Source organism: Gracilinanus agilis, chromosome 3 (genome assembly GCF_016433145.1).
Source record: "Gracilinanus agilis isolate LMUSP501 chromosome 3, AgileGrace, whole genome shotgun sequence".
Taxonomy (NCBI): Eukaryota; Metazoa; Chordata; class Mammalia; order Didelphimorphia; family Didelphidae; genus Gracilinanus; species Gracilinanus agilis.
Genome location: NC_058132.1, coordinates 75495499 through 75551225, shown reverse-complemented (window position 1 = coordinate 75551225; position 55727 = coordinate 75495499). Strand labels below are relative to the sequence as shown.

The 55727-nt window shown below is 36.9% G+C and overlaps 1 protein-coding gene across 4 annotated transcripts; it reads right to left on the bottom strand.

Moving 5' to 3' along the window:
- Nucleotides 1-12395: 12395 nt before the first annotated feature.
- On the bottom strand, nucleotides 12396-41246 carry PTP4A2 (protein tyrosine phosphatase 4A2). Of its 4 annotated transcripts, none has more exons than XM_044668018.1 (5): nucleotides 40539-41246; nucleotides 38543-38635; nucleotides 17568-17698; nucleotides 15975-16049; nucleotides 12396-14897 (listed from the first exon to the last, which is right to left on the bottom strand). In XM_044668018.1, the coding sequence occupies exons 1-5, from the start codon at nucleotides 40632-40634 to the stop codon at nucleotides 14789-14791; spliced, it is 504 nt and encodes a 167-aa protein (XP_044523953.1). In that variant the 5' UTR covers nucleotides 40635-41246; the 3' UTR covers nucleotides 12396-14788. The 4 variants fall into 4 exon arrangements, with proteins under 4 accessions (XP_044523953.1, XP_044523954.1, XP_044523955.1 ...); XM_044668019.1 differs by having other exon boundaries at nucleotides 17568-17659; XM_044668020.1 differs by lacking the exon at nucleotides 15975-16049.
- Nucleotides 41247-55727: the final 14481 nt, after the last annotated feature.

Here is a 55727-nt window from a genome sequence, read left to right as displayed (position 1 = left end):
AAAAGGTTTATGGTACCTAACAGTTATCAGTTTGTGCTCTGGACTAAATGTTGACATTTCTCTCAGAGGGAAAAAGCTAGTATCGTTGTCTTTTTGTAGTTCTTTTTAGTTGTTTTGGTGGCAGCATTAGAAGCAGTATTAGCAGTGGATTTGCCAAGTTGAGCTATTATGTCATTTTGCCTAGCAATGGTTGGTTTCTGTTAGTTTGGCAATGAAGTCTTCTAAATACGCTAATCTGGTTTCCATTTGCCTATCATTTATTTGTTTCTTCTTTCTTATTATTATCTGAGGCATTATTGAGAATATTTGGCACCACTATACCCATCCCAATAGCATAACTAATCAACACAATGGTATTAATTTTAAAATGTCTAGCACAGTGAGATGTAAAATCTCAGTGATGGATTTAGGCAAAGGAAATTGTTGAAGATATAATAGAATCCCTTCTTGTATCACTTGAACCATTATTTTGAGCATGGTTTATACTGTCTTTCTCTATTATAAATTCTAGGTTCAAAATCCTGTAAGTTCACCAAAAGCTGTTATGACTATAACTAAGCTGATAGTATATTGATAATAGGTATTGATGAATGATTGGCAATGCAAAGCTGTTATAGTAACCTAAAACTATCAGGGTTAAACTATTTTTGTAGGAGGTGGATAGAAGGCGGGAAGCAGTTGGATACAACCCTTATTTATTTGTTCTATGAAAAGAGGTAGGGAGAAGAAATAGGAGGTAGAAACTAGGAGTTATGAATAGGATAGGAAATCTCTTAACCTTGTACTAAAATCTCTAAATAAAACCACCACCACCCCAAACTAGCTGCTTTCTTTGCAGCCTCTTCTTTGCCTGCAAGCAGGCCTCCTTAAACTATTTTCACTAAACTAAAATTTAATTCTATCTTACCTATACTAAATGATGAACCTTACATTTATAATTAATTAACTCCTTAAAGTAATCCATGAAAAACTAAAAGCTGCCTGAAGTCAGATGTAGCTGTCAGAATCTCTTGGCAGAGAGACTCTCACGCAGGCCCTCCTTCCAAGTCAGAGAGACAGAACAAAGCCCCCTCTGACAGCTCATTCCCCTTTCCTGGAAAATGCTCTCAGTCAAACACACTCTTCCTTGGCTTTGTATGTGTTAATCAAACTTCTCAAAGGTAACTGTCTCAAATAACTAATATCTTCTGAGAGAAATGATCCAGCAACTCTGCTCCCAAGGAAGTCAGAGAAAACTGCCCCAGAACTGACAGAATTCTCTCTTTTATGATAGACCTCTTAAAGAGCCAGAAGCAAGATCTGTCTACTCTGTTTCTTAAAAGAGACAGCATGATATTAATAAAATTTCTACTCATAATGAGATAGAATGAACATTTAATAAATTCCTTATAACAATATATATAAAGAGAGCTTAAAGCACTATACAAACATTAAATTATTATCATTGCTTGAATTGCTTCAAGTCAATTAAATCTGCATTGAAGGAGCAGCTGGACTTAGTATATAGAGCACCAGGTCTGGAGATGGGAGGTCCTGGGTTCAATCTGACCTCAGACACTTTCTAACTGTGTGAGTCACTTAACCCCAATTGCCTAGCCCTTACTGCTCTTCTGCCTTGGAACCCATACCTATTTTAAGACAAATGGTAAAGGTTTAATTTTTTTAAATCTGCATTTAACATGTCATATGCTAGGGGAGAACTCATGTTTACATAGGTCACTCCCCTCCCACCCCAACTACCTTGTAAAGTCAACGAGGCAAATATTTTATCTACCCTATTTTTCAGCCTCATGATGGGTGGGGGTAGGAGGAGAAGTGATTTGTCCAGGGACAAAGAAAAAATAAGTGGCAGGGCCAGGTCTCCTCATTAAGTTCATAGCTCCTCTTACTATACCAGGAGAATTAACGAGGTTGTCTGTGTTTAGTGCCAGAGGGACAAAAGGGACTGTATGTGTTATAGGTATCTGGAGGATGAAAACAAGAAGAGATCAGAACAGGCTAGGATGAATCTTCATAAGACACAGGCTTATAGGGATGGGTAGGAACCAAAATAATAAATATAACAAACTACCTAAACTAATTTATAGACCAGCTGCTATACCAATTAAAGGGTTGGTTTATAGATCTAGTCAAAATAATAAAATTCATCCAAAGGAACAAAAGGAAAATCATTTCAAGGGAATTTATCATTACATCTCAAACTACCTCTATAACGCAAAAATTGTCAAAACTATTTGGTAATGGTAAAAAAGAAAAAGAAAAAGAAAAGGTGGCTAGTGAAATAGACTAGAGAAGCATGATCCAGAAGCAATCAAACACAGCAACCTAACATTTTATTAAATCCAAGGACACTATTAGAATAAAAATTCCCTATTCAACAAAAAGTGATGAAAATACTAGAAAGTAATCTGGTAGAAAGTAGATTTGGACCAATAACTTAAGACTAGAGGTGTCAAACACACAGCCCAAACTATATTAACAATAAAACACAGCTGATATTACATTTAAAAACTAAGTCAATAAGGGATCTTTATGAATAGATCAGTGGGCCCCATTTCTATTTGAATTTGACACCACTGCCTTAGAACATCACAAAAAAAATTCCAAATGGAGATATTACCTAAATATAAAAGATTACATCATAAAAAAATTTAGAGAATGAAAGGAGACACTCTGTACTACAATGGTTCAGGAAAGGATTCTTAACTAGCCAAGGGACTGAGGTGATCATATGATTTAAAAAGACAATCTTTATCATTAAAAAATTAAAAGGCTGTTGCATGAACAGAATGTAGCTAGAATGAAAAGATAAGCAGCTAACTGGGGGAAAAGAAACCTTCCAGGGAAGTATCTTTGATAAATGTCTGCTTTCTAACATATATTAAGAACTGATATGAATGCATAAGAAGGCACAGGCAGTTCCCCTAAGGATTAGCAGTCAAAGAATATGAGCAAGTGGTTTTCTTTTTTTTTTCTTTTTAAAAACCCTACTTTCTGTCTTAAAATCAAGACTAATTCCAAGGAAGGGGATAGTGAGGGCTAGGCAATCAGGCTTAAGTGGCTTGCCATTAAGGTCACATAGTTAGGAAGTGATTGAGGCCACATCGGAACCCAGAACCTCCCATCTTTAGGCCTCTTATCAACTGAGTCACCTACCTGCCCTGAACAAGTGATTTTCAAAAATAGAGATTTAAGCTATCACAATCACAAGAAAGAATAAATCAAATCTTTTTTTTAAAGCCTTTCCCTTCTGTCCTAGCAACAACTCCAAAACAGAAGGGAAAGGGCTTAGGCAATCACAGTAATGTGACTTGCCCAGGGTCATAGACCTAGAGAAGTACCTGAAGCCAGGATGGAACCCAGGTCCTTTTTCAAATGAAAATTAAAACAACTCAAGATTTCACCTTACATCCATCAGACTGGCAAAGATGATAAAAGATAGAAATATTAAACAGTAAATATTGAGAAGATAGGCACACTGATGCACCTCTGATGGAACTTGGATGGTTCTGATTATTCTGAAAAATTCATTTGAGTTATACTAATAAAAATATTAACTAGTAGGCATTCATTCCAAGGAGGTCAATGATGGAAGTTACAGATACAAAGAGGCTGTGGCCTGAGATGTGAATTCTCAGAATGTGTGGATTTGTTTTGACTAATCATATGACAGTGATTATGTTTTTAAATATCAAAAAAAATTTTAATTTCCAGAAGGGCAGGAACAAGAATCACATAGGATGATTAGACACAAATGAGATGTGAATGGCAAAAGTGGGCAGAGTGTTCACACATATGAGGTCATGGGGCCCTCAAGAAATCCGATTCCATAGAATCTTAAGATCATGAAAACTGACAGAAGAACTTAAAGATTTTATTTGATTTGACAAGTTCGAGAATTAAATTTCTAAAAAGAAGATTTTTTTTGAAGATGGGTAGGATTTTAATATATACAGACAAGACTGGTAAAAACCAAATGAGAGACAGAACATGTGGAGAATGTTCAGGATACAAGAACAATGGGCCAGGGTTCTTTAATGTCCGTGTGAGGTTGGGTAGAACTGACTAGGATAGTCATGCAAAGTAGCCAAAATATTATAGGTGTAAAGGGGAGACCAGAGGCACAAAGTTTGATGTTTTACCTCCCAAAACTAATTAAAAGAACCCTAAAAGGGAATTAGGAGATTTGAGTTCAAATGCCATCTTTGCCACAAATTTTCACAGCTGGCTGGTGCAGAATAAAGAACACTGGGCCTACAGTCAGGAAGACATGACTTCAAATCAGACCTCAGAAACATCCTAGCTGTGTGACCCTAGGCAAGTCACTTAACCTTTTTGCCTCTCTTTCCCCAACTCTAATAATACCTACCTCAAAGGGTTGTTGTGAAGATCCTATGATATAACATTTACAAAGTACTTAGCCCAGTGCCTGGCCCTCTATTAGATAGTTAACAAATATTTATGTTTTTCACTCTCTCTGGCCCTTAGTGTATTATCTCTTTTTAAAAACAAACAAACAGACAGACCTTACCTTCTATCTTAGCATCAGTTCTAAGAGAGAAGGGCAAAGGCTAGACATTGGGGTTAAAAGACTTGTCCAGAGTCACACAGCTAGGAAGGACTGGAAGCCACATTTGAACCCAGGTCCTGACTCCAGGCTTGCCACTCTATCCACTGTGCTACCCAGCGGTCCTGTTAACGTGTACTCTTGCCTCCCCTTTTGTCCCAGGACCAATCTATAAAATGGTAGGGTTGGCCTACATGATCTCTCCCGTCCGTTCCAGGCCTAACAACGTAGGATTTTGCGGACCACACACTCTCCCAAAGGTAGAAGAGGCAGGGCGTCTGCTGTATTGCTTTGTATTTCCCCAGAAGCTTCGAGGAGGTGGTAGGGAGCCTCGATGAAAGAGACTCAAGTGACCTGGTGAGCTTGCTGCGTGGCCAGGGAAGCTAACTTAGTGTGGACATCCAGACCGTGAAACCTAGAGGTTTGAACTCAGTCTGAGAGGAGGCAGGAACTGAAGCTCTTAAAGGACTTCCCTGCTCTGGAGGGGAAAACAGAGCCCATTATGGACAGCGCCTTCCTTTCCCTGCACCAAACATTTATTAAGAATCTACTGGGACAGCTGGGTAGCTCAGTGAATTGAGAGCCAGGCCTAGATACAGGAGGTCCTGGGTTCAAATCTGACCTCAGACACTTCCCAGCTGTGTGACCCTGGGCAAGTCACTTGACCTCCATTGCCCACCCTTACCACTCTCCCACCTAGGAGCCAATACACAGAAGTTAAGGGTTTAAAAAAAAAAAAAAAAAAGAATCTACTACAGAGGCAGTGAGGTGTTACAGTGGATAGAGAACCAGGCCCAGAGGTAGGAGGACTGGATTCAAACCTGGCCTCAGACAGGCCTTTGCTGTGTAATCCTGGGCAAGTCACTTACCCTTGTTTGCCCTTCAGTCGTAGAGTCCTTTACTAAGACAGAAATTAAGGGCCTTAAAAAAAAATTAAAGAATGTATTACATAAATAGCCTGGCTCAAAAGATGGAAGAAGTAGAGTTTAGATAAGCAACAGTTTTTCTGTCCTGCTGGAATTCCCAGGCTAGAAGGAAGACTGGGCACATCCGCAAACAACACGACTGCAGAGCCCAGCTCCCTCCCTCTCCCAGAAGGCTAAAGCTTCGTTGGGAGACAAGGCACAGCTGAACCATCCCCCGCGGCATTTCAAGCCTTGTCAGGAAGGGCTGGAGGAAGGATGCTCAGGAGGGGAGAGGTGGCAAAATAATGCATCATAAGTGAATCAGAAGGGTGTCCACAAGGTCAGAAAGAGAAGTCATTACCAACTGGAGAAACAGAAGGCTTCCTGGAGGAGATGCCGTGGGAGCCAGAGGTTCAAAGGATGGCTGGGTGTTCAATAGAAGGGAACAAAGGAAGAACAATTCAGGTCTAGTCCTGTAAGCAAAGACATGGAAGTCAGAAATCGTAAGGGGAGGTGGGAAGGGCAGGAATTCATAGTTGAGGACAAATAGCCCATTTTGTCTGGAGTATAAGCTTGTATAGGAAAACACTGCCAGATAAACCAGAAAAGTGTTGTCAAGTAAGGGCATGTCTTGAACAACAATAGTAGTACTAGTAAATAACAACAACAATGATGATAGCTAGGCTTTATATAGTGCTTTAAGGTTTACAAAGCACATTATCTGATATGATCCTGACAATAACCCCCATTTTACAGATGAGGAAACCTAAGCAGACAGAGCTCAAGTGACTTACCCAGAATTAAAGTTATTATTAAATGCCCAAGACTGGATTTGAATTTAAGGCTTCCTTGCTCTAGGTTCAGCCCTCTCTCCAATATCCCCCCAGAAGGATGGATTTTAATTCAGCGGCAAGAAGCCTCTGAAGGTTTCTGAGCATAAAAATGGGATGATCAAATCTATGGATGAAGAAGAGTAGTTTTATAGTGTAGGAAGGATTGAAGAGGATCGAGATGGCCATAAAGGCCTAGTTCAGAATAAAAAGAAACTCTTCCATTTGTGTCTTCGTATCCCCAGTACTTGCCACACTGTCCAGAGTGGATGCTTAATCGGTATTTGCCAAATTTGAATGGTCCTGGGGAGCCTGCCTCCTTTTGCTGCCAGCTCTGCAGACTACCAGTCCTGGCAGAAAGCCCTGTTGACACCAGGATATCTGCAGGATGGTCTCATTTTCATGCCAATAAAGACAGCAAGCCTTCCCCTGGGGCCCAAGTTAAGATGTGGAGTAGCAGTGAATAAGCAGGCCTTGGTCTCTGCAGCCTAACACACAAAACTTGGGATTTGACTCTTCTTCCTGGACACCTTGCTGATAAAGCCAAGGAGCAGTCAATGTAATCAGAAGACCTGTTTTAAGCTGACTTTTGTTGCCAGTCCCATCTGGCCTTCCTGATGCCTGAAAAGTCCCTGCACCTGCTGGGTGACAGGTGACCAGAGGCCAGTCTAGGTTACTGATGGGTTTTCTTCCAGTCAATACAGGAAGTAACAAACTGGTACTTTTAGACAATTCTGCCCACGGTCAGGCAACAGACAACATTCCCTCCAAAAGAGTGTCAATCAGAGAGAGCCAATTGTTCCGACAAACCTAAGGTAGAAATGTCAGAGTTCTTAAAAGACTTTGGCACTGGCCCATTCTAAAACTAGCTAGTCAACAGAAGGGTGGACAGAAATTCCTAGGCCAGGACTTCCCAAACAGAACAGAATCTGACTTGCACAATTAATCAAAAATCAAAATCCTATCTCCTAATGTTTATAGTGTGCTTGATAGTTTGGAAATCACTTTTACATGTGCTCTGCTATCATCTGATTCTCAAAAAATCCCATGAGATTATCATAGCATCTAGTGTTTAATAAACCCATAGATCACAGCTTTGGGGATAAGAACTTTGACAAAAAAACTGCTGGGAAAACTGGCCAACAGTATGGCAGAAACTAGTTATAGACCAATATCTCACAACTTATACCACGATATAGTCAAAATGGGTGTGATTTACACATAAAGGGTGACACCATAAGCAAATTAGGGAAGCATAGAATAGTTTACCTGTCAGATCTATGGAGAAGGAAAGAATTTATGACCAAACAAAGAGATAGGAAACATTTCAAGAATGTAAAATGAATAATTTTAATTATATTAAAATGGTTTTGTATAAACAATACCAATGAAACAAAGATTAAAAAGGAAATGACAAGGAAAAAATTTTTGCACTGAATTTCTCTGATAAAGGTCTCATTTCTCAAATACATAAAGAACTAAGTCAAATTTATAAGCATACAAGCAATTACCCAATTGACAAATGGCCAAAAAAATATGAACGAGCAGCTTTCATATGAAGAAATCAAAACTACCAAGAATCATATGAAAAAATGTTCTAAATTACTATTATTTAGAGAAATGCAAATTAAAACAATTCTGAGGTACCACCTCACACCTACCAGATTGGTTAACATGATGAAAAAGGAAAATGATTAATGTTGGAGAGGATGTGGCAAAATTGGGACACTAATGCACTGTTGGTGGAGTTGTGAACTGATTCAACCATTCTGGAAAGTAATTTGGAACTATGTCCAAAGTGTTATAAAACTGTGTATACTTTTTGATCCTGTAATACCACTACTAGTAAGGTCTGTATACCAAAGATATTAAAAAAAAAAAAAAAAAAAAAAAAAAGGAAAAGGATCCACTTTTACAAAAATATATATAGCAGCTCTTTTTGTGGTGGCAAAGAATTGGACATTGATGGAATGTCCATCAATCGGGGAATGGCTAAACAAACTGTGGTATATATGATGGTTATGAAATACTACTGTGCTATAAGAAATGAACAGAATGATTTCAGGAAAAGCTAGAAAGCTGAGTTGATGCAGAGTGAAATAAGGAGAACCAGGAGAACACCACACAATAACAACAATATTGTGGAATGATCAACTATGAAGGATTTAGCTACTCTCAGCAATAAAATGGTATGGGACAATTCTGAGGGACTTATGCCAAAGAATGCTATCCACCTCCAGAAAAAGAACTGTTGAATCAAGAATGCAGATCAATTATATGTATAAAATGGGCAACAAGAATGTACTTTCTAGAGATGAACAAAGATCAGTTTATTCATGAAAATGAACAGTATTCAATATACTCCTGCTTCTGGCCTTTGCTCACAACATTTCCTATGCCTGGAAAATCTTTCCTTCTTCCTCTTTACGTACTGAATTCCTACCTATCCTATATAATCCACGTCAATTGCTGTTATTCATCTCCCTTATGGCTGGCTACTAAAAAAGTACCCCTTTCTGGGCTTAGTCTTTGACCTAGCCATACCACTGCTGAGTTTGTACCCCAAAGAGATAATGCAATGATCCAGGACAATCCAGAGAAACTTGTGAGAAAGAACGCTATCTATATCCAGAGAAAGAACTGTGGGAGCAGAAACACAGAAGAAAAACATATAATCGATCACATAGTTCGACAGGGATATGATTAGGGTTTTGATGTTAAAGAATCGCTCTACTGCATATATGAATAAAATGGAAATACGTTTTGAACAATAATATATGTATAACCCAATGGAACTGCTTGTCAGCTTCAGGAGGGGGGGAGGAAAGAGCAGGGGGTGGGAGGGGATCATGAATCATGTAATCATGGAAAAATATTCTAAATTTTTTAAAAAATAGAAAAAATAAAAGAACAGGAAAAAGCACCCCTTTCTACTGCATTTAGAGCAATATTATTTTGTATTACAATTTACCTGGAATTCTCATTATAAAATTATAATAATTACAAAATCTGTAATTTATCTGTAAATTTATTTTTATTTTTTTTTCTCTTCTATAGTGAAAACTCCAGGAGGGGAAGGCCTTGGTGAAAGTTTAATTCTTTATCTTCACAAAGCTAGCAGGGCTGCTTTGCACATAGTAGATAATAAAAAATGTTTTGTTTTTATTTAATAAATGTCACATGATGAGAACCTGCCATCTCCAAAACACTATAACTAATTCAATCATTTTCCTCAAAGGACAGCTATGGAGACGGGAACAGTAAAACAGTATACTCAGTTAAGGAGTATCCATTAGAAAGAGGGGAAAAAAAGAAATGAGGTAGACAGAAGTCAAGAAACCATGAGGATTAGGCATTCAGTTAAGATTAACCCATGAAACATGTGGGTCTATGTCAACTGTTTTCCTTGGTAGCAAACACTTACACAACTCAAATCTTTGAAGTTATTCCTGATGTCAGTCATCACTGAGAAGCTGTCAAGTAGTCTCTTTCCTCTCTCCATTTTCTGCCACAAGATGGGGTCTTCAGATTGCAAGAGAACTTGTAGTAATGAATAAAAGTGCTGTAAATTAGCCCAAATTTAATTTAAATATCTAATTTCTGTATCCATTAAATTTTACCTGCTATCAATCTTCTGGTTCCAGGTGCTAATGGCAAACCCAAGTGAAAGTCAAATACAACCATTTGCATAAAAGCATTATATGATTAATGGGTATTTTTCATGCAGCTGTGATCAACTCTTCAGTTCTAGAGCTGAATAATTTTTAATTGAAAACATTTACGTATGCTAATCCACATTAAATTGCATAATACCCTTCAGTTTCCCATGCATACAGCTTCAAATGCTTTTCACATTGCTGGGATCACATTTCATATTTCCTGATTTTAAAAGGCATTACTATTTTGCACTTTTGAAAATTAGACTGATTCCAAGTGATCCCATGAATCTCAAAATATAGAGCCTTTTGTTATAAAAGAAGATTAGAGTTAAACCTACTCATATTAATAAATCCTCATTTGTGTGCCATATCATGGCTTGGTGAATATACACTAATTACAAGCAATCTGAACTTGTGGCTCTCTGAGACACAAGTCACGAGGTTTAACTAGAAAAGCATTTTCTGAAAAGCCATTTATCTATGCTGAGTAAAGCTGAAGCATCAGTGGCCTGACTCCAGTTATGATTGGCAAGGCATGTCCAGACTGGTTATCTTATGCCTCTGCAGGAATTGAGGCCATGCATTAATGCACTGCAGATAAAATCCACTAGAAAATTTCTTCCAACAGCAGTACTAGAATGATATTGCCTCTGAGCAGAACTAGCCAGAAGCAATGTAAAATCAACTATAAAATACAAACTCCAGCATCTTAGTTTGTGGCTAGTTGCAGGCTTCATCATGGCTGGTTTGTACCATTGAAACTTGACTAGATTCTTCAAAGGAGCTCAATTAGCAAAAGCTTTTACTAAAAACAGGCATGCAAATTAGTAGGTACTCCACACAGCCAGGGCACCAGCAGAAATCCCATAGCCTTTTTTGCCACTTCATCAAAACACTGTGGTCATATCTACCTGGCAGTTTGCTGCTTCCCTCAAACTCTAGGCTGGCAGGCAAAGCAATGAAAAGTATCTTGCTATTGGCTATGTGGTTCTAAGAGAATGGCAGCAACAAGATTTAAATACAGGAATTCACACTGGTCAGACCATATCTGGAATGCTGCATTTGCTTCCATTCTAGGTGCCATATCAAAGGAAAAAAGGAACACAATAGTGATGGGATTTAAAACCTATTACCCCTGAGGAACAGAAAATTTTGAGATAGAAACAAAGTGGGACAGCTAGGTAGCACAGTGGATAGGGCACTAGGTCTGGCGTCAGGAGGAAATGGGCTTAGCTTAAATCTGGCCTCAGACATACCAGTATGATCCTAAGCAAGTCACTTAAACCCATTTGCCTAGCCTTTGCCCTTCTGTCTTAAGAGTTGTTACTAAAACTGAAAGGGTTAAAAAAAAAAAGATAACATAAGCCCTGAATCCAGGTTATCTCCAATACTCTCATGTAAAACATTGAACAGAGGTTCTGCTTCACACCAAGGAGGGCTAGTACCAATGAGCCTAAGTCACAGCCTGATTTTTACTCTGAAAGGAAAATTTTATTGAGAATTGGTGTTACCGAAAATGGATTGGGCTTCTGCCTGCCTTGAAAAGACTTCTTGCCAGGTATTTGAAAGGGTACTGAGAGGCAGGAATGAAGGGGAAGCAATGAGGGGTTCCTAAAGCCTTGAGGGAAAATACAGTTTACCCTCTGAAAAATATACCTGGGCTTGGACAAGTCTCCCTGCTGATATGCCTTGCCTTTGGCCTCCTGACACCAGCGATTTCATCTTTCCCCAAATCTCCAACTGCCCCCACTAGGAAGGCAGGGTAGAAAAAGTCTTTTTCTCAAGTGTATTTAATAAAAAAACCTCAAATGAAAAACAAAATTGGGAGAAGGCAATGAACTAGTTGACCTCTTGGGTCCTTTCCAAGCCTGAGATTCTGTGATCTACCAGCACTCCAATGTAAACCAGAAGTTAAAACATAATAGAAAATTAAATAACTTTGTTCATCTGATCAGCTCCTACAAGAGTACCAAACATAACTGATACAGGATAAATAACCAATTTAGGATTGAATTTAATGTAGCTAACCATTTACTCATGTAGATGCTTACACTACCCTCCCCCAGGCATGGAAAGTTGCTTCCTATGGAGCTTCACTGTCCACTGGAAGCTCAAAAACAGTGCTCATGCTCATGAGAAATCTATGAAGCAATTCTATAAACAATGAGGCAGCGTGTTGAACAAATTCCTATTCCACCTTGCCCAAGAGCTGAACCAGAAAATGTGACAGATACATCCCAATGGCAGTTAAACTTGCCCAGATCTCACAGCTGGGCTAGATGACATCTTCGAGCTGCTTCCTAGAGTCTCAACTGGTCTCTCCACACTTGAGTTTAAGTTGGTACAAGTTGGGGCCCAGAACAAACCTTTAAAATGGCAAACTTTCCAGAATTGCAGCAAACCCAAGAAAACAAAATGCAAAACCAGGCAAGAAGCATGTAAAATATGTTTTATTGTTCTTTAAAAGGGTTCAGAGTTTGTTTGGAATCAGGCTGCACACCTCTCGATCAGTCCGACATCTCTCTTACCATGTCAAACTGGCTTCAGCTAGCAATACTTCATTAAATTTAAAAGAAAAACTTTTTAATTTCACACACACACACACACAAAAAATCCAGTTCTGAGAATAGTTAACATTAGTCTGTAGTTCAAAACAAAAAAGAGGGCTAATATTGACTATAGCCTTAGACACCCTTCTCATTAGACAAAACCAGGAATGTTCTCCTAACTCAGGTAGGCACTGATATTGCTGGTCACTATACTGCCCTAGTTCTTAACAACAATGAAAATCCAAGCTTCTCCAAGGCAAGAGGTTTATCATGGTATTGATGAAATAATCTCTGAGCAAATAGTCTTTTTTTTAGTACTGATGGGTGCTGTTTTGATCTTAGGCCTATGTTAAAGGAATCTATTGGCATGTTCTGAAATAATAAATTTTGGATAGTACCATTATTTTTTATTTTAAAACCCTAGGAACAATTTTAAAATGCATTATTTTATGTTTTCAGGGGGAAGGAAGAAAAGGGAAAGAGAATAATCTGTAGTTTTGCATTTAGCTAACAATCAAAACAGAACTCTGGGATGGGAAAAGAGGCAGTTTCACATAGCCGGCATCTGAGGTATCAGTGTGAGACAAGGTACCGGCCAGTCCATTCCCACTGACCCAGCTGCTCTAAACAAATGAAAAGTTTTTGGCTCTGCACAGCAAGATACAGCAGGACAAGGTGACCTTAAGCTTGTATCTCAAGCCTCAGAAGTGGAATGATGATATATATGCAATGTTGAGGCAAAAAAGTACAAGGGCCCCAGTCAGGGCTCTCCAACTGTTCTGTCAAACCAGCCTGGCTAGGACTATTGCCTGGGAAGGAGCAGAAAGTCTACATTTAGCACATAGAACCCAGCAAAGACTCTGCACAAAATAATGCTACACCGATCCACAAGCAACCCATTCCATATTCCCTAGGCTTCAATTCATTCAAGGTCTCTTCTCTACTCTGCAATGGCCTGTGGACTAAATACTCAATAGGCATTGTTGTTTTTGAACCAGTGATTTTAATCTCAAAAAAGAATCGAGTAAGAAAAGAACAAGGCAATCAGTGGTCAAACTGAAACTGTACAAAAGGGCCAGTTTGGGAACACCCATACCAGGCATTTATTTATTCTCAAGTCCACAACTGTGAACTGTCTACTCTGACTATCCATAAAAACTCACCCACAGTAAACAAACTAGTCCTGAAAACAGGAATTTCAAACCATTGGTGGACTTGACATTGTCCAACATCAAGTCTGAATAATGGCTACAGCTGGCATGTCTGTAATGGGTAGAAAAAAAGTATGCTAACTCCCTACCTGAAAGGGCCTCATGGGCAAGAAGACCAATCTGACCTGGAAAAGGGAGGTCTTTCCTCCCACCTAGTAAAAAGTTCATCTTCCCACAATCCACTTTGCTTTTGCTCCATATTCTTACTTAGGCAATAGAAGGAACAGTTCACCTCTCGGCTAAGTTCTTTGGACAAGTATGAAAGCACACATAACAGAAGATATACTCCTCTTAATACTACCCCATCTCAATTACGAAAACAAAAAACCAACCTTCAAATGACCCCTTCCCCCCTAAAAAGGGTTCCTTGGCTGCTCTGCCTAATGGTAGGTTGAATTTTCAGGAAAAGAAAGACTACAAAGAACATCTCCTTGTTACTCAAGACTAAGAACCAATCCCCTGGGCCATAGAACACAAATGCCATTGTTATTTCTAAAAGTGCCCAGTAGGGCTTAAGGCTGTCGACTGTACACACCCACAGCAATCAGGGTTTTTCCTAGTCTCTGTCCACATACACACATGCACTCACACGCACAAACACACGCACAAAAGAGGGGCAAGGGAAAGATAACCAGAGAGGAAATGCCACAAGGAGGTGGAATGGGCTAGGCCTAACTGTCAGGTGTGCTCCCCAAAAAGATGTTTTCTGCATAGGCCAATGTTCTGCTGGTTTTCCTTAGAGACCCCATTTTGAAAAAAAAAAAAAAAAAGTTTAAAAATACAGGAGGTTTAGAAATGATTCACTCCTGGCAGAAATTCAAACTGTAATATTGGGAGAAAATAATCCTTCACTGAATTCATCGTTTCCCCCCTCCCCTCTCTTTTTTAAACTTTTTATTATTCACCTTATAGAGGGCTTTCTTTTTGTTGTTGTTTTTTAATCATTAGGACAGAAGTTAAGGAGTACTGACTCCCATCACTACTTTGATGACATAAAGATTCCAGATTCACATTTCCAGGTACCAAGAGTCCCCACAAAAAAGAAGCATCCAAATTCAGCTTTCTCTCTACTGAACACAGCAATGCCCATTGGTATCTCTGAAGCGTAATCGCATCTTAGGTCGGTACTTCTCAAGGTAAAGCAGCTGTTTGGAATTGAATGCTCCCCTTCTTTTTCTGAAAATAGAAGAACCACAACTTAATAAGGGTAAAAGTCTTCCTTACTCATTAAGCTACACAATCTAAAACTCAAGATAACTAAAACCTATCTCCTTTCTCATGTGACGTCATATCAATAAGGGAAAAGCCTACAATAAAGCATTATGGTCCCTCCAATAGAAGGGATGGAAAAATTCCCTTCAATTTTCTGTGGGCAGTACAATAGTCCACCAAATGGCTTCCCCTAAGATCAGAATGACATATCTTAGGACATTTAAGAGAAGAACCTTTCCCCAAGAGAGTAACATGTTACTTTTCATTAGCTTATAAACTGGGAGGTCAATTGGGTTTTCCCCAAAAACAATATCTACTGAAGGATGGGAAAGGAAGGGCTATGCTGAAGACAGGCATAAAAAGTGTCTTCTGAGAAGATGCCCATCTGACAGACCCTAAGGAACATTTCAGACTCCTTGGTTTAGTTATATAGAAATTGTTTTGTTCTTCTGAGGGGATAGCTTTTTTTGAAAATGGGCCCAATGGTGGCCACCAACATTTCTGAACACAATTAAAACACAGTCCAACATATTGAACTGTGAAATAAGACTTAGGTCCTATCTAACATCCTCTATAGATTATTATCACCCTAACTTTGGGTGTGAATAATTAAGCATTGACTTTTAACACAGTATCAGAGAGAAATTAAACAATTTTTCATAGTTTCTTCTTTATTCATAATGGTACTGAGTTAGAATTAGCTTCTAGAATTAGTTCTGTTGGAATATGAATGGCCCTTACTACTTATCTATGTTGCTTCTCTTCATTCAAATCATATGAAATCATGAGTATCTGAATTTGCCATATCAATTTAAGTCCTTAGAATAGCATTGCCTCTAAAAACCAGATTTTATTTATGTCTTTCTTTTTCAGTCATAAGATTTTTAGGCCAAAGATAGCAAGTTAATATGTACTGTAATGAATTCCTTCTCTCTTCAACACCTCTCCTTAGCCTATCACAATGTGTTCAGAAAGCGAGACCACGAGCTTCCTGTAATGCTTTGCACCACAAGCTTGCCGAACACCAAATTCCATACTTACTGTCGTATAAACTGAACTGCATCTTCATACTTCATTCCACATTCAATCAAAGCAAGTGCAACCAGCACTGGTGCCCTGCAAAAAGAAGCCCATCTGTAAATACTCACAAATCTTTTGGATTAAAGGATTTTTTAACACAGGATTGCCATACTTACTAAAGCAGAAGCACTTTTTTTTTTTGCACACAAAGTACTCTATCTCTCTAGCATTATAACTTCTGTAATAATAAACTATTCTTAGCAAAGCACTAAATTTAAGGTTATGTCAAAAGATCTTTGTGTCTGAAATATCATTATTTATATCTCAAAATTCTCTGGGTCCACCATCTAAAATGTAAACATCTGGTCCTGACCATTATCACAGGAAAAGAACTAAATTCATTGTCTAATCTTGCAAGAATATTTTCTAAATTCTCATTTCCAGGATGGTGTTAATACTTCTTCTCATTGGAGAGTCCGAAATTGCTATAAATCCTTTTCTGTGAGCTTAGGGATGGAACGTTAGAGGGCTGGTAATTGGGAATACCTCTCGAAGTTGCTACTTTAAATCCAATACAGGCTCCCAATTGCCATCTAGAATATGAGAGCATAGACCAGACACAAAAACACCCAGAACTAGTCAAGAAAGCTCCCTTCAGCTTCACGGGGCACAAGAGACAAAACCGTACTAAGCTGCAGAGGGGCAAACAAGTTCAGCATCTGAGAAAAACTGAGCCTGAGTCACCACTATCTTGGGACAAAAATAGTTTTAACTAATGGTCTGAGTCCAAATTCTTATCATAAATAGGCAGCTTAATCTGCTGGCCAACAAGGTGCAATGCCATTTTGGGATGCAGTGAAAAGAAAGGGGCTTTTAAATCACAATAGTCACTCATCTTCATAAATCTTATTAGGGAGGTTAAAATAAAACAATCCTTACTGCTTAGACTTTCTTCATTTAAAGCCAAAAATAATCATCTTTAAGGATGTGAGGCAAATTTCTAAATCTAAAACAGTCATAGCTGCATAATAAAATAAGTGAAATATTTGATTATTTGGAAAAACCAAGGGAAGGAGAAAGCTGGAAATCTGCAATGTTTTTTAATTCAGAGTATATAAGTTAAATACACTGAGTTGATACCACCAACAAAAAATGTAACATACCAACTATAGTACCTAAATCAACCATAGTAGACAAAACCCACAACACAGAAAGTTGAATCCAAGTAGATACATTATCATTTTCCCTTTTTCAGGGAAATTTAATGTTACTTAGTATTATTGTTATTCAGTCATTTTCAGCTGTCTGATTCTTTGTGAATTCATCTGGGATTTTCTAGCCATAGATACTGGAGTAGTTTGTCATTTCCTTCTCCAGCTTATGTGAGGAAACTGAAACATAAGGGTTAAGTGAGTTGCCCAAGGTCACACAGTTACTAAGTGTCTGCAGTCAAATTTGAACTCAGGTCTTTCTGACTCTAGGTCCAGCACTCTATCCACTGTGCCACGTAGCTATTATTTAGTGTAATAAATGCCAATTTTTGAAAAACTGAAACCTTTAGCTGACTTATTTAGGCATGCTGATGAATTCATCGACAAAAGGCTAAATACTTACCTTCCCAGCCCTGCAACACAGTGCACAGCAACACAGCAACCAGGCTCTTCTCGAAATTTGCTTTTTAATAGGTTTAGCCAGTCATCTACTATCTGATTAGGAGGTGGAGCTCCATCATCAAATGGCCAGTCCTTGAAAGTAATTTTAAAAAAATTCCGTACATTAAATTTTCTCCCAAAAGAGCATCATACTTAATATTCACACACTATGAACAGGAAAAGGCTAGCAAGTGACATTAGAAATTATTCTTTTCTTACCTACTCCTGATCACTGCTGGAAAATGTTCTCTTCTAAATCACAATAGGTATCCAAATCTACCCAAATAAATTAACCTCAATGTAGCATAGTAATCAATCTCTATTCATCTAATTTTATCTGGTACAAGTTACTTCACCAAGGTTATAATATAGTCTTTACAAAAAAAAAAATCAAAACATAGTATTTTACCAACCATAATAAGAGTTCAGAAGTAATTTAATTAGACATTAGCATTACAATTAAACCTAGAAAAAAAAGTTAAAAAGGAGAAAATATGCCAGTAACTTTAAAATGGCACACATGTAGAAGTCTATTGTGCAAATGGAACTACATGTCTGTAAACATCTCAAAAAAAATTTCCTCAGTCTCCTGCTCTAAGTTATGGCAGCTTCTTGCTTGAAAACAGAGGAGATCCACACTATTCTAAAATTTCCAATGGGCTCAGTGACTATAACTGAAACATACTATCATCTTTGTCTGAACTCAGAAGAGGAAAAAGGTCAAATATCTGACAAGCCCTGCCTGAACTGTGCTTCATAACCACATGGTAGGATCCTATGCAAAAAAAGTACAATTCTCAAAGGATCCATATTTCCTTTTGCATCTTATTTTGATTCTGTCCTGATTTTTAGGCTCCCACAAACATATACAGGATAAATGAGAGTCAGAAGTCTCCTTCATATCTGGTAGGAAGAAGAGTCCTGAGAAAGCAAAGGATGGCAACTTTAAGAAGAAAAAGGTTCAGGATTACCACACCAGGCAGCTTCTACTCCATCTGTAAGAACAACAGTTGGTTGGTATATATGAAGCCCTTGAAGGGCTACAGACTACTTTACAGCCATTTCATTTGATCTCCAAAATACTATTTTAAGGCTTAGAAATACAAGTATGAATTATCCTATTTTATAGAAGAGGAAAATTAAGTCAAGTTGACAGAGGAAAAGAATTTGACCCAAGTCCCTTATCTACTTGAATTACATATAAATCCAGTACTCCTTCTACTAGACTTTTCTGTCTTCCCAGTGAAGTGGCAATATATGTTACTAGAAGCAAAATCCTCTCCACTACTCAAAATGGGGATAACAATGCCTATAATTTTCTATGTCCATCAAGAGCTTACAAGTCTTCTGTCATCCTCAATTCTTTATTCTCATTCACCTCACATATATAATCAACAATAGATATTTAATCAAACTTTGTTTCTACCTCCACTACTTTTCTCCCATTTGCTTCCAAGTCTCTACTTACATCGGATGCTTATAAAAACCTTCCTGGATTGGGAGGGGAGGACATCGTGGGAAGCGTAGGTGATTAGGTAAAAACAGAAAATTAAAAAAAAAAAAAAAAAAGATGTTTTTAAAGAATATATACTGCCTGAGGGGAGGGATTGCTTCACTTTTGTCCTGGTATCTCTAACAGCAATCACAGTGACTGGCATATAGTTGTTCAGTTACTTTTTTCAGTTGTGTCCAACTCTTCACGACTTTATTGGGGCTTTTCTTGGCAAAGATACTGGAATAGTTCGTCATTTCCTTCTCCAGCTCATTTTACAGATGAGGAAACTGGAGCAAACAAGGTTAAGTGACTTGGTCCAGGGACACACAGCTAGAAATGTTCAAGGCCAGATTTGAACTCAGGAAAAAGAGTCTTCCTGACTCCATGTGGGCCTGGCACTCTATCTACTGAGCCACCTAGCTGCTTTAAGTCAGGAAGACCTGAATTCAAAATCTGCCTCAGAAACTGCCTAGTTGTGGCCTAAATCAAGTCACTTCAACCTCTCTCAGCCTCAATGAACTCTTTAGTAAAATGCAGGTAATTATCTCACCTGTTTCCCAGGGTTAATGTGATGATCCAATGAGATAACATAAGTACTTTGTAAACCTTAAAGTTTATATAAATGCTATCATTATTATTATTATTATTATTATTACTACTACTAAAGCTCTTATACCACTCCAATAGTCTCCTAATTGGTACCCCAAACTCAAGTTTCTATTCTCCATTTTCCACACAGCTGACAAATTAATATTCCAAAAGCATAAATCAGACTAATGTCACTCCTCAGCTCAAAAAGCTCCAATGCCTCTTCTGTTTGGCATTTAAAGTCCTTCACAAATTGGTTCCATTCTACCTTTCCTGGCTTATCACAAATTATTCCTCTTTATAAACTCAATACTCCAGACAAAATGGCCCACTTGCTAACTCTATCTAACAATCATGCCCAAGTTGTCTTCCACTCCCAAGAATGTCCTTTCTCACCTCTACCTCTAAAAATTCTGCATTTCATTAAAGATTAGCTCAACTTCTATTTTCTATATATGAGGGCCTTTCGGGCCTACCAACACCTCAAACCTAAGAAATTACTGTTTATAGACTGTAAAAAAAATTTAACCCATATTTTCTGAATGAATACTAAGTATTGGTTTCAAGGAAGAAGAGTGGTAAGGGCTAGGAAATGGGAGTCAAGTGACTTGCCCAGGGTCACACAGCTAGAAAGTATCTGAAGCCAAATTTGAACCCAGGACTTCTGACTCCAGGCCTGGCTGACACTCTATCCACTGAGCCACCTAGCTGCCCCAACTGTAAACTCCTTGAAAGTTAGAATGGTTTCATTTTTGTCTTTGTATCACCATCCCCTATCACATTACCTAGAATTTAAGTAGGTACTTAATGAGCATTTGTTGGATGATTGATCAAATGACATGTCAGTTATTATCATGATTCTTTAAAGAAGAAAATGGGGTGGCAGCTGGGTAGCTCAGTAGATTGAGAGTCGGGCCTAGAGCCGGGAGGTCCTGGGTTCAAATCCGGCCTAAGACACTTCCCAGCTATGTGACTCCGGGCAAGTCACTTGACCCCCATTGCCCACCCTTACCAATCTTCCACCTATGAGCCAACACACAGAAGTTAAGGGTTTAAAATAAACAAATAAATAAAATTTAGAAAAAAATAAAAAGAAGAAAATTGACACTGAGATAGATGCTGGACACCTGGGATTCAGAAAAAAGAAAATATTCCAAAGGACTCTCTAAAGACACTTAACACAATAAGGCAGAGGCAAACCAAAAAGTAATAGCCTGTCATCACCCAAACTATACTCAATCCCATTACCCCCTTTGTATAGTCCATTACTAACCAGGATGGCACATTACCTTTCAAGCTGCCATCTTCTCCCAATAATTAAGGATCTCTCAAGATTAACAGTATAATTATAATATGGAGGTAATATAGGTAATAATAAATAATCTGCTCTTTAGAATTTTAATTGTGTGCAGCCATGTGGCCATGCCCCACATCTTTATTTACTTTCTGGACTAGTCCCTAAACTGTATTTAAATAGTAACATTAAATTTGGACTCTTCTGAAGCAGTTTCCATCAAAAACAAACAACAAAAAAAGCATTTTCTCACCATTAAAATAACAATTTAACAGCTGAACCTTAAATGATCAAATTCGAAATCATCACCATCTTCTCCCAGTATATCACAAATTTCAAGAATACTTTAATAGATTATAATCTTACCTGATTTTATATAACTGCTTCTAAGACAACATTCCTTGAAGATACTTAGCATTTTATGAATCAATAAAACCATGAACTACTTTTCAAATCACCTTGAAACAGCTAGGTTCCAAAAGGAGAGAGATTCTAAGCTCAACTCTAGATGTCCTTGGGTGTTCAGCTTAAGTGAAGCATTTAAGATTACCAACACAGATGACTGGTTTTCCCTCACCCCTCTAAAGAATATATTCAAAGGGATGGCCAGCATCAACCTAAGAGTATATTGATGTCCTCTTCAAACAAGTTCAACTTTCGTTTTTTAAAAATATTTACTAGAAGAGGGTAGTTAGGCAGCTCAGTGGACTGAGAGTCAGGCCTAGAGACAGGAGGTCCTAGGTTCAAATCTGAACTCAGGCACTTCCTAGCTATGTGACCCTGGGCAAGTCACTTAACCCCTATCGCCTACCCCTTACCACACTTCTGCCTTGGAACCAAACCACAGTATTGATTCTAAGAAGGAAGGTAGGGGTTTAAAAAAAAAGTTTACTAGAAACTGCTTATCAGCTCCAAGACGGGGGAGGGAAGGGAGAAGGAGAGAAAATTAATCATGTAACTATGGAAAAATATTTTTAAAATTTTTTAATTATCTTTAAAAAAGAAAATGTTTACTAGAACTACTAATTCAAAAAAGCTACAATCAATTCTTAGCTCCATCTTCTCACCCTAATTCCTGTCAAAAACAAGCTAATTTCCCATCTGCCAGATGTAGATGATACTCACAACAGAGAATAAATTTGCAGATCTCAGTTTTAGAGTCAAAAACAAAAAAAAGTCTAAAGCAGTGCAACTAATTTGGTCACATATCAAACTGGAGCTTGACATACAATTTAGGGGCCACAAACAAGGCCTACTCAGGTAAGAATAGTTTTTACATTTTTAAATAAAATTTTATTACATTTAAAAATGTAAAAGCCATTCTGTGCTTGCTGCTGGGCCCTCAAGGCAGTAGTTTGCCAACCCCCAGAATACATATATGTTGATCAGAGGGGTGCCATAGGAGTACGGTAAATTTTTACCTATCTAGAGATTATGATGGGGGGGGGGGGCACATTTGTGTGAAGAAAGTATAACAAAAAAGCCAGTACAGGGTGGCCTGAAGAAGTACACGGAAAGGAGTAATCAAATAAGACTGGAAAGAGAAGCAGGGACCAAGCTGTGAAGAACTTTAAATGCCAGAGTAGTTTCCATTTCATCCTAGAGTTAATAAGGAGCTACTGGAGTTCATTAAAACCAGGAGAGAGTGACATAGTTGGATTTGCAATTTAGGACAATCACTCTGGTGTCTATGTGGAAGATGGATGGAATAGGGAGAAGCTTAAAAGCAGAGAGACCAATTAGGAGACTATTTCAATGACCTAAGCAAAAGAAGATGAGGGTTTGAATTAGTGTGTGGTAACTATGAGTAGGGAAAAGGGGACACGTATAAGGGACAGTGTTAGAGACTAGGCTATGTCTCTTGTCTGCTGTAAGAGGCAGGGTTGTTGTGAGGATCAAATAAGATAATATATATAAACTGTGCTTAGTACAGTACCTGGCACATAGTAGATGCTATACAAATACTTATTGCCTTCCCCTACCTGGGTGTGGTAGAAGCAATATCCTACCTCCTCTGCCGCATACAAGTTATAACAAGTTTTCTTTAAAAGGTAAACACCTTTAAAAGATATTTAAGACTACTGACATTACCTCCTGGCTGCCTGCATATAAGAACTATGAAGCATTTTAAGTATGTTCTGCTACTTGGCCAGAAAGTCACACTGGGCAATGTAGGCAAAGAACTTCCACTAAGAACATCCATTTGGGTTCTCAATGATGATAAAAATTAAAATTAAAAAAATTTTATTTAATTTTTTTTAAAGGGGAAGCTAGGTGGCTCAGTGAATTGAGAATCAGGTGTAGAAACAGGAGGTCCTGGGTTCAAATCTGGCCTCAGATACTTCCTAGCTATGTGACCTTGGCCAAGTCACTTAATCCCTATTGCCTAGCCCTTACCACTATTCTGCCTTGGAACCAATACAAAGTATTGATTTAAAGGTAGAAGGTATGGGTTTAAAAATAATAACAATAATAACAACAGCATAAGTTTCTTGAATATCCTTCTGTATAACTAAGTAAATCTTTAATTTACCGCAGAATGACCTATGATTGTCTCATTTCTTTCCAATATCAAACATGAGTGCCATCAGAACGAGGACTTAATTCAGGACCATCTCAGAATATGAAGTAAGATGAAAAGGAGGCTATAAACCATGGGGATTAAGAGAACTTTTTGTTCCCAGCAAAAATAATACATTTTGAAGAAGAGTGGGGAATATACTGAGTTCTGTTATGGACAGTGGAGTCCAAGATGTTTAAAATATCTCAGACAATCCATAACATAGCACTAGAACTCAGGAGGGACGTGAAGAAACATAAACACATAGATCTGCAAGTCATCTCCATAGAAATGATAAATGAACCCCAAAGGAAGTGTTGAGATCATCAAGTGTGAGAATATTAAAAGAAAAAAGAAGGCTGTCCAGGACAGAGTCTTAAGGGATACTCAAAGTCACACATTTTTACTGAGGTAATGCATGTAAAGAGATTTCGTATAATAAAAGGCAAGGAGTTAAAGGAGTAAAGAGGAAATCCAAAGGTTTCTAAAAAAATGTGAAAATCATTTTCACAGTTGCAGGAAAGGTTATATTAAAAATTAGGACCACAGGCTCAACATTACCACTGCCTATTAGATATTGACACACAGGAGAAGTTGCATGCTTGGAGCTAAGATGGCAGAATAAAAGTTCATTTCACTCCCCCAATCCCTACAATAAGAAAATAAATAGCCTCAAAAACAAAGGAAAGCTGGAAGAATATATCTCACTGGAGAAAGAAGAAAGAGCAGCCCAGGCAGTACAGCATCTCCAAGAACCAGAAGAACTTGGAGCAGGCCAACACATGGTGACTCCATCAGAGACAACAAAGCTGCAGAATGGGAATATACTCAGCCCAAGCCACTCCAAAGAGAAGAATGCCAGAGGCAGCAGAGCAAGGGACCTGCCTAGCTCAAGCCACTTGGCAGGAACAGGGAAGCAGCAGAGAAGGGATTACAGCAGCCCCAAAACAACAGAGGAATTGGTATCACAGGGTGCTGAATAGTGGACAAAACAACTACAAACCTCCCCAGAGCAAGTCAGCAGGGCCATTTCTTCAATAGACACACCTTGAGGAACAAGGGCATCCAGGCCTACCCCAAGTACCTAAGAAGAGTACTCTGCAAGCTTGGAGCAGGGCAACCTGGACTCTAGGAACAGAAAAAAACCTCAACAGATAGATAAGGTAAAAACAACTAGAAAAATAAGCAAAAGACCAAAAAACAAACAAACAAACAAAAAAAAGCCCACAACCCTGACCTTAAAATGTTACTTTAGTAACAGGGAAGACCAAAATATAACTCAGAAGAGAACAAGGCCAAAAAGGAAACATTTGAAGTCTCAAAGGAAAGAATGAGAGAATATCAGTCCTCAAAGAACTCCTGGAAGAACTTGAAAAGTTTAAAAACCAAATAATTGTGACCCTGGGCAAGTCACTTAACCCCCATTGCTTAGCCTTTACTGTACTTCTGCCTTGGAACCAATACACAGTATTGATTCTAAGAGAGAAGGTAAGGGTTTAAAAACAACAACAACAAATGTTTAAGAGAAAAACTCAACGGCTAAGAAAAATTGAACTGAAAAAATCAACTACCCCAAAACTAGAACAAGCCCAAGGAAAGTGAGGCACAAAAATATCTTGAAGAATATCTCTTTTTAAAGAAGAAGACTGCAATGATCCAGGACAATCCTGAGGGACTTATGAGAAAGAACGTTATCCACATCTGGAGAAAGAACAGTGGGAGTAGAAATGCAAAAGAAAAACCTATGATCGTTCATGTGGTTCAATGGGGATATGATTGGTGATTTTGACTTAAATGATCATTCTAGGGAGCAGCTGGGTAGCTTAATGGATTGAGAGCCAGGCCTAGAGACGGAGGTCCTAAGTTCAAATCTGGCCTCAGACACTTCCCAACTGTGTGACCCTGGGCAAGTCACTTGACCCCTACTGCCTACCCTTACCACTCTTCTGCCTTGGAGCCAATACACAGTACTGACTCCAAGACGGAAAGTAAGGGTCTCAAAAAATAAATAAATGAATGAATGAATAAATAAATAATTGCTCTGTTGCAAGTATTAATATGGAAATAGGTTTTGAACAATGATATATGTATAACCCAGTGGAATTGCTCATCAGCTCAGGGGGAAGTAATTAATTTTTAAGGGAGAAGAAAATTGGTCAAATGGAAAAAGAAACACAAAAACTCAAGGAAGAAAATAACTACCTAAAAATTAGAATTGGACAATAGAAGCTAATGAAATCGCAAGACACTAGAAAACAATAAGACAAAATTTTCTTTAAATAAGAAAAAAAAGGACAAATCTAAAATGTCAGTGGAAAAATAACCAACCCAGAAAAGAGAACCAGGAGGAAAAAAATCTAAGAGTCATCAGAATACCTGAAAGCCACAATCAAAACAAGAGCCTAGACACCATATTTTTAAAAATCATCAGGAAAAACTGCCCTGATATCCTCAAAGTGGGAAAAATAGAAATTGAGGAAATCCACTAATCACCTCTTGAAAGAATACCCCAAAATAAAATATCCCAGGACTTTTACAACCAAATCCCAAAACTCCCAGGCCAGAACCTAGAAGCTTCTACATTAAAGAACCATAAGGCATGACATGATATTCCAAAAGGCAAAAGGGCATCAAGGACTATAACCTAGAATTGCATGCCCAGCAAAACTGAGTATAAACTGCCGGGTGGGGGGGTGGGGAATATGTTGATTAATGAAACAGAGGAATTTCAGACTTTCCTACATAAAAAGTCTGAGCTGAAAAGAAAATTTGATAAGCAAATTCATTACTCAAGAGAAGCATAAAAAACTAAAGTGAAAACCTATGGGTTTTGATATGGCTGAATTGACTAAACTTGTACCTGGGAAGGTGATAAATGAAATAATTAAGATATCTATGATACTTGAAAAAGGTAAGGTATCTAAGTATACATACAAAATACCTAAAGTACTTAAGATACTTAAGAACTTTATCACTATTAGAGTAATGGAGTAATGAAAAGGAGTATATGTAGAAAGAAGGAAGGAAACTAAATAAGTTTGGCTAACATAAAAAAAAAAGGGAAGAGAAAGAGGAACACATGGGAAAAAGAGAGATAGAAGGGGGTAAACTATTATTAAGAGGCACATAAGTGGCAAATAATAGTGGAGAAGAAGATGGGGGGAGGGGAGGGAGAGGTGAAAACTGAACCTTATTCTCATCAGAACTAGCTCAAAGGGAGAATAATACCAAGACTCTATCAGCTATAGAAACCTACCTTACTTTATCGAGAAGCAGGAGGGTAGAGAGAATTGGGGGGGAGGGGGGGGGAGAATAGACAAAAAGGAGGTTGAATTAGGGAGTGTGGTTGTCAAAAACAAAACATCTCTGAACAGAAAAAGGCTAAAGAGAAAAGAAGAAATAGGGGAAATATGGAAGGAAACACATAATTAGTCATTGTAACTATGAATGTGAATGGGATGAACTCACCCATAAAACAAGATAAAAGAATGTAATGAAAAAACACAACTCCACAATATACTGCCTACAAAAAACATATTTAAACCAGAGAGACAGAGTCAAAAGAGGATGGAGCAGAATCTATTATGGCTGTTAAAGTAAAAAAAGCAGGGGTAGTAATCATGATCTCAAGACAAAGTAAAAATTAAAACTGATCTAATCAAAAGAGATAAGGAAATTACATCATGATAAAAGGCACCAGAGATAATGAAATAATATCACTATTAAACATATTTGCACCAAATGGCATAGCATCCAGATTCCTAAAGGAAAAGTTACAGGAGTTACAGGAGGAAACTGATAGTAAAACATTACTAGTAGGGGACCTCAACCTTCCCCTCTTGGAAGTAGATAAACTCAACCAAAAAAATTTTTAAAAATTAAGGAAATAAATAGAACTTTAGAAAAACTGGGTAAGATAGGCCTCTGGAGAAATGTAAATGGGAATAGAAAGGAATATATCTTTTTCTCAGTAGTACATGGCACAAAAACTCACTACATAATAGGGCATTAAAAACCTTACACCCAAATGTAAAAAAGCAGAAATACTAAATGCATACTTTTCCGACCATAATGCAATGAAAATTATATTCAACAAAAGATAGCAGAAATAAATACTAAAAACTATTTGGAAACTCAATGATCTTGTCCTAAAGAACAATTAGGTCAAAGAACAAATCAGAAAACCAATCAACAATTTCATTGAAGAGAATGACAATGAAAAGACAACTTACCAAAATATAAGGGATGCAGCCAAAGCAATATTTATGGGGAAATTTATATCTCTAAATATTTGCATCGACAAAATAGGAAAAAAGCAGATCAATAAATTGGGTATTTAAAAAAAAAAAACTAGAAAAATAACAAATTTAAATCCCTGATGATTAAACATCAAATGGAAATCCTGACAATTCAAGGGAGAGATTAATAAAATTGAATGTAAGAAAATCATCAAACTAATAAATGAGACAAGGACTGGTTTTAAGAAAAAATAAAATAAGCCATCGACTAATTTGATAAAAAGAAAAATGAAAACCAAATTACCAGTATCAAAAATAAAAAAAGGTAAAATCACTACCAATGAAAAAATTAAAGCAATTAATGGTATTTTACTCAACTATATGCCAATCAATCTGACAATCTAAGTGAAATAGATGGATACTTACTAAAATATAAACTACCCAAATTAACAAAAAGGAAATACAGTGGTATACACGAATACCTTAAGTCACGAGCAATTTGAAATATGAGTAGTCACAATCAGGATTTTTCTGCTTTAAAACACAAGCAGATATTTGAATCACAAGCTTCCGCCCATAGGAGGAGCCCAAGGTGGATAAGGTAATCATAATCAGTACATTAAGAAAATGTTGAGGATATGGAAAAAAATTAAATAGTTTATTGAAAAGACACACCTAGAAAAAGTTTCAACAGGTTCCACGTTTGAACTGTGTGACAACACTTGTTTCACACATTTTCAAAAGGTTGTGAAAGGGAGGAAGAAACAACTTCCATGGAAAGGTTTTTGTTGAAACGGCCTCTAAGTGAAATAGAGGAAAGTGTGGCAAAACAGCCAAAATTCAATGAAGAAAATGATAAGTAAAAAAATAGCAATTAAGTTTAGTAATAAAGTTTCATATCATAAGTAATGTCTAAGTCAATTTTGCATTTAAATGTGTAGCATTATCTGTGTAGAGAGTAAGTTATGGTAAGCAGTAGGGCACAAAATGAAAACCGTCTCCACCAGCATCTTCACCTGACCTTGAAGGTAAATAACATTTCATATGCAAGTTTATTTCTCTACATTCTTTCTTATTATCTATAAACATATTTATTAGTTATTTATAAAGTACATTTTCATATTTAAAAGCACATAAAACAAAAAATTAGTGTGGTTTTTTTAGGGCTAGAACATATTAATTGCATTTCCATTCATTTAAATGGGTAAATTTGATTTGACACACAAGCAAATTGAGTTATGAGCTTGGCCATGGAACAAATTAAGCTTGTGTGTCAAGGTACCACTGTAGAATATTGAACCCCATCACAGAAAAAAAAATTGAACAAAATATCAAACAATTCCTTAAGAAAAAGGCCTTGGGGCCAGATGGATTCACTAGGGAATTCTACCAAATGTTCAAACGACTAACTCCAATGCTACATAAATTATTTAGAAAAAGAGGGGAAGAGGGAATCCTTTCAAACTTTTTTCTGACACAAATATGATATTGATACCTAAAATGGAAGAGCTAAAACAGAGAAAGAAAACTATAGACCAAATGCTTTAATAAACAATGATGCAAAAAAATTTTAATGAAATGCTAGCAAGGAGATTACATCATATCACAAGAATCATACACCACGATGAGGTGAGTTTTATATCAGGAATGCAGGGATGATTCAATATTAGGAAAACCATCAGCATAATTAACCACATCAATAACAAAACCAACAGAAACCACATGATTATTTCAATGAATGCAGAAAAGGCATCTGACAAAATACAACACCCATTCCTTATAAAAACATTATAAAACATGAGAATAAATTAAATCTTTCTCAAAGTAATAAATGGCATCTATCTAAAAACCATCAGCAACCATTATCTGTAATGGGGATAAACTAAAACTCTTCCCAATAATACTCAATAGGTATAAAGGATGTCCATTACCACTACTCTTATTTAATATTATACTAGCAATGCTCACTATATCGATAAGAACAGAAAAAGAAATTGAATGAATTAGAATAGGTAATGAAGATACAAAGTTATCACTCTTTGTAGATGATATGATGGTATAGCTAGAGAATCAATCAAAAAACTAATAGAAATAATTAACAACTTCAGCAAAATCACAGTATACAAAATAAATCCATATAAATCATTAGCATTTCTATTTACCACCAGTAAAATCCAATAAGAAGAAATAGAAAAGGAAATTCCATTAAAAATAACTCTAGACAATATAAAATACTTAGAGGTATACCTACTAAAACAAACCAGCAACCATATATATATATATACACATATATACACACACAATTACAAAACGAAAAAAAAAACATGGACCAACAGCTCACACCACTTACTAGGATAAAGTCAAAAAGGATACCTGATATAGAAATAAAGGGTGACACCATAAACAAATTAGGGGAACATGGAAAAGTCTGCCTGTCATAGCTGTGGATAAGGGAAGAATTTATGAACAAACAAGTTACAGAGAAAACATTACCAAAAAATTAAATGGATAATTCTGATTACATAATTTTAAAAGTTTTTATAGAAATAAAATCAAGATTAGAAGGAAAATAGCAAATTTGGGGAGAAATTTTCATAGCAAGTGGCTTTAACAAAAGCCTCATTTCTCAAATATATAGAGAACCAAATCAAATTTATAAAAATACAAAGCATTCCCAATTGAAAAATGTTCTAAGTATGATATAAACAGGCAGTTCACAGAGGAAGAAATTAAAACTACCCAGTCATGAAAAAATGCTCCAAATCACTACTGACTAGGGAAATACAAATTAAAACAACCCTGAGACACCACACCCACCAGATCAGCTAACTTATCCAAAAAGGAAAATGAGAAATGTTGGAGGGGATGTGAAAAAATTGGGACACTAATACACTGTTGGTAGAACTGTGAACTGATACAACCATTCTGGAGAGCAATATGGAATCAGGCTCAAAGGGCCACGAAATTATGCATACCCTTTGACTCAGCAATATCACTACTGTGTCTATATCCCGAAGAGATCAGAGATAAGGAAAAGGATCTACCTGTAACAAAATATTTCAGCTCTTTTTGTAGTAGCAAAGAAATGGAAACTGAAGGGTTGTCCATCACTTGGGGAATAGCTGAACAAATTGCGGTAGATGGTTGTAATGGAATGCTATTGTGCCATAAGTAACAATGAACAGGATGAGTGCTGAAAAACCTGGAAAGACTTATATGAATTGAAGCAAAGTGAAGTGAGCAGAACCAGGAGAACAAACATATTATGTGATGATCAATTACTAAGGACTAAACCCTTATCAGCAAAGCAAGTCTCCAAGATAACCACAAGAGATTCATCATGAAAATGCTATTCCCAAAGAACAATTAGAATTTGAGTGCAAATCAAAGCATGCCATCTTCCACAATATTTCCTTCATGAGATTTCTATTATATGTGTGAAATGTGTCTTCTATCATGACATAAACATTTTGGAATTATGTATTACATGAAAGTATAGGTATTATCTATATGAGACTATTCACTATCTGTTTGGGAAGGAAAGGGAGGGATAAAATCTGAATTTTAAAATATCAAAAACAATTGTCAAAAAGTTTCCACATGTAATGGAAAGAATTGGGGAAAAAATTTAATAAAAAAAATTTAAATTAAAAAAATATAGATTTACACACATTCCATACATCCAATACAGAAATTATCTTTCCCCAAAACCCACTCTATCCTGTCAAACTTCCCTACTTCTGCCAAGAACACAATCATCCTTCCAGCCACTGTGGTTTACAATCTAATTTAACTCTGTACTCTCTTACCCTCTAAATTCAATCAGTTGATGAATCTGGTCAATTTTCCACACTACTCACATCTATCTCCTCTAGGAGAGGCATCAAGGTGGTGCAAAAGATTAGACAGCTGGGCCTACAGTCAGGAAGACCTGAGTTCAAATCCATCCTTGGATACTGTCCCTGGGCAAATCACTTAACTTCTATCAGCCTTATTTTTCTCAACTGTGAAATGAGGATAATAATAGCAGTTGTTATAAGACTCAAATGAGATAATAGTTGGAAAATGCTTAGCACAGTGCCCAGTACTCAGTAGGTGTTTGATAAATTGTTCCTTCCTTTGTCAGTATTCTAGTTAACTCTCATCATTGGTTTCAACTAGCATTTCTATGCAAATGACTTTCATATGTACTTGTCCAGGCCTAACCTCTCTTCTGATCTCTACTCAAGTTGCCTACTGCCTGTTAGATGTCTCAAAATGGATGTCCTATAGACATTTTAAATTCAACATGCTTTAAAAAGTCTTGTTGTTTCTGCCTTTTTTAACACCTATTCCATAAGCCTTCTGATACTGCCATCACCTTGGTATAAGTCCTAGAACCTCATACCTGGACTATTAAAGTAGCCAACTGATTGGACTTCCTACGTCAATTCTCTCCTGACTTTTAGTCCATCTTCTACTCAGTTGTTACATCTTTCAGAAGTGCAATCTGACTCTATTACCCTCCTTATTCCACAAATTCTCATGGCTCCCTATCACCTCCAAGATTAAATATAAAAATTTTTATTTGGCTTTTACAACTCTTCATAACTTGGCCCTCTTCTACTTTTCCAGTTTTCTTGCACTTAATCCTCTCATCATACTCTGCAATCTCTGCCTACTCTGACACAGCTTCTATCAGAGGATATGTCATATCCCTAACTCCAAATATTTTCACAGGCTGTTCCCCATGCTTAGAATTCTCTCCCTCTTCATCTCTGCCTCCTAGCCTCCTGGCTTTCTTCAAACCTCAGATTAAGTCCCATCTTTTGCAAAACGCCTTTCCTAGTCCTCTTTAATATTGGTTGTTTCCCTGACACTAACCCAATTTTATGCTATATTTATCTTGTTAGTACATAACCATTCACATGGTGTCTCCCCCATTAGGCTATGCCCTTGCTCCTTAGAGCAGGCTGATTTCTTTTGTTTGTTCATTTGGCTTATCTTTGTACTCCCAGCACTTAGCAGAATGTCTAGGACATAGTAGGCACTTACCCACTGCGAGTTTACTGACTTTCACTTGTGTTATAGAACAGTTCCTGAATCAGCCTCCCTGCCTCAAGCTTGTCCTACCATCTTTCACAGAGTTAACAAAGTGACATTCCAAAAGCAGTGAGGCCCATGGCATGCCTCTGCTCATCATGACTCCAATAGCTCATCTTTCCCTCTAAGATGAACTAATAATTCCTCTGTAAATTGAAGTGCTTTGCAATCTGACTTTGGCCCATCTTAACAGATTTATTATACATGACTCTCTTTCACATACATTCCACACTTGCTGTTCCTCAATGATAATATTCCATTTCCTACCTCCAATCCTTTGACTAGGTTTTACTAGTCTGGATTGCTGCCTCTCTATTTCATAGCAACCCTGGTGTCCTTTAAAACTCAGTTGAAGCCCTTTCTAAAGAAGGTCTTTCCTGAGCCTCCCTGAGTACAAAAAGTCCTCCCACTGCCACCTTGGATTTACTTTGTATATTTTTGTATTTGCTGATATTTGTACATGTATTTTTTTTCCTTACAGAGCAGAAGCAACTCAAGGGCGAGGACAGTTTTGTCTTTATCTCTGTGTCATCACCAGAGGCTGGCAAAGTTCCTGGCATATAATAGGCACTTAGGAAATACAGTATACACTTGCTGATTAATTGGGACTTCTTGTAAGCTTTGACATAGGAAGGACTGTCAAAGATAAGATGTTCATTCTAGGCACAGAGGATCCTGAAAGAATTCTGGGTTCTAAAAGGTAAGTTCAGGAAGTAGAATAACATGAAATAAGGTTGGTAAGAAAGTTAAAAAAAACAGACCTAATGAGGCCTTAAATGCCTGCATAAGAAATTTGTATTTTACCCTAAAAACACTTAGGAGTCATTGAAGGCTTGTTTTTAGCAGGAGGCTAACTGGCATTGTCAGGGGTGGCCTTAGAAAATTCTTCTGGAAGCCATGTGAAAGATGGGAGCCCAGAGGTTGAGGGTTCAATTACAAAAGCCTAAAATGAGGTAGCCCACTAAAGGTAGATCAGAAAGTAAAGCAGAAACAGAAGAGTCAAAATCATACAGTTCTGGTAAGCTGTTAGAGCTACATATTTTTTTTGAATGATGGAAAAATTTGGTAAAATTTTGGGAAAAATTTGGGATTAAGTAAAAAAGTGTCCTAGTGATACTTTGTGAGGGAGAAGTTGTCCTTATACAACAACCAGGAGGTTACCAACCATATCCCCCATCCTCCTAAACTCACTCCTTCTTACATGATGTATCTCAGAAGTTAAGAGCATGATATAGCCAAACAAATATAGAACATGGAATAAATAAAGACCTAAAATGAAATTCAGGCTCTGAAATTTACTAGTTGAAAGACGCTGAGTAAACCATTTTACTTCAATGAGTCTCAGTTTCCTCATCTATAAAATGAGGATATTAATAATCCTTAATTTACAATCTACATATTATGTCTTATGGTAATCAAAGAGCATTATAAAAATCATAAACCTACACATAAATGTGAACTATTGCAATAAATTATGAAGAAATTACGTTTATTCTCCAAAATGAAGTTTTGCATGGTAACATACTAATTCTAAATACATAAACAATCTACTTAATTTAACTCAACAAACATGTATTAAGTAATTGCTATATGTAAGACACAAAGAAGTAGACACAAAGCACAGACAATTATAAAAAGGAATCCATGAAAAGAGAAAGCACTAACAAGGGAGGTAGAAGGGAGGGAGACAGTGCATATCAAGAGATGCTGCTTGTAGGAGGTAGATTGAGCTGGTTTGGTTTTTTTTGTGTGTGTGTTTTTTTTAAAACCCTTAACTTCTATGTATTGGCTCCTTGGTGGAAGAGTGGTAAGGGTGGGCAATGGGGGTCAAGTGACTTGCCCAGGGTCACACAGCTGGGAAGTGTCTGAGGCCAGATTTGAACTTAGGACCTCCCGTCTCTGGGCCTGACTCTCAATCCACTGAGCTACCCAACTGCCCCCTTGAGCTGGGTTTTGAAGAGAACTAGAAGTTCTAGGAGGTGAAGGTGGAAAAGTGTGCTTCAGGCATATGGAGAGGGCAGGGGGTGATTGAGAAGCAATGTTCTATAGGAAGACAAGGAAACAAGCTCTAACACTAATTTATTAGATTCTCCACTCAAGTCTCCTCTGATATAAAATCACAGGATAGAGGTAACTGAAGAGCTCAAAGTCTTCACGGGTGCCTGCCCTCCCCCACCCCCACCCCTAACCCTACCCTGGCCAACTCAACTGGAAAGACTTTAAGAGTAGGTCCAGTAAGACTCTGTGAGTCTCATGAGAGGACCAGCCTGGCTTAGAGGAGAAGAGGGGGTGCTTCATCCCCAGCAGGCTAACCATCAGCTCATTCAATAATGGAGACTCAGAACAATCATACTGCTCTCTGAACAGAAGCGGACTGCCCAAATACCACATAACTAAGATGGCAAAACTCTAAAATTTGTACCAGACTGAAAAGGATCAAGAAATCCAATAACATGATGAAATGCTACTACATGGCAAGAAATGATTAACAGGTTAATTTTATTTATTTAAAACCTTTACCTTCAGTCTCAGTCTCAGTCTTGTTTTGTTAAACTCTTACCTTGTCTTAGAATCAATACTGTGTATTGTTTCCAAGGCAGAAGAGTGGTAAGGGCTAAGCAATGGAGGTTAAGGGACTTGCCTAGAGTCACACAGCTGGGAAGTGTCTGAGGCCAGATTTGAACCCAGGACCTCCTATCTCTAAGGCCTGGATCTCAATCCACTGAGCTATCCTGCTGCCTTATCAATTCAAAGACAGAAAAGCAACAAGGACTAAGCAATTGGGGTTAAGTGATTTCCTCAGGGTTACACAGCAAGAATGTTTCTGGGGCCACATTTGAACTAAGATACTCCCAACTCCAGGCCTGGCATTCTTATCCACTGTGCTATCTACCTACAAGCAATTTAGTTTCCAAAAAACATAAAAAGACCTACCAGAAATTACAAAGAGCAAAACACACAGAACCAAAAGAATATTATATACAGCAACAGAAATACTGTTTGAAAAATAACTTGTATATGTCTACCTCTAGAGAAAGTCTAAAAATAGAAATAAACAAGACATAGTTATTTATATATATCTTTTCTTTTTTTAAATCAAATGACACTTTTTCTACTGTGGCAAAGGAGGGAGGGAAGGCATTACCTGGGAATTTTTAGAGTAACAAATACATAAATTTAAAAAATGTTTTTAAAGAAAAGAAATCCAATAAGAAACTACACTGACTTTTTCCACCTAAGAACTGCACAAAAAATCAACCAGAAGCCCGTGGACAAGAGGATAAAGGGGCCTGCCAACAGTACCAGGGCAGGCCGCCAAGCTTAGCTTTCCAGAGCAACCAATGAAGACAGTTGGAGCCTGAAAGGCTGTATCTAGAGGCAACAAGAGTGAACAGAGGTCATTAAGCCCCAGGGTGGATACCCTGAAAGCTCAAGGGAACAACCAGAGTAAAGAGGCAATACTCAGGGGGAAAAAAATAAGCGTCCCTTTAAAACCTTAATGCTTTCAAAGGAGGGAGAAAAAGAAGGGAGGAAAGGATTCTAGAAGTAGAGTGATTCTGTTCTAAGGATTTAAAAAATTTAAAGAGAAAGAAGGGTAAAAGAAATACACTAATGTAGAAAAGGAGAAGGAAGTAGAATTTACTATTTCTTTGTAATTTGGTGGAATCTGCCAATTCTTTTAATTAGGGTGTTTAAGAAAAGTGTAAAAATATTCTTGAGAGGAAGGAGTGAGGGCATGAGTTGAACCTTATTCTTGTTTGAACTAGACAAAGGGTTGTACACACACACACACACACACACACACACACCATGTTGAAATACATCAAAACTCAAAGAAGGGTAAGTATGCAAGGATAATATCAGGGAGAGAGAATAGCACCAAGCAAAACAAATTTCCTGATCCTGAAGGAGTAATTAAAAGGAGAAAAGAGAAAGGGGAAGGGGTACCCCACAACTAGAGAATAGCTGAATAAACTGTTATATGAATTTAATAGAATATTATTACAACTCAAGAAATGTCCCACAGAGATTATTTCAGAAAATGCTGGGTAATGTGACCTGACACAGTGAAGTAAACAAAACCAAAAGAACAATTCCATAAAGAAAATACCAATATAAAGATAAATAATTTTGAAAGAGTTAAGAACCCTGATCAATACAATCATCAACAATGTTTCCAGAGATTCCATGATAAAACATATTACAAGCTTCCTGACAAAAGGGTGACAGACTCAATGTGCAGAAAGGGACTTACATCCTGGACATGGCCACTGTATAGATTTGCTTTATTTGCCTACATTTGCTCGTTACAAGAACAGCTTTTTTACCTCTGGGTTTTTATCTAGGGGATAGAGAAATGTTTGAGCAAGAAAGAGAGCAATAGTAGAGCCAAAAGAAAAAAGAAAGAGGGGGAGGACACACAAAAATATTTTTTAAATGCTAAGATAAGAACAAGAAACACAAACTGGATATTTTTGAAAGTTACATAGAATTTATAACACTTTATTTTTATTTTTAATATTTTCCCATAGTAATACGTTTCATGTTCTTTCCCTCTCCCTTTAACCCCGCTTAGCCAATGCATAATTCCACTGGAATATAACACTTATAAAAATAGTCAGATGGTATGAAATAGATGTTCACTTTCATATAAAATCCTTTTTTTTGCATTCTTCTATATATACATGTATGAAAATGCCCTTTTTTGTCATTAAGATTCAAAATGTTTAAATAATTATTAAAAAGACCATATACTAAAGAATAAAGAGATCATAGGCACATCCAATACTTATAATGATGAAATCACTGGAATACTGAACTAAATTTAACATATCAGACACATAAAAGTTTATAAAGGGATTAACTTTATCACTGTTAAACTTAAGTCCTACCAAAGATTAAAAAGACCAAGTGACAAATTTTCATAACAGATAACAACATATTGTCAAAACTCCCTCATTACCGTGCCATTTTCTACATGCATACCTGACAAATACTTTTAAGTAATCTATAAAGAAAAGTTAATACACTACTGTTTTCACTGGTATTTAGGTTAAGTGAAAGTAGTTGATTTTTAGTTTTGTGATAGCCAATGCTTTAGTGTCAGGTTTAGTTACCTAAGAAATTTAATCATGATACAACTGCTCAGAGACCATAATACAGTCATAATCTATGCTGACCACTTTCTAAGGTAAAGCTGTCTTCTAATCCTTATTCTCCCCCATTCCTCACAATTTACCAAAAAATAAAAAAGGAATAATTCAATGCTTATAGAATACTATTATCATATGTAATTTATGAATATTTGATGGAAATTACTTCCAGATTTCAACCAATGGCCTAGAAATAAAAACTAAATATCATATTATTAACACCCAAAGAAAAATGCAAATTTCCATTTTCTTGAGATAAATAGGGATATTTTAGATAACATATGTGATAAAACTATTTTGAAATTCTATACTTTTTAAAGTATAAATGAATTATAACTCTAGCAATTTACTAATACAGGAGTCAACTGAGACTGCTAAAAACTATTTTGGGCACTATATTGAATCAGCAATTTTTTTTAGCAATCTAATTTGGCTTTGCTGGATACAAACTTGGCCTATGTATTACTTATTATATTGGTATTTATATTTACTTGATAACAGAAAAATTATAAATACTACACACTCACTAGAACTTGGATTCCTTCTTTTTCAACTGGAGCTTTATCATACGTGGCATCACAAACGCGGACCAAAGTTGTCACACCATACTTCTTAAGTTCCTTTAAAAAAAAAATACAAGTATATTTACTATCTGAGTCTAGGATTAGAATTACAAAAGTTAAGAAGAGAACTGAAAGGAATGCTAAAAATTATTTAATCAAACCTGCTCATTTTATTTTTATTTAAACCCTTTCCATTTTATTATTTATTTTAAACTCTTACCTTCCATCTTAGAATCATTATGAAATCTCATTTCCAAGGCTGAAGAATGGTAACTGGAATTAAGTGACTTGTCCAGGGTTACACAGCTAGGAAGTATCTGAGGCCAGATTTGAAATCAAAACCTCTTGTCTCCAAGCCTGGTACTCTATCCACTGAGCCACCTAGCTGCTCCAAGGCTGCTCATTTTATAAATGAGAGAACTGAGGTCTAGAAGGAAGTTAATTGCCTAAGATCATTCAAATCAGTTCAGTTCAATGCAACAACCATTTATTTCTTAAGCATCCACCATGTGTAAAGCATTGTACTAAGGATACAAAGATGAAAAAGGACAGAATCCTAACTTAAGAAAGTTATTGATCTTGAAAGGTAGAGATGAAATTATAAATCAGGTTACCTGATCCCTAATCCAGAGTTCTTCCTTTTAACAGCACTTCAGAAACTCTACTAAAGCTTTAGAAAAGCTGTAAGATGTAGTAGAAGATAAGTGCAATCACAATCTGGCTCTTTGTTCCTCTATACTAGTGATTCCCAAAGTGGGTGCCACCGCCCCTGGTGGGTACTGCAGTGATCCAGGGGGGTGGTGATGGCCACAAGTGCATTTATCTTTCCTATTAATTGCTATTAAAATTTTTAAAAAATTAATTTCCAGGGTGCTAAGTAATATTTTTTCTGGAAAGGGGGCTGTAGGCCAAAAAAGCTTGGGAACTACTGCTCTATACTTTCCTTACTATAATTTCACCTAGCAACTCTGTCCCTAGCACCTTAACAGCTGCAAGAGGTGAAGGAACTTCAAAATATTAGGTTTCTTTGCTATCTCTGAAGTGACCTAGAATTCACAGACTCAAAACAATATGAGATAGTACTGGCCATACCTAAAAAGTCTTAGGTCACTGAAATGCCATGACTCCATCACAGGCCTCTGATCAATCTGCATACCATGTACACTAAATCAATTAGCTTAGAGAATTACAAATATAAATAAATGAGAATACTGATAGCCTGTAAGGAACTTAAATCATTTACATAAATCACAGCATTATAATTGTTAATGAACTCTATTTTTAGTGTACAGACCCAAGAGATCCAAGGAATCAGCAATTTAAAAAACAAATTCAAAATGCAGGTAAAAATCTCATTATAGTGAATTCTGTAGGACTTTTAAAAAATCATACAGCAATAGTTCACATCAATTGTTCTCATGATAAAATCCTACACTGAGAAAAATCATAATCCTAGTATTCAGGACCTGGATATTAAAGAGAACAGAAACTTAGGAACAAATTATCCAATGAAAATAATACCAATTTCAGTACAAACAGGTAGAAGTTCTGCAAATACTAATACTTTTTTTTGTACCTCTATCCCAACACTACCCCTGAGCTCTTGGGTCATATTTGGGTGGGTGCTTCAGGTGAATGGTCCAAGATTTTGAGGGAGCTTCAGGCTAGGGCACCTGGGAGTAAAAGGGCAATTGCTAATTGCAGACATAAAAAAGTACAAGTAACTGTTATGAGAAAAAGATCCAGAGAAGGCCATTCTGGATTAGACTGGAATCCCTCCAGGGGCCCTAAAAGCCATGATTAGGTAGTAAACAGATCAAATAAGACTTATGCTATAGTCTATCCCTCATGGATGGAAAAAGCTTTGTGGTACAAAAACCTCTTTGTAATGGTATTAACTAAGATAGGTTTTTTAAACCTGTAAAATAAATCACCAAAGTGAATTATGCCGATCTCTTACCTCTGTGAACTTGTTGAGTGTTGCGTTGGTAGGATTGTGGGTAATCAAAAAACGCATGTTCTCATAAGAGATCTCCACAGGGGCTGGACGGTTCATTATGGCAGACAAAAAAGTGTATGTGTGTGAGAGAGAAGAGACAAGGGGTAGTCAGAATGCGTGGGTTTGGATGTGTGTTTGAGGGAGAGATGGGAAAATGAAGAGAAAAAAAATCAATAACCCTTGAAACGGTTCACAGCAGAAAACATTAAAAAGACCACAAAAATGCCTATTATTGATCAGTGTCTTCTCTATTCAGCTTGTTCCTTCCTTAAGGAGTTTCTTCAGGATAAGCAGATCTATTCAGAATCCACTGGAATTCAGATTCAACTTGGGCCTCAATTACTATAGATGGTTACCTTCAACCTCCAAAAATCCAACTGCCTGCAACTTAAAAAGCAGCTTTTCCTACATTTAGGCACTGGTGAGGTGAGGTGAAAGTATGGATCCACTCTGTACTTGTGTTTTCTTGATACTTAATTTTGCTGGAGTCGTTAAGGGGAATATGTTTCCAATATGAAAAAAATATAGATATATGCCAAATATTTCTGAGGCCAATCTTGGTGTCCAGAGTCTTCAAGGCAATGTTAATTATGGCACATAGAAGCCTCAAGCTCACTTGTCAGCGAAAGCACTGTGCTGAGCCTGGCAGAAGTCTGCCCGCACACTCAGAATCGCCATAAATGTGCGGCGTGTATTCCAACAGAGAACCTACAGGAAAGGAAAAAGGTCAGGGGTGAGTAACTAGTTAGCTCAACAGTATTACAAGAGAACAACAATGCTATGAGTAAAGACATCAATTCAATTTGACAAGCACTGGGAATACTAAAGTGAAAGTCTTTCCCCACCCGCAGTATACATTCTAACAATGGGAAGCAAAATGAGCACAATGCACACTCCTTGCTAGTCTAATACCCTGATAAATGTGGGACTGAAGAAAAATACTGGATGTACAAAAAACAAGTTCTAAAGGATACACAGATGATCCTTGCTCTACAAAGTTGTTCACAAAAATGTGTTGGGGAAATTATCAAATTTTTACCAGTGTAACTCACTATTCAAAGTAATTTTTCCTTTAGATAGATCCTTTCCATAATCAAATCACCAGTATCCCCCTTATTCATGGTTTTGCAAGTCAAGTATTCATAAAATTCCTATTTCCTTAAAGTAGATTACACTAGAAGACTGGGGAGAGGGATTTTAACCTTGAAACTGTAAACCTCTTTTGCTACCACAAAATAAGCATTGGCTCCAACCAGAATTATTCCTCTTTTCCCATTACAGCTTTTACCTATTACTGTTCCTACTTCACTGAGCCAAGAGTATAAAATCATAGAACTGGAGGCAGCTGGGTGGCTCAGTGGACTGAGAGTCAGGCCCAGAAATGGGAGGTTCTGGGTTCAAATATGACCTCAGACACTTCCTAACTGTGACCGTGGGCAAGTCACTTGACCCCCATTGCCTACCTCTTACCACTCTTCTGCCTTGGAACCCAATATCCAGTATTGATTCTAAGACAGAAGGTAAGGGTTTTTAAAAAATAATAATCATAGAACTGATAGAATGTAGTTTTACCCCTTCACCACTACCCCACCATATGCAAATTTTCACCAAAAATAGCAGAAAGAAAAAAGAAGGCAATGTTTTCCAATATTTTAAGCCAAAATAACTGGACCAATGCCCTAAATATGCACACACCTAACTGGTTAAGACTATTCAATTTATTTGCGTTTTCTTAGGTATGTTTGGTTTCCCCAACTACATTATAAGCTCCTCTAATGGGATGATGATTTTTTCCCCCTATCTCCTTCACTATACTACCAGGGTAGATCCCAAGCCCACTACCAGTTTTCAAGAATAACTAAGGACAAAAAACACACAACCTTCAGCCCATCTGGTAATGAGTCCTAGGCTGGCCTTCCTCTGGCAGAGATGTTACGTGATACAGTCCTTCACCCAGTCCACTCCATTTTCTCTGCAGGCCTATAGTACCCAATGGGGCAAATGCAAGCACATTCAGAATTGAAAAAAACCCAAGATTGCATTTACACTGTGATGAGGCTCTGTGGAAAAACCTCCATTAACTCCTTGAAGATCCTTGGTTTTAATAGTTCATGCATTCCCCTACCAGCAAAGAATCCAAACTATGGCTGGCTAGATTGATATGAGATCTAAATCATCTCTCTTCCTTCCTTTGCTCCTCATTCCTGAGATAGTAAGCAACTTTATCTAGGTTATACATGTATGATCATGCAAAACATATTTCCATTTGTAAATAATGTCACTAAGCAAGTTGCCTGGGACACCAGGAAGTTAAATTACTTGATCCCACTGCTAGCATGTGTCAGAGGCAGGACTTCAACACTTGCCTAACTCCAAAGCCAGCCTTTCCATCCACTATATTATGCTGCCTCTAAGACACTTTGAAATGTGTTCACTTATTCTCTCTAATAATCAAATTTTCTAGAAGGTAGGGAAAGGGCAGCTGTGTGGCTCAGTGGATTAAGAGCCAGGCCTAGAGATAGGTGGTCCTAGTTCAAATCTGACCTCAGACACTTCCTAGCTGTGTGACCCTGGGCAAGTCACTTAATTGCCTAGCCTGCTTACCACTCTTTTGCTTTTTTGCTTTGAATTATATTATGAGTTTCAAACCATAACACAGTATTGATTCTAAGATAGAAGGTAAGGGTTTAAAAAAAGAAACAACTATTCAAAGTAGTACATAGAAAAACATAAGGAAACTCTAACCTGCTTTGAAGCCTGATATCATCAAGGTTAATGTATCTGTCAGTTAAGAAATGAAAAGACTGCATTCTACAGATATATAATGAATACCAGGCTTTAAAAGTAAAGACTCCAGAATTAAGTTTTCTACTTGGATTCTAAGATCTGCCTGCCTTTTTGGGGAATAGTGAGCTTTTTCCTCCATTTTTTTCCCAACCTCTTTCTGGAAAGACCACTTCATGAATGATAATTTACTATGATACTTTTTGCCCTTAATGCAGAGATCCCCAACACAAGAAGCCATGCCAAAAGAAAGTGTTTTGTAAGTACTCATAGACCCATGATAATAAAATTAAATTTCTCTTCCCTATGACCCCAAATCCTCAAAGAAGTGTTCCACTAGAGGCAGCTAGGTAGTATTATGGATAAAGAGACAGACCTGAAGTTAAGAGGACCTGGATTCAAATATGACCTCAGACACTTCCTAGCTGTGTGACCCCTGGACAAGTCACTTAACACCAAATACCTTTCCTTTGCTGCTCTCTTCTGTCTTAGAATAACTAACACAGAAAGTAAAGGTTTAAAAAAAATTTTTAAGTGTTCAGCTATATCAATGAAGCTTTTTCAACCTGTCAGTTCTTTTAAAACTAAAGCAACTTCCTTTGAAACTCATAATATAATTCAAAGCAAAAAAGACTCTAAGAGAGCATGAACAATCTACAGCTGGGAAGAACTCAAAAGTTGCAGAATCCTGTGGTTCAACAAATGGCTAGCACCTGTATATACTCCAGGAAGAGTTTAAAAAGAAAGTTGTATTTCTGGCATTAATTCTGCTGTGTCCATTTAAGGAATGAGTAAAAATAAAAAAATCTGTTCAGTGACTAACTCAGAGCCTGAGTTACTTTAAAGCATCTGCCAACCATCCTTTTAGTTTATTATGAGTAGTTACTTAGGCTTTTTGTTCATTACAAAATTTTTAGGCATTATAGATTCAAATCTATATCCCCCTAACTCTTTTATCCATAATAATAATAATAGCTAGCATTTTATGGAGTACTGTTAACTTTTACAAAGAATTTTTTAAATAATACCTTATTCTATCCTCATAGCCTGCCTAGGAGATAGGTATTAATTTACGAATGAGAAAACTGAGGCAGAAAGCAGTTAAATGAGTTGCCCTGGATCATGCCATGAGAATCTAGAGCCAGATTTTAATTCATGTCTTCCAGACACCAGATCCAGTGCCCTAACTCACTATGGTGCCTTGATGTCTCAATGCCTACCTATGCAAAGCTCCTTCAATGCCATCTTCTCTAATTTAAGGCCATGGGGCACATTATTTCCAGAGTAACACATCAATATTTTGTATACTGAATCAAAGAATAGGCTTTACAGAAATTTAGAAAAGGATAATTTTGAGGTTCTTTAAATTTTAAAAATGAAAAAACAGAATCCAGTCAATTAATTTGAAACTGTGTGCAGTCAGATGGACTTAACCATAGGTTAAATTCATGAGGGGAGATGGACAATCAGCAACAGTACAATGTAATACAATTAAGCCCTTACAGAAGGCCTATTGGAAGCTCCTTAGTATCAGTCCAATGACAAAGCTTTATATAGTTCAGGAATATAATGGCTAAAATAATAGGCCATAAATTATCTACCAACTTTTTAACATAAAAATAAGTATTTGACAAGTATATAATAATAAAGCCTGGGGATAAAATACTTAAGAACAGAAAGAAAAGGAGGTAGAGAACATGGATTGCAAAATGTCAGAAAACAACTATTAAACTGCTTTGATGTATAATCTGAAAAGAAAAAAATAGGCTTAATCCCTGGGTTAAAGACCTAGCTAAGTTATTACGTAACTTAAAGTCACTTAACTTCTAACAATGTATACCAATTCTATGAAAGTATTCAGTACTTCATCTGTTTCAGGAAGCAATATGTTATGCTGGAAACTGGATCTGTAGAAGACTTGGGCTTAAATCCCAACTCTGGCACTTCAGCCATGTGACCTAGGGATAAATCTCTCAATTTCTTTCAATTGTAGTTTGGTATTAATACCATTTTCCAGCATAACTGTGGAAGGAGTTATTATCTTACCTCAAGCACCCTGAAAGGTGCCTCCTTCTTTGAAAATGGGCAGTAGAGCAGACTCTACACACAATTACAGAAAATACTGGGTAGCCTTTTTAAAGACTGTCCCATATCTCACTGTACAGACATTTAAAAGTGAACTGTCCTATCTTTCATCAAGTTCTGCAGTAAGAAATTATCTTTTTTATTACCAAAATTCAAATGAATTCCAAAATGACAAGAGAATTCTCAATTTCATGAACAAGCCCAGTTTTCAAACACAAGCTTTGTATATCTTATACAAAGAATGAATCCTATCTTGAAGATACTATAGTATTATGGATGTGTGAAAAGCAAGTTGATATATAATTAAAACTTTGCTTATGAGACACTTAACAGGAAGTCATGCAAATTTGAGTCAACTCAGTTTCTACACTCTTGAAACATTATAGCTCAACACTTTATAAGAAACCAACCTAGAACAAAGGTTGCCAACAACATATTTTCTCTAGAGGTAAAAAAGATTGTAAATAGCAACCTCAGCTTACCATCATAGCAGTCGACTCCTTCATTTATTTCCACCTTTCCACTTCCTCTCATGAGGAGGAAATATTAAAGTTCTACCAAAGCAATCAATCATTGGTCAAAATTTGTTCTCAAAGAAGAAAAAATTCATAACTTTCCCTTCAACAGAAGGATGGAGGAGACTGTATGTACAGAACTTTGCATATTCTATAAGACTCAGTTAAGATGTTAGTTTTGTTGAACTGTGTTTTTTTCTGCACAAAAATGATATTAAAAATCATAGTAATATACTTTTTTAAAAATCAACTATACCCAGGCAGATAGATAACTCAATAGATAAGACAGCCATGCCTGGAGACAGGAGGTCCTGGGTTCAACTCTGACCTCGGATACTTCCTAGCTGTGTAAACCTAGGCAAGTCACTTGACCCAAATTGCCTAGACCCTACTGAAATTCTGCCTTAGAACCAATTAATATTGATTCTTAGAGGGTAATTTTTTTTCCTAAATGGTAACATATCACTACTGGGAATTTATCCCAATGAGAACAAAAGAAAATGTCCCCTATATGCCAAAATATTTATAGCAACTTTTTCTGTGGTAGCAAAAAAAGGAAATAAGTGTCTATTGATTGGGGAATGACTGGACAAATTATGGTATAGAAATGTAATGAAACATTACTGCTTCATGAAAACATCAAATTTGAAGAATTCAGAGAAATTAAGACTCATATATTAACTGATACAAAATGAAGTAAGCAGAATCAAGAAAACATTACATACAATGACTAAGACGAACAATGAAAAGGAAAGACTTTTTAAAAAGCCATTAGAATGGAGATCAGTATAATGGCTAATTCTTGACTCCAGAGGGAAAAGGAGACAGATCTTCACTTTGGAGAAAAGTGGTGGAATACAGATGGAATATATATTTTTTCAGAAAGAGTTAGTGTCTGTTTTGCCTAATTGTTCCTTATTATTTAGAAAGATAGGAGTTAGTACAGGGAAATAGCAGCAGCAACAAAAAAAGAGAAACAGTTCAACAAATATCCAATAGCCACTTCTATTTTTTAAAAAGAAAATAATAATATTGGATAATGGAAAAATATTTTAATAATTCAAAAACGGCATAAGATATGGCCTGACATTCAAACAATTAACCAATAGGCACATCAGATTCTGAGAAATGTCTGTTTCTAACCCAAAGTCCCTTCACCCCGTAAGCATGAATCAAAAGGGAGTGGTTACCAAATTTGTATGTTCTCTAGTGATTAGCAATCCTTGTAAATTTTAGAGTGAAGTAGATAAGTGAACTGTAAGATTAAAACTTAACTACAGCTATATATTCAAGTCCCACTTTCAAAATGTTTCTTCAGATTCTATTACTTTGTCTTTTTAGCATCTAGCAATTCACACACACACACATACACACACGCACAAGTCTTTTGGCCTTAGTGTCTGAATGTATACCATCCTTTTCTTCTCTTCTCAATAATTCTATTCTTTAAGTTTTGGGGATATTGTCGATGTAGATAGTACCTTCACTAATGCAGCCTATAATCCCTTTGTAACTAAAATCATCTGTAAGTGTTGCCAAGGGCCAAAAGTTTTATCAACCTGGAGCTAACTTCTCCAAATTTAGGTATATCATCAGACCCATTCTTTTGCTCATACAAATTAATAGGAATAACATGATCATGACTGAGAGGCACAAAGCTTTTTTTAGCACCTGTAGAACAATTGAAAATCATACAACAATGAGCATTTAGTACCGTTTGCAGGGAATGTTTACGTTAAATAGGCCTAGTAACCTGATTCTATTTGTCAATATTTCTATTTCTAGTCTAAATATCATCCAGCTATCCTCTAAATAAGTTTTAACTTTTAAGACTATCATATGTCTGTGTTTTAAAACTTTCTAGTTTTCCTGTTATATTTTTAAGAAACATATAGATAGTAAGCTTCATTCTAAATGATTTAGGAAATAACTTGCTGTATACAAAGTCTATATCCAATTGAAGTTAAATTCTAGTGCTTGTTTAATCTCAAAATTCTAGTGCTTGTTTAATCTCAAAATTAATTTCAGTATTATGAGTTATTTTCCTAAAGAGCAATTTAAGTATCAATATTTTTATTTTGTTTTCAACTCCATACACAAGGTTACTCATACCAGCTACTGAATCCATTATTTCATTTATACTGGAATGCAGTTGAGAAATTCTCAACTGCAATTCTAACTACAAGCAAACAACTAAGGACACCTGGACTCTTGCTCACACCATTCTCAAGTGTTATCTTGGCTATAATCAGGGAAGTTAAAATGACTATAACAGCTGCAAGTTTCCTGAGGTTGCAAAATAGATACTTCAGAAAAGGTTATTTGAATCACTTTTCAAATGAAGCTCTAACAACAAAAGCAGCACTACAGGATGCAAAACATTGTCCTATGTTGAACTGAATTGTGTATGGTAACATCTTACCAATAGTAGCAAAAAATTTTCATATCTAGTTAGCATTATTAAAAGAATACCATGGGGGCAGCTGGGTATCTCAGTGGAGTGAGAGTCAGGCCTAGAGACAGGAAGTCCTAGGTTCAAACCCGGCCTCAGCCACTTCCCAGCTGTGTGACCCTGGGCAGGTCACTTGACCCCCATTGCCCACCCTTACCAATCTTCCACCTATGAGACAATACACCAAAAGTACAAGGGTTTAAAAAAAAAAAAAAAAGAATACCATGTTTCAATGATTAGATAATTTGAGGGCCAGTTTAATGCTTCACATTCCTCATTCTGTCAAATATATTCATCATTTTAACACACATTCTGAAGTTTCATGATCTACATCAGTTGAAGGAAGGGAATAAGCATTTAGTTAGCACCTGCTATATGCTGGGCAATGTGCTAAGTACTTTAAAAATATTAAAGAAATTACAGACCCCCTTAAGTATTAAATATAAGAACAATATTCATAACTCCATTTATACAGTGCTTCTTACAAAGCACTTTCCATACAACTTTGGGAAATATATAGTAAGCTATGTAGCAGAAATAGTATTGGTCTTAAAGAGAGATCTGGGTTCACATGCCAACTCAGAGAGACAGATCATATAGCTAAGAAGAGTCTGAACTAGACTTAGAAGCTAGATTTCCTGATTCCAAGTACAAAATTCTTTATTATTTCTTTATGCCCCTCTCCCAATATCCTGACAATCCAGAAAATTATGTTATTTCACTCCATTCAAATAAGACATCAAAATGACCTCAGATTTAATTTCCCTTTTCTTCCTAATGAGATGTATGATTGCAGACTTTCAAGCCCTATTCCTTCAAGTGTCTTCAGAAATGGAGAAACAATATGGCAAATTTGTAACCAGACTAATTTTAAAATGCAGGACTTAACTAGCCCCAACTAGAAAAGATTTGTTAGGTATACACACCACAGTAAGTCCTGTGTAGAGTGCAAAACAAGAATATGTCTCCACTGGTGTGATGAACTAAACCGGGAGTTTCAATTTAGTTGAGGAAAGGTGTATAGTAACTTCTTATCACACCAGCTGAAGTATTTGTGGACACAAAAATAAGGGAAACATTAGTTTAAGGATAAAAGTAAGAAAAGCTTCTTGGAGAAAATGAGTATAAATGAAAGCTGATGGTCATGGACTGCTGTGGAGAAAACAGGACATGACAAGAAGTGGGGAAAAGTGTGGTCAAAGGCTGGGCAAAGAGTTCAGAGATGCCAGAAGACCTTTAGATGCATTGCTGTCTGAAGTATACAAAAGAAATGAGCTCAGATGGTCTCCCAGACTAGCAATGGGGCCTAAAAGTACTTTGCACATCACAAGAATTTAAATAGTTTGTTGAATTGAAACAGTATATCTGAGAAGGTCAAAAGATGGATGGTTTTGAAACCTAGGTTTAAGAGTCAAAAGGCTATTAATACTCATGACTTTATGAGAAAGCAGGGATCCAGTCAAGTGGCAGCTTACTGACTCAAGATCAAATATGCAAGGGATGTGAGCATTCTTAATGTTGGTCTTTCCAAAACCACCAACTGGGTTCACAATTACATTCTCACCTAAGCAAATTCTACTTAGAGAGTTATTTTTCCTAAGGTCAATTTATCCAAATTCCAATGGAGATATAGCAATACACCATACTGAAGATATAGCAATTTAATTTGAAACATAACTGTACTATTAACAAATTTATGTTTCCTTTGGAGAGATCTACATTCTTTGAACAAACAGATTAAAAAATCAATAAAGGAAAGCTTATTTGTAACTACACGTGTAGAGTGAAGAATGTCAAGAATAATGTCACTAGAGTCTATTGTTTCTCCATCAGCTCCCTCTCAATTTGCTGACAAATCCTGCTGATGACTCATTTCCTCTGCACTAACGAAGTCACCCCATTCCTTAATGATAGGCTTTTCACCAGTAATACAAAGTAGAAAACAGATGTCAACTTACTTTAGTATACTAAAAGTAGAGTAAATATTCTTTGAACACCAGTGCACCACCAACTAACCACAAATTATTTATTAAATGCCTCCCGCGTTCAGATACTGCTTTTATGAACAAAAATGAAATGGTCACTGTCCTAAAGAACCTTCCACTCTCTTCAGAGAAACTACAAGCATACATCTAAGACAATGTAAAATATATACAAAGTAATTCCTGGAGTGAGGACTAACAGCTGAGGTGACAAAGAAAATGTCTCAGATTGGTAAGACCTGAGTTACGCAAAGATCATGGAAGGAAACATTTATCCCATACTTCAAATAAAATAGTGCTAATTTAAAGTAATGTTCAAGTCCTGACTGAAATTAACACTAGAAAAGCTCAGGTAGAATTTTGCAAATTTGGATTCTTGTCAAATACATTAGTTTAAAAGCCAAATTTTTGGCCATAGTAGTAATAAAAATAAAATAGTGTATCTGATCTTCTAAAGCAAATATATCACATATGCATTTTGAGCCAAAAGAACTAAAATTTTCTGAGAAAGACAAAATTTCAACCCAAAGACACCAACCCAAAAGAATTAAAAATACTGTTTCTCTAAAGGCAAACATTTCCAAGTATCAAAATATTTTTTCCAAAACAGTATCAGCTAGCCAATGGGTCACTGAAAAGAGTAATTTTATATCTCCCTAAAGTTTAAAAAGTCAACATTGAGCAAGATAAATTTATATTAAAAGGATGAAATTAAACAGTATCTTTGGGTTATTTAAACCACAGAAGATTCCATGTTACTGGTTAATAAAGAAAACCAAAACCATATGCATATTATATAGTAAAAATTGTTGGTTATGTCAGTTATGTTCTTATAGATATTTTGCTATGAAATTTTACAGAACCCATGTGTAAAAGTGATGTTAAGGATCTTTGAAAAAGACTAGAAAGGGGCAGCTGGGTGGCTCAGTGGATTGAGAGTCAGGTCTAGAGACAGAAGGTCCTAGGTTCGAATCTGACCTCAGATACTTCCTAGCTATGTGACCCTGGGCAAGTCCCTTAACACCCCACCCCACCCCAACTGCCTAGCCCTACAGCTCCTCTGCCTTGGAACCAATACACAGCACTGATTCTACGACAGAAGGTAAGGGTTTAAAAAAAAATACTAGAGAGGTTTATCTCCTCAATCTGATTCTGATTAATTCAACAAAGAATAATTATAGAAAATGGACAGAGGGACAGTAGACAAAGAGCCAAGGCCTTGAGATGGGAAGTCCTGGGTTCAAATCTGGCCTCAGATACTGCCTAGTGCCTAAAGAGACCCTGGGCAAGTCACTTAACCCCCATTGCCAGCCTTCACCACTCTTCTGCCTTAGAGCAGATACTTAGTGTTGATTCTAAAACCAAGAATAAAGGCTTTTTAAAAAAGAAAGTGGACAGAGCCAGTACAGATTCTAGAGCCTCTTTCAGAGGAGCTGCCTAGACAATATCAGAATCTAGTTTGGCCAAGACCAAACTGCTCCATTTATTCACTTCGGTTCTATTTAAACAACTCTGCAGAGCTTTCAAGAAGACTAACCAGGAAGTTTGGGGTGGAGGGGGAATAAAAGCTGAAAAATGTGGTTCTAACGCAATGAAGAATAAATGCAGAAAGTTATCAGACACCTTTGTACATTCAAGAGTTGTGAAGTTTAGTAGGACCAGAAGCACTCCTAGTTTCCCTAGAGATTAAAGAGAATTAAATCACCATTTCACAATCCAATGAAACATGGCCCCAAATCAAGATAACTAACTGAACTGTTTCACCAAAGTTGCAAGGTTTATAAAATCAAGAGATTATGCGTCAATTTCTAGAGGCTATACAACAAGTCTGAGTATCTCAGACAGAAGTTGCCCAGGAAAAGACTTTACAAGCTTTTAAAGGAATAATTTTTTTAAAGTTTAAAATAAAAATCTGTTTTTCAAGCAGTAATATACAACTAAGTAAGGCACTTATCTAACTCCTACATAACTGTAAAAAATAATGGAGAGGAAAGTGGCTGAAAACATATTAGTATAATAAGCTAGGTCACTAGGGAAGGAAAGATTGTTCACTTTGGGCTGTTTTCACTAGGCAAAAAAGGTGCAGTGACCAATTTTTGAAAATTATAATCCTAACCTTATAGTAGTAACAATAACAAATGACACTTTTTATATAGTGCTTTAAGACTGACAAAGTACAATACTGCTATTCATTCAATAAGTATTCTAAACAGCACAAAACAAGGTATATGCAACAGTGCTTAAGAGGTGGTATGCCACACTCATCCTCTTTAAAGCATTACTCTTCCAAAGTGAATCCTTTTATTCTGGAGGGAACTTAAATTTTTCAATAAACCTGATTTTTTCATATAACTTAAAAAAAACCCTACCAATTAAGACTAGCTCATCGTTCAAGATGAATAGATAAGAAATCTATCTATAGTATTAGTGTCCATCAGTTACATAAAATGTTTCAAAATTTTATTTCCAAGTTCTTTCTCTCTAGAGGCCTCACTATACTTTCCAACTTACATTCTGTCCTAGTGCTAAAAAAAAATTGCCCCTTATATTTCAATTTTGTTCTTTAAGATAAGTTTTTGGGACAATTGCTCTGGAAGGGATGTTAAGGTAAATTACTAACCAAGTAGAAGGTTAATCCCTAAGAAAGGTCAACTTGATTTGTTTTTTTTTTATATTCTTTATGTTCTGGAAAATGTTTCCACTAAAAATAATAGTTAAGCCTTCAGGTCTTTATTTTTTAAATTATACATAAAATCAGTCACATACTTACTCTTTTTGAATGTTACCAAAGTTCAATGGCTATGTTGTAAACGGTTTCTTTCCATCAACTGGGTTCATGAAAATTAAATATTACTTGACTTTTGAGTCATGGAGGGAGAGGTTTTACTTCTGCAATTCTGAGTCAGAGCATACTCTCTCTGTTTAGAAGTCCTAAACTATTTGTCATTTATACAGGTGTCCTAAAATTAGCTAACTGTTCCCAGAGGCAAAACCATGTCTAGTTGATTCACTTTCCCAAAGAGTAGATCATTTCTTAATGACCCTTTCTAACTCATTCTCAAAGTCAGTAAAATCCATCCATTCCCCTACCACCCCAACAAAATATACACGTCTGTCCATCAACTTTTGCAGCCAGACTTTCCTCCTCCAGTCATATCCCAGGTGCCTCATAAAAACTAAGTACACCAGCTCAAGGCACACACCCTGAGGCCCCAAGAGAATGTGTAAGCAGAATCTACTCCCACACAAAAGCCCTAAGTCTCCAACCTGCCTTTTCTTAAATTGCCTCCAACCCTCTATTCTCTGCTTACAAAGATCTCAGAAGAACTATGAGAAGAAACCACCAAGCAAACTCCACTGAAAGAAAAAAACTACTTTCTATTTCTAAAAGCAGAAAGTAAAGGGTGATTTGGAAGAAAACTGGTGTCCCTTCTGGGTGTATATGAATTAAGGGAATCCTACATACAGAGGGAAATTTATGTTAATAAGGATGGTTTTTGTGGAAGAAGGACTGAAGCACTCACCAAGCTTACGGGTTAACCGAAATTCCTCAGCCTTCATCAAGTCTTCAAAAAAAACCCTTGGAATATCAGGCCATAGAACCAAGGATTCTACTGGGGACTGCCAACAGTAGAGGACAAAAAGCACAACTACTATCAAAGGTACTCTTGCATTGTCAGAACACCCCCTAAACAATCAATTAATAAACATTTATGAAACACCTACTGTGTGCTGGGCACTGTGCTAAATGCTAAAGGAGAAATAAAAAGCACTACATGTGTTAGTCTAAGACAACTATCTTTAATATTCCAACATTAAAAAGTATCTGAATGTTGACCTGTCCACTTGTCATCATGTTCCACAATGCTTTTGCCATCGGTATATGGGCAAGTGATTTTGAGGTCTTGATAATGTCATTCTGCTTCCTTAATTTCCGTTTGTACTTTCAACAGGACATAACTTTGCTGACTTCCTGTCTGAAACTACTACATATCATATGAAACATACCAGCAAAAAGCTTCCATGTTCTAATCCAGTGGTAGCTACTTTTTGATAAAAGGGAAAGCGCTAAACTTTAAATTCAAGAAAACCTACAAAATAAATATCTTCTGGAATTTGTTTAGATATTAAGAAAGTTGTATGTTCAGGCTTTCTTGCCAGGAATTAGTGGGGAACAAGTTCAAGAGAAGGGATAAATGTAATTCTATACAATCCTTCATTATACATTTCTAAAATGCCTTTCATCAGAAAAACTCCAAACACTTTATAAGCATTAACCTCCCAAGAATAGCTGTACTTTTCAGTCTGGGAGAGAAAAGGTCAGTCTTAAACAGGAAGATTTAGGGAGCTTTGGACAGAGAAAGCCAGAAAGGGCAGGACCAATCATTTAGCAAACTCTTAAATGCAAATAGGCACAAATAGAATATGGGGGGGGGGGGGGAGATTAAAACAAACAGAAAGAAGTCAAAAAGCTATTTCCCTCAAACCTCGAAGTCATACAAATCAGGCATTCTAGGCTAGATTGCTTCAAAAAAATTCTTGAGGTGGTCATTGTACTAGCTAGTACAATGACCACCTCGAGAATCAAGAAATTTCCCTCCAGTTACAATAGTTATCATCTTTAAAAAAACAGTTCTCTCTACCATCCCCGTCTGACTGACCACCTGCAGACCCAGGAGGGCCTCCTCCCTTTACAACGAAGTGGCCACCTAGAGACTCACACATACTATTAATAAAAAAGGGACCACTAGAAGTCTCAAGAAAAAACCCTCCACTTACAATAATGTGATCATCTGAAGACTTCCTTCCTTTACAACAAAATGAGTGGCCACCTAAAGGCCCACACACACTATTTATAATAAAGTGACCATCTGAAGCCCCAGAAAGATCTCCCTTTACAACGAAGTGGGTAGCCACCTAAAAACCCACACCCGCCATTTAAAATAAAGTTAACTACCTTTAGTTCCAGGAAGACTTTCTCCCTTTACAACAAAGTGAGTAGCCACCTAAAGACATCCAGAAAAACCCGTCCATTTACACTAAAGTGATCACCTGAGGACGCAGATAGAGCTCCCTTTACAACAAAGTGAGTGAATACCTAAAGACACCTAAAACTATTTATATACAGTGTCCACGCCTGAAGAGCCAGGTAGGCTTCCTCTTACACACCATTTACAATAAGGGAGCACCTATAGACTCATTAAGGCCCCCCCAAATATAGACTCAAAGCCCACGGAGAGTCCCCCGCCAACACACACACACACACACACACACACACGCACGCACACACACACACACACACACACACACACACACACACTCACTCACTCTA

Bases quoted from the DNA above. Each gene is read 5' to 3' on its own strand.
- PTP4A2 (XM_044668018.1), bottom strand. From the start codon at position 40,634: ATGAACCGTCCAGCCCCTGTGGAGATCTCTTATGAGAACATGCGTTTT. The intron at 17,699-38,542 runs GTGAGTGTGTAG...ATTACTTTCAAG, and splicing joins AAGAAGGAATCCAAGTTCTA to GACTGGCCATTTGATGATGG. The intron at 16,050-17,567 runs GTAAGTATTTAG...TTCTTTTTGCAG, and splicing joins TGTGTTGCAGGGCTGGGAAG to GGCACCAGTGCTGGTTGCAC.